General features: G+C 43.5%; 3 protein-coding genes across 3 annotated transcripts; 1 reads left to right on the plus strand and 2 right to left on the minus strand.

Annotated features, from left to right (window-relative positions):
• Nucleotides 1–6,677: 6,677 nt before the first annotated feature.
• coq8ab (coenzyme Q8A-b) lies at nt 6,678–27,288 on the minus strand. The gene is made up of 13 exons (XM_083633619.1): nt 27,164–27,288; nt 26,903–26,969; nt 22,450–22,524; nt 22,104–22,229; nt 18,061–18,146; nt 17,818–17,958; nt 15,271–15,352; nt 14,990–15,083; nt 13,620–13,761; nt 10,676–10,783; nt 10,471–10,536; nt 8,932–9,018; nt 6,678–7,692 (listed from the first exon to the last, which is right to left on the minus strand). The coding sequence occupies exons 1-13, from the start codon at nt 27,284–27,286 to the stop codon at nt 7,411–7,413; spliced, it is 1,479 nt and encodes a 492-aa protein (XP_083489745.1). The 5' UTR covers nt 27,287–27,288; the 3' UTR covers nt 6,678–7,410.
• A 5,241-nt stretch (nt 27,289–32,529) lies between these two features.
• On the minus strand, nt 32,530–43,211 carry LOC310774268 (putative deoxyribonuclease TATDN3; the record flags this gene model as incomplete). Its single annotated transcript, XM_083634313.1, has 10 exons — nt 32,530–32,694; nt 32,922–32,999; nt 36,116–36,228; nt 36,321–36,376; nt 40,935–41,044; nt 42,496–42,558; nt 42,683–42,767; nt 42,855–42,928; nt 43,026–43,058; nt 43,158–43,211. 10 exons carry the CDS (start codon nt 43,209–43,211, stop codon nt 32,551–32,553), a joined length of 810 nt encoding a protein of 269 aa, XP_083490439.1. The 3' UTR covers nt 32,530–32,550.
• A 202-nt stretch (nt 43,212–43,413) lies between these two features.
• fuca2 (alpha-L-fucosidase 2) lies at nt 43,414–56,611 on the plus strand. The gene is made up of 7 exons (XM_083633681.1): nt 43,414–43,665; nt 44,122–44,309; nt 47,462–47,801; nt 48,391–48,601; nt 51,092–51,282; nt 55,228–55,336; nt 56,427–56,611. The coding sequence occupies exons 1-7, from the start codon at nt 43,469–43,471 to the stop codon at nt 56,562–56,564; spliced, it is 1,374 nt and encodes a 457-aa protein (XP_083489807.1). The 5' UTR covers nt 43,414–43,468; the 3' UTR covers nt 56,565–56,611.
• The last annotated feature ends 5,067 nt before the right edge of the window (nt 56,612–61,678 follow it).

A 61,678-nucleotide genomic window follows, 5' to 3' on the forward strand; every position in this document is an offset into this window, starting at 1 on the left:
AGTCGCATTGAAAATGAATGGAAGTGAACAGAGAAATGAACGCACACGGACAGACACCACGGATCAGTGTGGCCAAGACCGTTAGGAAGATTGATAGGTTCAGTGAAGTCCATCTCTTTTTAATCCCAGTGGCACAGATGTCATACTTTTGTGACACACACAGAGACATTCCATATGGTTTCTCTCGCCCTAGAAAGCCATACAATGGTTTGAACTGTTAGTACAAAATCACATGAGCATGTAAGTGTGTAAATGCAGCCAATAGAGAGCCAAAGTGAACGTCACTTCCTGCTTCAGATTTTCTCCATTTATTTTCCCATAGACATTTCGTAAAATGCTTATATAAATAGTTTTACTTGTTCAAACCAAATGGGACCACATAACATTTCACTCGGACCAAAACGTAAAAAAAAAAATTGCGGATTTAAAGAAAATATTTTTCTGATGTTTTTTAAAGTTTTGGTCCGAATAAAATTCTAAATATATTCTAAATATAGCTGAATCGCTTGGTTTGACCAAGTAAAACTATTTTTGTAAGCATTTAACGAAAAGTCTATGGAAAATAAAATGGCAGATGAAATCCCTTGGTGCACATGGTGACGCAGGAAGTGACGTTCACTTTGGCTCTCTATATAAAAACATGTGTACCAGCAAATGGCAGACTTTCCAAAAACCCATGTCAAATAAGTGTATAATGTCCTTAGTGGCTGCTGGGTTCAGGCATTGAAAGTCCTGGTTTCATTACATATTGGAACAGGTCAAACTCATGTGAACCATACAGTTTTAGCTAGTTTCTCTTGAGTTTAAGAGAAGAACCATTTTTTATTTAAATGTCTAAAGCTCACGAGTCACACCTCCATTTCATTCATCAACAAAGTTAGAGACCCCCTAAAGTCCACAATCAGTTTTTCTTCATGTTCCTACAGTTGGATGTCTGAGCTTCACTGTGCAGAGTTTGACACTAGAAGGCTGTTTCCACAATCGTCTGCTGAACGTGTAAAGTTTCTCTGAGCTCCTTGAAAAGGTTATTTTCAACAAGCAAGATTTGTGACATCATGAATCCTGGAGCCAATCCCTGTCCAGTATTCAACAGTTAAAACTCCAACACATTCTCACTCCCAACTCATGTCATATACTGCAGATCGGTCAGGAACACTTGTCGTCACTTTGTCACAAGTGAGAATGTGTTGAAAGCCGTGTTGTATGCTGTGATTGGCTAGTTATGTTTTAGATGACTGATTGGTTGCTTTGGATTTTTAAATGAGGGTGAAAGAGGGGAAGTCATTTTAAGGATTTTAACAAGATAATTTAACCTTTTTTGTGGGGGGAACCATCAGACACAAATTATTATTCAAAGTAGAGTATTTTATACACATCTTGAAACATGACTTTAGGGGGTCTTTAAGTTTGTTCTTACAGCTCAGAAGCAGAATTTCAGCTGGGTTGAGGTTTGTTGCTTCTTCAAAGTAATAATTTGACATTTTCATATCAAACGTTTTGCTAGTCTGCATCACCATAATTCAAACTATATCCGGTTCCTGAAAGCTCTTACATTTGCTTGTTTGCCAGTGACTCGGATGTCTTTCTCTCAGACACACAGGAAGTGTTGCAGCACTTTGGTCTTTCTCTCTGACACACAGGAAGTGTTGCAGCACTTTGATCTTTCTCTCTGACACACAGGAAGTGTTGCAGCACTTTGGTCTTTCTCTCTGACACACAGGAAGTGTTGCAGCGCTTTGGTCTTTCTCTCTGACACACAGGAAGTGTTGCAGCACTTTGGTCTTTCTCTCTGACACACAGGAAGTGTTGCAGCACTTTGGTCTTTCTCTCAGACACACAGGAAGTGTTGCAGCACTTTGGTCTTTCTCTCTGACACACAGGAAGTGCTGCAGGACTTTGGTCTTTCTCTCTGACACACAGGAAGTGTTGCAGCACTTTGGTCTTTCTCTCTGACACACAGGAAGTGTTGCAGCACTTTGGTCTTTCTCTCAGACACACAGGAAGTGTTGCAGCACTTTGGTCTTTCTCTCAGACACACAGGAAGTGTTGCAGCACTTTGGTCTTTCTCTCAGACACACAGGAAGTGCTGCAGCACTTTGGTCTTTCTCTCAGACACACAGGAAGTGTTGCAGCACTTTGGTCTTTCTCTCTGACACACAGGAAGTGTTGCAGGACTTTGATCTTTCTCTCAGACACACAGGAAGTGTTGCAGGACTTTGGTCTTTCTCTCTGACACACAGGAAGTGTTGCAGCACTTTGGTCTTTCTCTCTGACACACAGGAAGTGTTGCAGCACTTTGATCTTTCTCTCAGACACACAGGAAGTGTTGCAGGACTTTGGTCTTTCTCTCTGACACACAGGAAGTGTTGCAGCACTTTGGTCTTTCTCTCAGACACACAGGAAGTGTTGCAGCACTTTGGTCTTTCTCTCTGACACACAGGAAGTGTTGCAGCACTTTGATCTTTCTCTCAGACACACAGGAAGTGTTGCAGGACTTTGATCTTTCTCTCAGACACACAGGAAGTGCTGCAGGACTTTGGTCTTTCTCTCAGACACACAGGAAGTGTTGCAGGACTTTGATCTTTCTCTCTGACACACAGGAAGTGTTGCAGCACTTTGGTCTTTCTCTCTGACACACAGGAAGTGTTGCAGCACTTTGATCTTTCTCTCAGACACACAGGAAGTGTTGCAGGACTTTGATCTTTCTCTCTGACACACAGGAAGTGTTGCAGCACTTTGGTCTTTCTCTCTGACACACAGGAAGTGTTGCAGGACTTTGGTCTTTCTCTCAGACACACAGGAAGTGTTGCAGCACTTTGGTCTTTCTCTCAGACACACAGGAAGTGTTGCAGCACTTTGGTCTTTCTCTCTGACACACAGGAAGTGCTGCAGGACTTTGGTCTTTCTCTCAGACACACAGGAAGTGTTGCAGCACTTTGGTCTTTCTCTCTGACACACAGGAAGTGTTGCAGCACTTTGATCTTTCTCTCAGACACACAGGAAGTGTTGCAGGACTTTGGTCTTTCTCTCAGACACACAGGAAGTGTTGCAGGACTTTGGTCTTTCTCTCAGACACACAGGAAGTGTTGCAGCACTTTGGTCTTTCTCTCTGACACACAGGAAGTGTTGCAGCACTTTGGTCTTTCTCTCAGACACACAGGAAGTGTTGCAGCACTTTGATCTTTCTCTCAGACACACAGGAAGTGTTGCAGGACTTTGGTCTTTCTCTCAGACACACAGGAAGTGTTGCAGCACTTTGGTCTTTCTCTCTGACACACAGGAAGTGTTGCAGCACTTTGGTCTTTCTCTCAGACACACAGGAAGTGTTGCAGGACTTTGGTCTTTCTCTCAGACACACAGGAAGTGTTGCAGCACTTTGGTCTTTCTCTCTGACACACAGGAAGTGTTGCAGGACTTTGGTCTTTCTCTCAGACACACAGGAAGTGTTGCAGCACTTTGGTCTTTCTCTCTGACACACAGGAAGTGCTGCAGCACTTTGATCTTTCTCTCAGACACACAGGAAGTGTTGCAGGACTTTGATCTTTCTCTCAGACACACAGGAAGTGTTGCAGGACTTTGGTCTTTCTCTCAGACACACAGGAAGTGTTGCAGGACTTTGGTCTTTCTCTCAGACACACAGGAAGTGTTGCAGGACTTTGGTCTTTCTCTCTGACACACAGGAAGTGCTGCAGGACTTTGATCTTTCTCTCAGACACACAGGAAGTGTTGCAGCACTTTGGTCTTTCTCTCAGACACACAGGAAGTGTTGCAGGACTTTGATCTTTCTCTCAGACACACAGGAAGTGTTGCAGGACTTTGATCTTTCTCTCAGACACACAGGAAGTGTTGCAGGACTTTGATCTTTCTCTCAGACACACAGGAAGTGTTGCAGGACTTTGGTCTTTCTCTCAGACACACAGGAAGTGTTGCAGCACTTTGGTCTTTCTCTCTGACACACAGGAAGTGCTGCAGGACTTTGGTCTTTCTCTCAGACACACAGGAAGTGTTGCAGGACTTTGGTCTTTCTCTCAGACACACAGGAAGTGTTGCAGCACTTTGGTCTTTCTCTCTGACACACAGGAAGTGTTGCAGCACTTTGGTCTTTCTCTCTGACACACAGGAAGTGTTGCAGCACTTTGGTCTTTCTCTCTGACACACAGGAAGTGTTGCAGCACTTTGATCTTTCTCTCAGACACACAGGAAGTGTTGCAGGACTTTGGTCTTTCTCTCTGACACACAGGAAGTGTTGCAGGACTTTGGTCTTTCTCTCAGACACACAGGAAGTGTTGCAGCACTTTGGTCTTTCTCTCAGACACACAGGAAGTGTTGCAGGACTTTGGTCTTTCTCTCTGACACACAGGAAGTGTTGCAGGACTTTGGTCTTTCTCTCAGACACACAGGAAGTGTTGCAGCACTTTGGTCTTTCTCTCTGACACACAGGAAGTGTTGCAGCACTTTGGTCTTTCTCTCAGACACACAGGAAGTGTTGCAGGACTTTGGTCTTTCTCTCAGACACACAGGAAGTGTTGCAGCACTTTGGTCTTTCTCTCTGACACACAGGAAGTGCTGCAGGACTTTGATCTTTCTCTCAGACACACAGGAAGTGTTGCAGCACTTTGGTCTTTCTCTCAGACACACAGGAAGTGTTGCAGCACTTTGGTCTTTCTCTCTGACACACAGGAAGTGCTGCAGGACTTTGGTCTTTCTCTCTGACACACAGGAAGTGTTGCAGCACTTTGGTCTTTCTCTCTGACACACAGGAAGTGTTGCAGCACTTTGGTCTTTCTCTCAGACACACAGGAAGTGTTGCAGCACTTTGGTCTTTCTCTCTGACACACAGGAAGTGCTGCAGGACTTTGGTCTTTCTCTCTGACACACAGGAAGTGTTGCAGGACTTTGGTCTTTCTCTCTGACACACAGGAAGTGTTGCAGCACTTTGGTCTTTCTCTCAGACACACAGGAAGTGTTGCAGCACTTTGGTCTTTCTCTCTGACACACAGGAAGTGCTGCAGGACTTTGGTCTTTCTCTCTGACACACAGGAAGTGTTGCAGGACTTTGGTCTTTCTCTCTGACACACAGGAAGTGTTGCAGCACTTTGGTCTTTCTCTCTGACACACAGGAAGTGCTGCAGGACTTTGGTCTTTCTCTCTGACACACAGGAAGTGCTGCAGGACTTTGGTCTTTCTCTCTGACACACAGGAAGTGTTGCAGGACTTTGGTCTTTCTCTCAGACACACAGGAAGTGTTGCAGGACTTTGGTCTTTCTCTCTGACACACAGGAAGTGTTGCAGCACTTTGGTCTTTCTCTCTGACACACAGGAAGTGTTGCAGCACTTTGGTCTTTCTCTCAGACACACAGGAAGTGTTGCAGGACTTTGGTCTTTCTCTCAGACACACAGGAAGTGTTGCAGCACTTTGGTCTTTCTCTCTGACACACAGGAAGTGCTGCAGGACTTTGATCTTTCTCTCAGACACACAGGAAGTGTTGCAGCACTTTGGTCTTTCTCTCAGACACACAGGAAGTGTTGCAGCACTTTGGTCTTTCTCTCTGACACACAGGAAGTGTTGCAGCACTTTGGTCTTTCTCTCAGACACACAGGAAGTGTTGCAGGACTTTGGTCTTTCTCTCTGACACACAGGAAGTGTTGCAGGACTTTGGTCTTTCTCTCAGACACACAGGAAGTGTTGCAGCACTTTGGTCTTTCTCTCTGACACACAGGAAGTGTTGCAGCACTTTGGTCTTTCTCTCTGACACACAGGAAGTGTTGCAGGACTTTGGTCTTTCTCTCAGACACACAGGAAGTGTTGCAGGACTTTGGTCTTTCTCTCTGACACACAGGAAGTGTTGCAGCACTTTGGTCTTTCTCTCTGACACACAGGAAGTGCTGCAGGACTTTGGTCTTTCTCTCAGACACACAGGAAGTGTTGCAGCACTTTGATCTTTCTCTCAGACACACAGGAAGTGTTGCAGCACTTTGGTCTTTCTCTCTGACACACAGGAAGTGCTGCAGGACTTTGGTCTTTCTCTCAGACACACAGGAAGTGTTGCAGCACTTTGATCTTTCTCTCAGACACACAGGAAGTGTTGCAGCACTTTGATCTTTCTCTCTGACACACAGGAAGTGTTGCAGCACTTTGGTCTTTCTCTCTGACACACAGGAAGTGTTGCAGCACTTTGATCTTTCTCTCAGACACACAGGAAGTGTTGCAGCACTTTGATCTTTCTCTCTGACACACAGGAAGTGTTGCAGGACTTTGGTCTTTCTCTCAGACACACAGGAAGTGTTGCAGGACTTTGGTCTTTCTCTCAGACACACAGGAAGTGTTGCAGGACTTTGGTCTTTCTCTCTGACACACAGGAAGTGTTGCAGCACTTTGGTCTTTCTCTCAGACACACAGGAAGTGTTGCAGCACTTTGGTCTTTCTCTCAGATGCACAGGAAATGCTGCAGCGCTTTGTTTTAGCATGAGCAGCGATAGCCACCAAGGCTGAACAAAAAATAAATACATGTGACACCCGCAGAAACAAGTGATTTTGTTATATTTATATGCTGGAAGTGTAAATAATAATTTGTAATGCTCATGTTGAATAAACATTAAATTAATTATATACCTGAAGATCTAGATTTTGTTTTATGTATTTTTATATATATACATTATCTTGGCCCCTGGAATACAAGATAAGGTGTGTAGCTGCTTTGTTGTTGCAACTGTCAATTTATTTCAATTGACAAAGGTCAGATGGAATATATTATTTCCTCAAACCGTACAGTCAGGCACATCATTATTAGGCATACAGTATATCAGCTATAGGTTAACTACAGTAGGGATTTCAATTCATAAAAAAACAAAAAAAAACTTAACACAATATTGAAAACCAATGCTGTTCTGCTATCATATGATTGTTCAATCATGTTATTATTACTGTAATTGTTATTGTTGTGTCAGCTAGATTTAGCTAGACATATTTTCTCTGTGAAGCCCTCTGAGACATGCTTGTGAATTAGGGCTATACAAATTGACTTGACTGTGTGTACGCGATATTTGTAATCTGGATGTGATTGCTGGACAACATCCAAACAAAGGAGTTAACATGATTGCTGGAATATAAGGCACACAAATATGAAATGGTTCTTAATAGGGAGACATTGTCCTTATAGGGGCTTTATATTTTTTCAAATATAAATAAACGATAAGAGTAGAACAGGTGACAGACGCTCATCACAAAACTTGGCACGATACACTCCTACAGCCGATGGCCCAGGTTTGGACTTTGGACTTTGATCTGGACGGCGTTTCCCAAATCGTACTCGTCAAGATTATGCACGTTCAATCGTTAACCGATGAACAAAGGATGCGAGGAGATGACTAGTGTTGACATGCGTTCACCTCTCGCAAAGGTGACCGTCTCTAGTGGGCCGGGTCCTTCCAGTACTTGGCGTAGGCCTCCTGGAACATGTTCTTGCAGGCTATCTGCGCTCCGAGTTTGGAGCAGATGAGGAAGGAGCCGCCCATCTTGCGGTGCAGGGAGTAGGTTTCCTCCGGAGGCGGGGTGAGCCGCTCCCTCAGCATCACGGGGATCAGGCTGTGGATCCGCTCCGTCGTGCTCTGCGCGCCGAAGCTGAAGGGCTCCTCAGAGGAGAAGGCCTCACCCAGGATCATCACGGCGTCCACGTGGGCGTTCTCCATCGCCTGACACACACAGCACAGCGGCAGCAGCAGCTCATGAACAATCGTTGGAACAAGTAGGAGTACAGTACCTTTTTTTGGTAACACTTTCTATGAAGGTCACATTATAATGCATAATACCCTTTATAAATGTTTATAATCCTGCACGGCAACTGGTGTTGGGCGTAACGCATTACAAAAGTAACATTACATGTAATATATTACTTTTAGCAGTTACTCTGTCGTATACTTTATTATTATTACCAATAGGATTTCAGTAATATTATACCAGTTACTTTGCCCAAGTAACACATTACAAATTGTTTTTTTTTTTGTCAAAGCACATATTTAAATAAAGATACAATCATTTCCTAATCAAATTGTGTGTTTTTATGCAAATAACCACTATAGATGACAAAGGAAAATGATAGCATTTAAAGTTTTGGACAGTTTACACTGACTTGAAGGTGCTTTAAATTGTTTTTCAGGAAAGTAATGCAAAAGTAGTCTATACAGACAGTAAGATACTTTCAAAAGAAAGTAACTAGTAATATGTAGTATATTACATTTTGAAAGTAACTTGCCCAACACTAATGGCAAGTTGGCAACTCATAACAAGGTTTATAAACTATTATAAGTCTAGGACATAATGTATTACAAGTTCAGCAATCATAATGCTTTAATACCTCCATGCCAAAAAGTGACTACAGTGTTTGAAGGAAGAAGCTTGAGATTGAGAGAGCTAGTCACTTGAGATCTTTGATCTTTTGATCTTCAAAGAAAGTGTTACAGATACATATATATTTTTACAGATTGGCCACAATATGCCTTTGGCTGGTCGATGGAGTTCTTGATCAGTACCAATAACTCACTGACTACTTTACAGAGACGTGTCTCAAAGTTGTATCAATGTTGCCAACAACTCATCGCCAACAGGGGTCAGTACAGTTCATAATACTCCTGTTTACTAACTAAACATTTCAAAGTCATCAAAGTAAAAAGTTACATTGTAAGATCCTGTTGATCAGCTTTTCACCTTATATAGAGCATCAGAAAATAATAACTAAAATCATAGTAATTAAACATGAATACCAATTAAACAATGTATAGTTCAGAGAGGTAATGTTGATGCTGGTATTGTTCAATATATTACATCAATACACAGCAATTAATAGCGGTTAATAGTCAGACTTTTATTACTTTCATAGTGATTCAATATTAGTTTGGAAACCAGTTTAAAGAGGTAAAGGTTCTGCTCATCACCTTTGACTCGTAGCCGGTGAGGAACTTCATTTCTCTGGATTTCTGCAGCACACCTTCTTTGTCCCGTTCTGCAGCTGATTTGATAATCTGATGACAGAAGTTTAGATCATCTGATGACAGAAGTTTAGTTCATCTGATGACAGAAGTTTAGATCATCTGATGACAGAAATTTAGTTCATCTGATGACAGAAGTTTAGATCATCTGATGACAGAAGTTTAGATCATCTGATGACAGAAATTTTGATCATCTGATGACAGAAGTTTAGATCATCTGATGACAGAAGTTTAGATCATCTGATGACAGAAGTTTAGATCATCTGATGACAGAAGTTTAGATCATCTGATGACAGAAGTTTAGATCATCTGATGACAGAAGTTTAGTTCATCTGATGACAGAAGTTTAGATCATCTGATGACAGAAGTTTAGGGTCAACAAACTAGAAGGAGACTCGAAGAGTGCAGACCTCCGCCAAGGCCAATAGTCCAGTCTGCACATTTCGTGAAGCGGATCCGATCCGCCTCAAAATTTAATTGGTTCTTCTTCCTTGGCCCATGCTAGGCCTAGGAATGCTACACCTCACATGGCCAAGAACAGACAAACAACACCGAAAACATAACCTCCTTACTTAGCGGACGTAATAAATCATACACTATGTGAAACGCACGCGCGCACGCACGCACGCACGCGCACACACACACACACACGCACACACACACACACACACACACACACACACACACAATCTTATAATTTATTCTAATATGAGAATGTCGACTGATGAATTTTAGATGCGCCCCCCCAAAACATTAACATAATAAATGGAATGAAACAGAATGCACTAGACATTATAGCAAACGACCTTCCTAATGGTCCAACTTTCTAACCAATCTAACAGTTAAATGTATCTTTTGTTACATCCGCCAAGGGGAGGTTGTTTTCGGTGCCGTCTGTTTGTAAGTTAGTAGGATTACATCAAAACTACTGGGCTGATTTTCATGAAACTTGGTGGGAGGGTGTACTACTGTAGCATGGGCCAAGGAAGAAGCCATTACATTTTGGAGCGCCTCCGATCGGGCAAGGGGTCCAAGGGAGGGGGGCGGGGCTAAGGAAAAGGGGCTGTAGCTAGGGATAGGAAGAGAGAGAGTTGGGGTTCGAGGGGGGTGAGTAGGGGGAGTGGCTAGGTGTATCTGGGTGGTGGGATGAGGCGTGGTCAGGAAAGGGGGCTGTGCTAGGGAAAAGGGGCTGTAGCTAGGGATAGGAAGGTCATCGAGTCGGGGTTCGAGGGGTGGTTAGTGGGTGTGGCTGGGGAGATGTGGGTGGTTCACGGTTGGGGTTCGGATCCGACACACAAAATTAGCATATCAGAGCAGACTGGAGTATTGGCCTTGGCGGAGGTCTGCTAACCTGACTCTGCCAGATGGACGCGGTATTGTTTTCACAACAATACATGCACCTCCATACTGCCCCCATCTGGCAGAGGCAGGTTAGAGGTCTGCACCTCTACAGGTAGTTTGATTTGTGTTGGTTCAGTATCTCACTTCAATGTAGCTGTCGGTGAAACTTTTGTCAAATCCTCGCGTTGCCCCAAAATCCAATAGAGCAACCTGAAACAGAAGAGGTTGAAGAGACTTCAGTGCAATGGGAACTGTCGTATCTAAATATACATACATATATACATATATACATATATATATATATATATATCTAAATATGCATATTAATTGACTTTGAAGGCAAACTTACCTTGTGAGCTTGTGGATCAAAGAAGAAGTTGGACCAGTTTGGATCGGTCTGCATGTACCTGAACTCAAACAGCTCCCTCAAGCATAACGTCAAGATTTGCTCACAAATCTAGTGGAGAGAGAAAAGAGTGGAGGGATTAATGAGATGTCGTCAAATATGACAAAGTCGTTAATTTTTCAAACGTGGTCCTCCTGTACGCAAAACAAGATATGTTGCTTTATGTAGCAAGCAAAATCAGTATCATCCAGAGTCAGAGTCAGTTTATTTGCCATCTGCAGTAGAAACTACACTGGAATTGGGGAGGAGCTTAAAACATACATAACAAATCATACCAACAACATATAAAAACATTTAGATACCGTATGAAAGAGTAACAAAAGTAAGATAAAAAATATAGAATGAGACAGGTACACATGACATGTGGATAGGCCCGAGTCATCCTTAAAGTGCAGGATATTAAAGTGCACAATAGCAAAGTGCCTAATGCATAGAGTCAGTATTGCATGGTCAGATAACAGTATTTACAAGACATCTGATACAAGTGAAAAGCAACAAACAGGGTCTAGAATAGTCTAGACAAGTGCATAGATCTAGCATAATATAACAAACCAGTGGTTCTCAAATGGGGCTCCGTGGCACTTTGCCAGGGGGTCCGCGAAAAGTTTTCATGAAAATAAAAATAAAAACATTTTTTTTTGCAAAAGCTTCATAGTTCAATGAAAATATTGTATGCTTTAAATCTAAAATGGTTCATGGATTACATTCTAATCTAACAAACCTATCAATTTAAAAGTCAAGGACGTTACCGTGGAAACAATTAAGATTGGCCCAAAATCACAAATCAGAATGAGGGGGTCCCCGGTATATTTTCTATCTTGTCAGGGCTCCTTGGCTGAAAAACATTTGAGAACCTCTGACATAAACAATCCTTAAAACTCACTTTTATATGAAGTGTGAAGACCTTCTCATACTTGTTTTTTCTCTCTTCTTTGATATATTCTGCAGTGCATATATCTTTTTTGTCTCATATTTTATGTAAAGCACTTTGTAACATTGTTAAAAAAAAAAGTGCTATAAATAAAGTTATATTATTTATGGCATGCACGATTGTACGTTGGTGCACTGGCTGCACGTGCAACCCCTAATGATCATCAAAGACACAAACCATCCCCACAACAGCCTGTTCTCCCTGTTACCCTCAGGGAGAAGATACAGGGTTCCAAAAACACGCACAAACCGCTTGAGGAACAGTTTCTTCCCGCAGGCCACGAGACTCCTTAACATACACAAATAGTGCAGTAGCCGTAATGTAACGCACCGTAGCTGCTACAATTACGTATGTCTAATGTTTAATTGTATGTTTAATAAGGAATATGCTATTTGCACCTGTATGTCAAATACGCCGAATTTAAAACGCCAAGTTTAAAATGTTTAAGCATGGCTAAAGTATGCACAGGACATGTGCACCTACGTATGTGCAGTGAATATGCCACTGCCTCTGACTTGTCTTATCACTATACTGCCTTATTGCTTGTTGTGTCTCTTGTTGTTTTTGCACTCATATGCCCTGTTATATTTGTACTATGTTGTAAACGGAGTTCACAGCACAAGAATTTCACACGTGATACTTGTATCATGGAGTGACAATAAAAATCTTGAATCTAATGGCCAGATGATTTTTTATTTTATGTTGACATATAAACGATGCCGGGCGAAAGGGTTGAACATGGTTGTGCACTCTAGGGAAGAGCAGAGCAAGGAAGTAACCATTCTACACTAAAACGGATATTAGTGTGAGGGATATATACTGTATACCACTCTCATAACATGTGTGTATCACTTAGGGTGTCGAGTCATAGTCTATTTTTTTTATTTGTCTTTATTGAATGTTTCAAAACTGCATGTTTAACTAAGAATAGGCTAATGATTATTTCCACTCACCACTTATTTAATGTGGTTACTTTACTTTGTGGTCAAAAGTTTGGAAGGAACAATGCATGCTGGGAGATATGCAAATGTATTTGTCCAATGGCATTGCTCTCTGTCAGAACTTGCTTGGATGTCCTGATGTTGGTTTAGTAGCAAAAGTAAACACAAGTTAATAGCAGCATTCACTATAGACTCTTTAGTGAATACTTTCCACAAAATCATGAACAATGAAGAAAACCAGAAGGAATAGGCTACAGTTCCACTTTTACCAAATAAACCAAAATTGATATTCTGCGACAAGTTATATCATATCTACTAGCCTCTTCATTTTGCTCTCAGAGTGCACCAGATTAATGCATTTTACTTTAAAATATACAAAATTTCTTTGTCTACTTTGTCCCCCAGTCGGAGTCCTATTACCTTCTTGGTGGTGCAACCCCTGTTTGGAAAGCCTACAATCGCCTATGATTTATGGTGATCTGATTAAAGCCTGGATTATGCTTGACGCTTTGGCCGGCCGCACGGAAATGAGAGACACGGAATCCGACGAGGAAACGTGTGGAGCTTGTATACTCTGTGTGGGTTTCTGCAGGCGGAATTGAGCGCGAGTCTTGAAAACTCCACTTTGTCCGCCCGTCCGCGTCCGCGTAGTTACAAAATTCGGCGTGCGCACGGCCGCTCGAAAACCGTCCGCACGGAGCCTTGCGGAGGGGCGTGTCTGCTGATTTGACGTCACTTTTCCGCGCGGACACTCGCGTTCCTCGCTGATGCGGAAAGCATAATGAGACCTTAATTGTGTGAAGTGACAATGAAAGTAGAATAATGCAGAATGGTGATTGCTGGAAGTAAGCCAGGACTTGCTGACATGACTCAGTTGTTGTTTTTAAAGATGGCCGTCTCATCAGTTGTCTCGTCACCTTGCTGAAACGCTTCCAACGCCTGTGGCGTCTTGGCAGTGTGCGGGTGTGTAGAGCCTATTCTAAGCGGGGGCGTGGTGTCTGGACCTGGGCCGTACCTCGTTCCTGAGCTCCTGAGAGAGGTCGGTGGCCCGGTCCAGAGGGAAACCCGGCACCAGTGTTGTGGTGAGGACACGCTGGCCGCTCAGCTCCTCCACCACGTCGGGCACGTAGAAGTAAGGGTGATCTTTCAGCAGCTCTCTGGGACACAAACGGCAACGCAGTTAAAGGGCAACTTGTGCACAAACCAACCAATAGAAACGCCAATAGATATGTCACCAGCAGAGCAGTATCTTGGCACACAGCAGAGCATGTGAGCGGAGCGGAGCGGGGGGATTTTGGCTTGAGTGGTGAGCGGGGACCAGAGCGGTACCGGAGCGAAAGTTGGAGTGGCACCGATCACCCGCTCAGTACCGCTCAGTCCCGCTCCAGTTTCGACCACAACATGTTCGAAACAGAATGCATGCGTGGGCCATGTGCACGCCCACTATTTTCTTGCCAGCTGCTGCGAGACGAGAAGGAAGACAAACGAACATGCAGCCGACTCTGCTGAGCTCATGTTATTTGTAGTGAGCAATGCCCATTGCCCAGGCGTTTAAACGCAAATTAAAACACCCTGGCCTTTTTATCTCTTTTATTCTTTTGAGCGGAGCAGAGCGGTGAGTGCGAGCGGGTGAAATCTGTATCGAGCGGGGAGTGGTCTGGAGCGGAGCGGACAGGAGCGGCCGTGAGCGCTGGAGCGGGTGGAAAGGACCGCTCCGGGAGCGAGGAGCAGTAATTATCACCGCTCCGCTCCGCTCCGCTCACATGCTCTGGCACACAGGAATATACAAATCTATCAACACAAGGGCTACAAAAGACTATTGAATTCATAGTGATATCACAGCAGTCCGGTAGGTGGCGGTAATGCACTTCTAAGCTGGTTGCCAACCGCCAATCAAATCCAAAGAAGAAGAAGAAGTGCTATCACAGCATGAAAGAGGATGGCAAGAGACGTAAAAAAAGCGTAAAAAAAATTGCGGATTTAAAGAAAATATTTTTTCAATTGTTTTTTTTTAGTTTTGGTCCGAGTGAAATGTTTCTCTCCCGATTCTAAATATAGCTGAACCGTTTGATTTGACCAAGTAAAACAATTTTTTATAAGCATTTTACGAAATATCTATGGGAAAAATAAATGGCGGATGAACATCTCTGGTACAGTGCTGAAGCAGGAAGTGACGTTTACTTTGGCTCTCCATTAGTGCTGAGCACCAACAACGTCAACAAAGCAGAAAAGCACGCGCGCCATGACTTTCATTCGAAAGTCTGAAAGTCATCGCAATCACAATAGCTATCCGAATAAGAGATACTGGGTATAGATGGGCCCATACTGTGGAGTCATAACTAAGACAAGGTGACTGGAGTGGAGGCGTAGTAAGATTGAACTCACTGGAATTTGCGGGCACATTTGGCCTCTCTTAGGTAATCACACTCCAGCGCCAGCTCGCGGCTCATAACCTCAATCATGTGTTCGGGAAAAAGACCTGTGGAAAGAGAGAGTGCAGAGCAAAAGGGGGGGGAATAAAAAATCATGACACCCTGAGAATAATTAATTATTAATTAATTAATCATTCCCAGGCTGCATGTGTGGCTTAGTATATTGACATTAGCAGAGGTGATCAAACTTAGACGAGAGTAACAGTTATTGTAAAAATGATAACAGTGGGTTACCTTCAGGCAGTGCATTGCTTAAACTCAGAACAGCCATGATATTGTTCACGTCACTGTCGATACTCTTGGCAACTCCAGGGTACTAGAAGAAAAGGCAGTCATTGTATTTGATCACACTCTCTCCTTCTACGTTTCATCACTGCGGAAATAGCCTAAACCAGTGGTTCGGAACTGGTGGGGTCGCGGGGTCGCCATTCTGAGCGTGTCACGGAGATGTGTGCATGGGTAAAGAAAAGTTCAGTCGACAGAATTTCTGATGCTGCGCTTTTATTTTGAAGGACATACCATGACGCAGGTTTTTTGTATGTGCTCATTCAAGCATTTGTAAACATGGAGAAAGGCAAACACGACACAGACTACATTAAAACTGACGGGTTAAATGATCCCCTCCGGTCCTCTGGAATGGACAGTCCACTTTTTCTGTCTCTCCAGCAGCACTCCAGTCTGTCCTTTCACTTTTCTGTGACAAACTACTGAACACACCAAAGCACGCTACTCCACCTCCATGTTTATAGGGTCTATGCCAGAGGTTTTCAAAGCGGGGGGCGGGCCTCGCCAGCGGGGGCTCCAAGCAGTTTCAGGGGAGGCTCAATGAATGGAAGTGAACTAATATGACATTAGTTATCAAAAGGAGATCACATAGAATAGCCTAAATGTGTGTGATTATGTTAAAGAGATAGTCCAGAGAGACAGTCGTTTTGGGGAATTTTACCGTTTCCCCCACTTTCCCAGAGTCAGAAACTAATAAATGCAATATCAGGCTATCTCGGCTCAGTTGTTGAGTGTCTACGGGATCAAATAACAATCATCATCCCATAGGATCCAGGAATTGAGCGAGAGGGGGTGCCTTTTTCCAAGCTTTGTCTGGTGGGAAGCCCGCAGTCTCAGACTTTGAAAACCATTGGTCTATCTATGCGTTTAACGTCGATCTTGTGTTTGATGCACCGTCATGTTCCAAACTTGCAGCGTGAGCTTGTTTGCGATTTGAGAGAAGAAATGTGCATGATTGTGAAATCAATGATTTCACAATCGGTTAAGATGTTAAATCTCCTGTAATCTCTGAGCCCAGAAGGGTTCAAGGAAAGTGTAAGTGAAAATTCTTCATAATACTACAGTGCTGTTCAGTATCCCCTGATAGGGCGATCTCTACATTGAGATTCTGGAAACGTGATGAGCATCACCGGTTTCACTTAATTGTTTAAAAAGCATATTGTAATAATTGAAGATGAGTCTGAGATTAGTCTTTATTTAATTGGAGAAGAAAGACTTGATGAGCATCAGTTTAAACTTGTTTCAAAGGCATAATACTGTTGTGCACTGTAGGCCTAAAAAAAAAAAATCCGAAATTTGGGTCGCAACTTATATGACTAAGGAAACATGTGAGTGGTGAGGCTACACCAGTTGAGAACCACTGGACTAAACTATTTTTTGTTTTGTTTATTCTGTTCTGTTTAGTGCAATTTTAGATTTTTCAAATTACAGAATCAACATAATATGAAATAATTCCAGTATGATCACCATCCCCCCCCCCCCCCCCCCCCCCCCAAGCATCCAGACGGTCAAAACAGTGACATCAAGCAGAAAAGAAAAAAAAAAATATATATATATATATATATATATATATATATATATACAGTATATATATATATATGACATACAATTACCGTACTTAATTTAATTGGGGGGGCACAAACGAGAAAGAGAAAAAATGAAAGGGGGTTTACACTCGACTATCCTTATAAAATCATTCTTAGACTACTACAGCACTGCTCCAAACCTAGAGAGAATTAGCTTATGAAGTCTCCCAGTCTGTTATTTGGGTTAGGTTGTCATAGTAGTAGGTAAGAAAAGGCTTCCACACTCTTTCAAATCTATTTGCATTCTCCTTCAATTTGATCTTTCCAAGCTTAAAATAAAACATAATCTCCCTAAGGCCGTCTGGGACGGGATGGTGGCACCGATCTCTTCCAATAGACGCTTTTCACGGGGGCCATTTTGTAATGAGGGTTTCCAACTTCCAATCATGGAAGTTGGAAACCCCCATTAGTGTTTTGCTTGCACCTGTGTTTACCCTGCCTTTTCCACACAAAAACGGCCCCCGTGAGAATGGTCTATTGAGGAGGATGAGGTGTCTCGCTAGCAGTGAAAGCAACCGCAATAGACCCTTCTCACGGGGGCCATTTTGTGTGGAAAAGGCAGGGTAAACACAGGTGCAAGCAAAACACTAATGGGGGTTTCCAACTTCCATGATTGGAATTTGGGAACCCTCATTAGTGTTTTTCTTGCACCTGTGTTTATTCTGCCTTTTCGACCCAAAATGGCCCCCGTGAAAAGGGTCCATATACATTTCAGTCGGGCACGCTTCGTCCTCGGGCCTCAGTCCAAACAGGGCAGTAATAGGAAGAGATTGAAATAATGTCACTACGGGATTCAAACACCTTCTTCCAGAAAGTCTGAAGGCTTGATCAAGTCCAAAACATGTGCGACCAGGGTGCCGTGGTGCACTTGCACCGATCGCAAGTGGGATCTGCACTAAACTATGCTCACCTGGATCTTCATGGCCACGTCTCTGCCATCCTTCATCTTGGCTAAATGCACCTGACCAATCGACGCCGCCGCAAATGGCTTCTCCTCAAAATACTCCAGCTTGTCCCTCCAGTTTGGCCCGAGGTCGCTGCTGACGGCCTTCTGCAGAGAGTGAGAGGAGAGGGACGTGGCTTATCTGAATGAAGTGGATTGCTGACTTAATTAATTAATTAATTAATTGGCCTACAGCTCTCCATACCGTACCATCATCTGTTTATAGGGCATAAAGTCGGCACTCTGTCGAACACGCTCAAAGATTTTGGCCAACTGCGGGTTGATGAACGCATCATCTGAGAGAGCAGAAGGAAGAAAGTGAAACACACACCAGTTCTGTATCAGAATCACAATCAGAATAACTTTTATTGCCACAGTATGCAAGTTACATACGAGGAATTTGTCTTAGTGTCTGTATGCAGCGTAGCGGTCACATCAATATACAGGGATAAGAAGTAGGAAGATAACTAAAGACAATCACAAAGTTGCAAGTGCAATCAAATCGAGTCAATATATACAATATGTACATGAGTGGTGAAGTGTTCTGTGGATGATAAATATGAATTTACGTTGAATTTACATGAGATTTGCAGACTGAGTTAAATAGACGTTAAATAGGCAGTGGATTTACATGAATTTACAGTCGGAGTTAAATAAGAGTTTACATTAAATGTACATGAAATTTACAGGCTAAGTTAAATAGGCATTATTGGAGTATACGAAGCAAATAAGCAAACCAGCTTGATTCTAGGGGTGGCAAGACGCATCGATTCAATGATCAACGATCCAACTGCATCGACCCGCAGTGCAAACATCGATATTAATCGCTATGAGCCGCCATAAAAGAAATAAACATGATGCTTTTATTTTGGAATCTTATTCAAAAGAATACGGTACATTATTTTTCATTGAAATATCTAAGAGCAAAACAATAAAATTGTCAAATGATATTTTAGTAGCTTTTTTTTTTAACCGATTGTTTAAAGGTCCCATTCCGTGCAAAAGCTGTTTTTACTTGTAAATGCATATATACTGCTGTCATCCCTCCCTGTAATGAGTGGTCACAAGCTCAGAACTGCCACAGTTGGATTTGTCCCTATCCAGCTTCCCCCTGCAGTCTCCTTCAAGCCACGCCCCTTACACTCTGTTCCCGGGTTAATGTGATGTCACTCGGGTCCTTAAACATACTGCGCGCGTCTCTCTCACACAAGCTACCTGCACCATTTTGTCTATAGCCACAAAATTAACACTTCTAGCTGGAGCGACGCCAACTGTACGTGATCCAGCAACTGCGGAGGTGCATTCGGTAAGTCTAGGCATTTTGAGATGTCCTCTTTAGCGTAGCGTTGCTAACGTTAGTTGTGGACACAACCTAGCGTGCTGGTCCACAGACGCTAATCTGAATGGCCGCTGGGAGCCTGGGGCGGGCTCTCCCTCAGCGGCCAATGGGAACTGTTAGTTCTGAATATATTATAGAAACAGACCATTCTTGGGACGCAACGAGATGAGGAAGGGACAACTCCATCACAACAAACGGGGTTGCTATATTTTCGACAAATTAATCCAGAATCATGTTTTGTGGACCAGAGACACACGTTTTTAAGAGGTTACAGCTGCACGAATTGGGACCTTTAACTGATTGTGGGCATATCGTCTAATATCGATCGCAGGCCCCTGAATCGAATCGTATCGTGGCAGACTTTGTGATATCGTATCGTATCGTATCGTGGCAGACTTTGTGATATCGTATCGTGACAGACTTTGTGATATCGTATCGTGGCAGACTTTGTGATATCGTATCGTGGCAGACTTTGTGATATCGTATCGTGGCAGACTTTGTGATATCGTATCGTGGCAGACTTTGTGATATCGTATCGTGGCAGACTTTGTGATATCGTATCGTGGCAGACTTTGTGATATCGTATCGTGGCAGACTTTGTGATATCGTATCGTGGCAGACTTTGTGATATCGTATCGTGGCAGACTTTGTGATATCGTATCGTGGCAGACTTTGTGATATCGTATCGTATCGTGGCAGACTTTGTGATATCGTATCGTATCGTGGCAGACTTTGTGATATCGTATCGTGGCAGACTTTGTGATATCGTATCGTGGCAGACTTTGTGATATCGTATCGTATCGTGGCAGACTTTGTGATATCGTATCGTATCGTGGCAGACTTTGTGATATCGTATCGTATCGTGGCAGACTTTGTGATATCGTATCGTATCGTGGCAGACTTTGTGATATCGTATCGTATCGTGGCAGACTTTGTGATATCGTATCGTGGCAGACTTTGTGATATCGTATCGTGGCAGACTTTGTGATATCGTATCGTATCGTGGCAGACTTTGTGATATCGTATCGTATCGTGGCAGACTTTGTGATATCGTATCGTATCGTGGCAGACTTTGTGATATCGTATCGTATCGTGGCAGACTTTGTGATATCGTATTGTATCGTGGCAGACTTTGTGATATCGTATCGTATCGTGGCAGACTTTGTGATATCGTATCGTATCGTGGCAGACTTTGTGATATCGGCAAAAATCGCATCGTTGTCAAATTAATCGTGATCAAACGGGTGATTCCCACCCCTACTTGATATAGCAGCGATCAGGAAATCGTTTTTAAAAGTGCTGACGACTGTAAAATATGGCACAGGATATCAAATGAGGTCAAAGTGCATCACCGCACTGTAAGTATGTTGTGTAGAGAAAACAGACCTCAAGTGTCCCGCAGCCTACAGCCTACATTTCCCCCCCGTCATTTGCCACAGCGCACATGTAGGTGGGGATGCCTACAATAGCAGGACTGGATGCCTACAATAGCAGGACTGGTATGGCACTTATTGTGTTCAGCTGGCCCGGCCGTGTATTTTAGGTGGTGACATTTCCCCACAGGTCCGGGGAGGGGATTTAGTTTCACACAGAGTTCGGGGGGGAAGCAGCACCGGTTGACTGTCCCATTAAGGGGTTTGGCACTGATGAACGATAATATTAATAATAATAATAATATATATATATATATATATATATATATATATATATATATATATATATATATATATATATATATATATTTTTTTTTACAAAATGAATGCCTATGGCAGAAAATACGAAAGACAACGTGTTCTCCTCAATGAACTCTTTATTTCAATGTGTCTCCTCTCCAACACTCTGCTGTCCCCGGCGCATGCTGGTGTGAATTCCCCACGTTTAAAACAGTTTTGTTGGCACAAAGGCCCGTGCCCAGCCAGAAAACTAGACTATATGAAGCTCCACCTCACGTTAGTCGGCTGTGCAATTGAGTGGGGCGAGGAGCAACGAATTCCACCCTAACCTAGTCCGCAAAAAAAAAAAAATAATAATAATAATAATAACAATAATCGATAAGAATTCCACATGATCGATTCCATTCCTTAACGATCAATTATCAATTTTCGATAACTGATGAACATCCCTAGTATCGACTCAAATAACCCGGTATCAAGTAGTATTGAAAGTTCCCCAGTCAAACGATACCTGCATTAGATCCTTTTCGTACAAAGATCTAAAGAAATGAAAAGAAAAGAAAAAGAGTTCTTTGATTGAATGGCGACGTGTGATTGGCCCACGACCGCAGCAGCTACTACAACCCATACACGTCTGTGGTGGTGAAGGCCACCAAAACGTTCAAAAGTATAGCTAGCTATACTACACAAATAGGTATGGAATTAAATACTCTATTGGTATTGTTACGTGAAACGTCATTTTCGTAGCAGATCCGCACCGAGTTACTTTCTTGTTTTCATGAACACAACGCTCCCGCTGTACAGCGCGTGCGCGCATCTTGCCTCCGGGACGCAGGCACCAAACTGCTTAGTCCCAGGAGAGGCCTTTGGAGGGCGGTGTGTGACCAATAGAGGTGACGTTCTCCCTGTTACAAGTCACTCTACCATCCTCAATGACTAAAAAGCTGCTATATTAAGGTGAAAAGGTTACTGATTGGGGCTTTAAGGGTACTGGTACTGGTATCATCATTTTTTTAAATGATACCCAGTCCTACTGATGAATATGTATTTGTAGTGAGAGGAATGCATGTGGTTTGCTGTCCAGTCTACTGTGAGGTCTTGTAGTCATTGTGTCATGTTATGTACATTATGTACTTTGTGACTGTGAAGAAGTTGAATTCCTCTCCATTTTCTTCCCCCGAGCGAAGCGGTTCTGATTCATTCGAGTATTGCTGCACTGTACGTCTTTGGCTCGTCCTCACCTTGAATGCTGAGCATCTGCCCGATCTTAAGTGCAGCACCTCGGACTTTGCACAGTGTCCGGACGATTCTCTCCGCGTTGGCTTCGGACAGGAAGGCACTCGAATCCAGTATGCCTTTTTTATCTCCTGAAAAGAGAAGAAGAACAAAAATGCATCATTCAGTAAGGATGCGATGATATAAATCGGCTACTGATGATCTGATCGTTAATATTAGCGAATACCAGTGGAAAAGACTTTCTAATGTGGGATCAGGTATTGGGCCACTGATAACTCATAATACATGATACTCATAACATGCACACAAACACACACCCCTTTCTCTCATAAACAAAATCATTCACTTTACCAGCGTCCTGTTGGGACTTTAAACTCTTCTTAGCCACTTCGGCAATCGCCCCAAAGCCGAGTCCAACTGCCAGACCTGCAGAAAGAGGGGAAGGGGGAGAAAAACAAAAACATCAAGACCCCAAATTTCTCTGAACAGACTGACATCATTTGGAAAGGGAAATAAAAAAGCATCGACCTATAAAGCAAAGCAATGCATATTTATTTATTATTATTATGATTATTATTTATGAATGCTGTTCACAGCCTAGCACCTGAACATTAATACTGACCCATCATAAATGACCCACAGCTGTTTAGATCGGATAACGGCGGCATAAAAACGCAGGCAAACCTCTCTCTGGAGACGATGAAGATCAGAGTAATGATCAGGACAACAGTCCAAACCTCTCTCTGGAGACGATGAAGATCAGAGTAATGATCAGGACAACAGTCCAAACCTCTCTCTGGAGACGATGAAGATCAGAGTAATGATCAGGACAACAGTCCAAACCTCTCTCTGGAGACGATGAAGATCAGAGTAATGATCAGGACAACAGTCCAAACCTCTCTCTGGAGACGATGAAGATCAGAGTAATGATCAGGACAACAGTCCAAACCTCTCTCTGGAGACGATGAAGATCAGAGTAATGATCAGGACAACAGTCCAAACCTCTCTCTGGAGACGATGAAGATCAGAGTAATGATCAGGACAACAGTCCAAACCTCTCTCTGGAGACGATGAAGATCAGAGTAATGATCAGGACAACAGTCCAAACCTCTCTCTGGAGACGATGAAGATCAGAGTAATGATCAGGACAACAGTCCAAACCTCTCTCTGGAGACGATGAAGATCAGAGTAATGATCAGGACAACAGTCCAAACCTCTCTCTCTGGAAACGATGAAGATCAGAGTAATGATCAGGACAACAGTCCAAACCTCTCTCTGGAGACGATGAAGATCAGAGTAATGATCAGGACAACAGTCCAAACCTCTCTCTGGAGACGATTAAGATCAGAGTAATGATCAGGACAACAGTCCAAACCTCTCTCTGGAGACGATGAAGATCAGAGTAATGATCAGGACAACAGTCCAAACCTCTCTCTGGAGACCATGAAGATCAGAGTAATGATCAGGACAACAGTCCAAACCTCTCTCTGGAGACCATGAAGATCAGAGTAATAATCAGGACAACAGTCCGAGCCAGGTGCAAATTTAGACCATGGGGTGCCATGGGGTGGGGAAGGGTACTAAGTGGGCTACCCGGCGCTGACAGTTGACAACACATTTTAGAGTTGGGATTCCCCGGCAGGTCAGGCAGGAGCTGGCTCTCACACAGGTTTCACAGAGATTCGTTCCGCTCCAGATGCTACCACACCTTATTGTAATTCCATTCCTGCATGTACTGTATGCGAAGGACAGGTCAGCACTTCCCACAGCGCGCCACCGGCACTGGAAAACTGCTGGCAGAGGTTATGACCGAGGAGAAACGTCGTGCTTAGAGAATATCGTCAACTTATTCTAAACTCAATGTCAAAATGAGACTTTGAGAGAAGTAGATGAATAAATGCGGATCCCAGCTTAACGTTATTTGAGGATTGGAATATTGATGTAAATACATTTAAAAAAAGAAATTCTTGTTTTTGTTATGCAAATAGTTGTTGCACTTTTATCATTAAACCTGGGGGGGGGGGGGGGGTGTAAATATAAATTAATGATCCATTTGTTGGAGGTAACTCATTACAAAAGTAACATATTACATGTAATAATAAGTTCAAATTCAAGTTACAAAGTTCAAGTTACAAATTGAGTTACATTTGATTAAATCAGAGCACATATTTAAAAAAGATACAATCATTTCCTAATCAAACTGTGTGTTTTATGCAAATAACCACTATAGATGACAATAACAAAGGAAAAGGATAACATTTAGAATTTTGGGCGGTTTACACTGACTTCAAGACGGTTGAAATTATTTTCCGGGATGGTTCCGGGACAGCGATGTCATTCTGCTGCTGCTGTTGTTGTTTTGGTGAAGGTAATGCAAAAGTAGTGTAATAATAAGTAACGAGTTACTCTACACAGACAGTAATATTGTAAAGTAACTTATTACTTTCAAATGAAAGTAACTAGTAATATGTAGTATATTACATTTTGGAAGTAACACTGTTCATTATACATCATTATATTTATTTATATTATCGGTAACTGATGAGAGAAACTTCCGATCCACAGGTAAAAGCAATATGGAAGATGCAGGTTTTTTGTATAACCTTTATTTGTTCGGGTCGCACCTTTTTGCTGAGGCTGCATGTTCTTTCTCAGCAGCTCTCTGTTTAACATTCACAAAGTTACACACACACACACACACACACACACACACACGACAGCTGGCAGCCGGCCAGCACAGACGCTGTACTGTACTGTACTACAATGTCATGTACTGTAATGTAATGTTGCTATGGAGACAGTCCGCATGTCTGGGAACGCCCATACAGGCTGTAGAAACGCCCACAATAGACGCTGGGTTAGCCTGGGGGCGGGGTCAGGGTGGGGTAAATTCCCCCCGTTCTATCCATTCAGCAAGGTTAGAATTTAGCTGATAGCCCAGCCCAGGCAGACACGATCGGGGATTTAACCACCGCAGTAAACGCACATCTGAGCAGACGTCTTGTGTTCTGCTCTAGAACCCCCAAACCTGTAGTTTAGAGCCGCAGCACCGTCTTTTTGGTGAGTCAGCTCATGAGATATATCGGCGGTTTTACCCCACTCGCGCGCCAGCCGTTTCACATTTTGTGGGCGTTCCCAGACATGCGGACTGTCTCTATGGAGACACTCAAACTGGAAGTGCGGTTTCTGTACCATGTTGGTGATGGAACCTGGCTCGGAATTCAGTCACGACTATTGTGTGTCCTTCAATGACCGGAAGGAGCTGCTGCCATGGGGGGCTTTATCTGTGTGTCCTTCAATGACCTCAAGGAGCTGCTGCCACGGGGGCTTTATCTGGAGTTTTGGAAATGGACGGCAGTTTGGAAACGGGTGTGTTAGGCTGGGGACGGAGCAAGGGCGGTTTTTTGTTTGAAATAGGTTGGACGATCGCCATCTTGGACCAATCAGGAACACAGCCAGAAAGTGAGAGAGAGATTCATCTTTGAGAGTAGGCCTGGGTCCCGGTGTGTGTGTGTGTGTGGGGGGGGGGGTATATCTGATGGACAGGACAGGTGCATTATGGGATAGAATGTTAATAAGAATGTGTAGGGAGAGAGAGAGCGAGAGAGGAGAACTACGAGGAATATGAGAGTGATCCAAAGTCAGGTGAAATGAAGACTCCAAACCTGCCCCTAGGGGTGTGCGTGTGCGTGTGTGTGTGGTAATAGTATGGTATATGATGTAGTCCCCTTTAAAAAAAAAACAGTTCTGTATAAACATGCTTTTGCTTGATTTTATTTACTGTTCTTAAAGAGTTCTCATTGCTTGTATTTACTGTTGTTTTACATTCACTGTTTTCTTTGACTTGTTTTTTCTTTGACTGTTACTACACACGTCATTATTGCTTCTATTTACTGTTGTTCTTATCGTCTTGTTTGATTTTAAGCTTGTCTGTAAAGCACTTTTAGAAATAAAAAAAACACAAAGAAAAGTGCTAGATAAATAAGTGCGAAATCACAATAGCTGCGACCATGCGACCACCATCAGACGTTACATTCTCTGCACCGAACCCAAGCCTGGACCGCGGGCCGGCTCGGACCGGAAATATCCCTTCTACTCCTCAGGCCCGGGTCAGGCTCGTGGTCAGATATCTGTATAATTGGGGTAATATTTGGTGTGATAATCAGAATGTTATAACAGTGTAACCTTCAAACCGTATGTATTCATAAGACTGAACAGACAACAGGTATAGTTTAGATAAACGGCCAACTTAACAAGAAGAATTCGGGTTCGGGCCCGTAAATGCAGCCAATGGGACGGGCCGGTCCAGGCCCAGACAGAACGGGCTGGAGTCTGGCCATCTAAGCTCAAACACACATGCATCCATGCATCCACGCACGCACGCACACACACACACACACACACACACACACACACACACACACACACACACACACACACACACACACACACACACACACACACACACACACACACACACACACACACACACACCCCCCCCCACACACCCCCCCACCCCACCGCAAATTTCCGAGATGCAGGATGACAGGGGCATGACCCCCCCCCCCTGCTGTACTCTCCCAGGGGCGAAAACTGTGGCCGCCCAAAGGGTGGCCGACATTTTTGTGGACCGACCGACTGACCTACAGAGCTGCTATAGTCGCAGCTAATAAAGATGGTATGATCATGGTATGCAACGCCCTCTCAGACATGCTTGTGATAAAAACCCTTCTTTGATCGTGATCTAAACACGTGAAGTGAAGAATGACAGATATTATATTGGCGGGAGGAGCGTTCTTCCTACCTCCAAAATTCACCAGTCTCCCTATCCGCGTAACGGGCACCTTGCGCTCTCTGGCTCGTTCGCTGAGCTGGAACATAAAGGAAACGCACACAAATAACAAGATAAAGGACGAATACAATTCTTCCTGTGCAATGTTGGCATTAGACAGGACGGGTTATTATTACACAGTCAAATCTGGGTAGAACCACGTCCTCAAATACGGAGGATTGGTTAATATGAATCAAATATTGATTTAAAAAAGAAAAAGTTACGAGCGGCTACCACTTGCTTATGTTGCTTCAGGTCGTTTTTCTTGGCGTTTCTCGCTTTGTCGATGTCCTCTGTTGTCAGGCTTCCCACCGTGGGGTTGTTCTGGTTAAATGACCTGGCGTGTCCAGAAAACATTCGACTGGACCAGTCCCTTTGGTACTTGAGGCTCTTGGCGCCGGGTCGGCCCGCGCAGGTGGTGCCCCGTCCAGCGGCGTCGGTGTTTTCAGAGGCAGTGAAACGCGCCGCCATCGTGGAGTATCTGTGGGAGGATGCTCTGTGGAGGAGGCAGACATCTTGCCGATTCCTGAACGTCTCCTGAATGGGGGAAAAAAAAGAAAAGAAAAAAAAAGAGTGATTCGCATGATTCGGTGTGTTTACATTTTGCGCGGGCGCCACATTACTGCACCAAACAACCACCATCCGAATCTATATTTGACTTTCAAATTTTAAAATAAGATCATCAGACTGTGTCATTATCATCCCTCTCTGATACCATGGAGGTCAGCATAATAATGAGTTTACTTAACAGTTGCAGGTGTGGCCGTGTGTAAAACCTGGAACTGAAACATGACTTGGACTGCCAACCCGTCTAAGAATTTGGGGTGGTTTCCCCCTGCAAAGATGAAAAATGGCGGGGTGGGGGGGTGGGAGGGGGATTCTGATTCTGGCATGACAATGGCCAAATATAAATCGAGGTCACAGAATCTGATCTAAGGCGCATACCCTGTGACCGGGTTATCCTGGGTTCGAATTCAGCTCATTCAGACACTAAAAAACGCCACACATCACCATCATTCGTCTCACAAAACAGACACGATTGTCGCGGCGTGGACGAGCTCAGGACGTCAGATGGAGAGGAGGAGTTTGTTTGAAACTGGATGCCGTGCCCGTGGCGTGGCGTGGCGTGACGGCATCCCCTCTCTCACGGTCCAAAACGCTCACCGTGGCCAGGCCCGGGGCACGGCGGCCGCTCAGCAGCCTCTGGCCTCGGCCTGCTTGGCTCCTGCTGGCCACCTGCTGCGCCCAGGCCAGCCCCCTCTGCAGCAGCCTGTCAGCTGTCATGCTGCTGTCCTGTCCTGTCCCACCCCCACCACCACAACAGAGAGGGAGAGAGGGGGGGGGGGTGAGAGAGAGAGGGGGAGGGAGAGAGAGAGAGGGAGGGAGGGAGAGAGAGAGGGGGGGGGAGGGAGGGAGAGAGAGAGAGGGGGGGGGGGGGCGGAGAGAGAGAGGAGGGGGGGGGGGGGGGGGAGAGGGGGGGTGTTGATGGATGGGTGAGTGTTTTGCACAACAACAGATGGTTTCCAACAGGTGGACAGTTGTTGTCAACAGGTGGAGAGAGACAGTGTAATGGTTTTTGTGTGCAAAGTTGTATTTCAGCCGCAGGTAGGTTGACAGCCAGCCAGGCTGGTTTTAGCTCCATAATGCACCACCACACACTGTAAAGCCTGACTTAGAAAAACAGCCTGATCAAATAGTGATACAAGTGCAATATTAACTTGGCTGGCTGTGTGATAAGGAGAGCAGAACGGAAATACCGTGCATGGAAAAGTAACACTGAATAAAAACAATTAGGCTAGTATTTTATATGATTGTCTGGTGGTAATAAGACAAACTGTGACACAGAGAGGATAAATTGAAGTTGTATCTACTCACTCAGAAAACGCCAGTTAATGATAACATGGAGTTGAACAGCAGAAGTCCTCAGATGACCGTGACCACACAGCAGCAGCAGGAGCAGGAGGAGCGCACACGTTCACCTTGATTTGACTTGGACGGGCTTTGTAGAAAGCCTGCTGCTTCTACTACGACAGATCGTGAAGGACACGCCCGTCCCGTCCCGTCCCGCGGGGGGGTTTATACCACACGGGCCAATGAAGCTAAAGTCCAGCGACTTCTGCGAGTATCAACAAACCTCCCCAAAGGCTGCGCAGGCTGTCAGTCAGGTAAACAATAGCAGGACAAGCCAATCAGAGGCAGAGCAGGGCGGGACATGCCTTAGCCATCCTGGGGGAAAAGTACATTATTGCTGACGACCGGGCGCATGCTGCCTTCAGGACATATCGGAATTTAGACAAGAGGTTTCCGCTAGGGTTCAATCTCCTCCTCCTTTATGTTGATATATTGATGGATGTTTACCTCCGTCAAGAAGGTTATGTTTTCCGTGCCGTTTGTCTGTCAGCAGGATTATGGGAAAAACTACTAGGTCGATTTAGACGAAGCTTTATGGAAGGGTGTAGATAGATAGATTTTTTATTTCTGTGTCATGCACCATATAGCTACATGGTGCCCAGCCCGTCTGGGCTTACAAGACACAAATCATTCAAGTTCAACAATACAAACAAATCAACAAACAAGCTACAAAAAGCTCAAACATAAACAAGACAAGACAGAGTTGTATATTCAGATGAACAACTTCTCCATTCTGAGTTTCCAAGCCCTCCCAATAAACCTGGCCACACTCATCTCTGAATAACCATTCCAACTTAGCATCATCTCCTGACTAAAAGGTTTCTTATTTTGCATTAACTGAAATAGAGACAGATAGAGGGTGTAGCATGGGCCAAGGAAGAACCAATTAGAATTAGATGGCTATATCATTTTGAAAAGTTTAAAAACATAGCTAGTGCATGTTAAAAGAGCTGGGACATGACCCACGCGTAGCGGCACAAACAGCCTTCTTCAGGGTATGATACCCTGAAGAAGGCTGTTTGTGCCGCTACGCGTGGGTCATGTCCCAGCTCTTTTGCTATGTTTTTTAACTTTTCAAAATGATAAAGCCATCTAAGTAAATAAAGGCTTTTTACTTTGTGCCAGAAGAGTGCCTTGGACCTTTCTTCTTTTTGAACCTTTGTGATCCTCACCAAAGAGCACCTTCAGTTTTGGACTTTCGAGCACTCTGGACCTTTTTTCTTCGTCAATTAGATTTTGGATTGGATCCGGATCTGACTCACTTCTAGTTTCACTAGTATTTTGTGCTGATAAATATCTTCTAAAAACGGACAAGGATTACATTTTCCACCCAGAATTTGATTCTTCTCAGGGTTGAAAGGTCTCTGAAATGCCATTTATTTTACTATAGGTGGGTTGGAAGCTCCTGAAAGGCAGGGGGACACACTACTACACTATTACATAGTATTGGGGAAACACTGGGGTATTTAGAGTAGTAGACCTTTGAATGAAGACTGAACCATAGACTAATAAATGTCTACCACTGGCAAAGGTGGTATTTTAGTGCTAAGGAAGTAGCCTTGATGTCAGGGCGGACTGGGATCATAATTCAGGCCGGGCATTAGATACCAAGCAGGCCAGGCCGATACAGGCCGACGCGCGTGCCGGCATCCGAAGGGCGGCGGCGAAAAATTTGGGGTGTTTGAAGCTCAATTTGGGGCGTTTGAAGCCCAATTTGGGCCGTTTGAAGCCAGATTTGGGCCGTTTGAAGCCCAATTTGGGTCGTTTAAAGCCAGATTTGGGCCGTTTGAAGCCCAATTTGGGCCAAGTCCAATTTTACAATGAGATGCACCCACTTTAAACCTGAATAAAGTAATAAAACCACTAGTAAACCAGTAGGCGGCACCTGGCCTGCTGTTCAGTGAGTGGCCTGGCCTGGCCTGCAAATTTTTTTTTTTTTTTTGCAGGCCAGGCCAGGCCAGGCAAGGCCACCGGCCATTTGCCAGACATGCCCGATTATGCAGTCTGCCCCTGCTTGATGTGATGCTGAGGGGCTATCTTGAAGGGGGAAATGATGGAAGCCTATCAAAAACTGATAGTAAAATTGATGCATTGTATTGTTATATAATTTTATTTACTTTTATACCGGTAACACACTGCATTCACTCACACACAATTTTTTCTGTAGTATGTTGTCTCCAAAAATAAGTATTGATGTATGTTTCTATTTCCACTCCCTGAACATTTTATTTGATGCACAAATAAAACAACTTTTGGCTGATAAGCGAGTCATATTTACAGCACTAGGATAAGTCACCTTTATATAGCGCCTTTCAAAACCAACATTACTAGGTGCTGTACAAGAGAGGCTTGTCAGAAGTTGGAGCTTATGAGGAGCACCTGAAGGCAGCATCACTCCAGTCCACACACCACCAAGCCAAGAAGCTGTGATGGAGCTAAACGCCCCTTGGATAGAGTTCAGTCCTGGCAGCTTTATGGCTGATAGGTTTGATGGCTTTGAATATATGCCAGCTGATCTTTCAAGATGTTTTATTGTGCATCTCGCCATGTAAGAGATTCATGAGGAACTTTATTGTGAAAGGGCGGCGACATGCAACCAAACACTGCAACCAGGACAAAGGCTCTATTATCAGAGGAAATGGACCGACCTCTGTTATCAGATATGTGCTTTTATTATTAGTCAATGGCTTATGTAAACAAGAAAACAATGGAAATAAGCAGGGGCGTAGCGGGGGCTGAACGCAAGTAAACACAGTTTCCCCCAATTCTTTGAAAGAGTCAGGTTCATTATGTTTTGATGTTAACTTTTGTGGGATTTTTGGGGAGATTAGCAAAACTATACATTTTTGGATAGGGTATTGTATAAGGAATCAGAAAATCAATGTTTCCATTTACCCAGATGTCTATGTGGTGGCCATATTGGAATTTACAAAATGGTCACCATAAAATTTACGTTTTGTAATATCTTGGCTTGTAAATAAGATGGAACATTGATTTGAACTGCTAAACCTACATTTTCAGGTGTCAAGGAATCCAATGGTGGTAGTTACAAAGCTACAACACTTTATAACATTAACCCTTAGATGCATGAGTGGCTCCTGTGGTTGTTTTCCTGCAATAAAGTCTAGACGTTCGGCTACATATCTTTCTAATAAAAGAAATATTTTCATATTCCAGCTGTTCCTCAAAAAACAAGTTTTTTTATGTCACTCATTAAAAATTGTAACTTACCTTTGATACTTTTAAAGAAACTGTAGTTTTTGTATTACTGGCTGGTCGAGTGGTGGCCATTGGTGACTGAAATGTCGTATTATAAACAAACACAATCCATCAAGTGAGCATGCAGACACCCCCGACTGATGATGTCATACACACTGATGATGTCATGCCCGGGGCATGATGCTCCACAATCATCGTGTGATGTGACTGACGATGTCATTATGTGGCCAGGGAAAGGGAATTTTGGGGGCCCCTGCTCATTTGTTTAGATTATCTTGCTGAACACAAAGGTGTTTCATAAACTTTTGTTAAATACAGTAGACACTTACTTAATGTTAATGCACCAAAAAAAAAAAAAAAATGTTCACAAGTCCCAAAACTTCAAGTCCAAGTCAAGTCTCAAGTCTTTGAGGACGAGTCTCAAGTCACTGTGTGTGTGACTTAAGTGCGACTCAAGTCCAAGTCTCGAGTCCAAGTCCCCATCTCTGGTGTCAGGGTCTGATAGCTGACTTGAGCTTGGGGAACAGTCGCAGAGCGTTCTGTGTCGTCACCTCCATCACCTTCTCCAGCGGCAGCCCTTTGATCTTGCTGATGTACTCAGCAGAGACGAGGATGTTCCTGGGCTCGTTTCTGACCTGAAGATGAGTGTGTGCATAAAACTACAGGCATTTTCCAAGAAGACACTATCTTAGGAGAATTGTAAGATTAGTATTTTTTTGCTGCACATGTAAAAAACTGAATAATGAATAATAATGAGTTATCATAACCATATAGTTCTGTATGATTCATAACTTGTGTGTGGATTTCAGCACCGGAAAACAGCATATTTTATTGATGAAAAACCAAAAACACAACATTTTACCTGCTTTTCTGGACCCAGAGCAGGTGAATCTGTTTCGAGACAGATATTCTCCAACGGCAACTGTTTCACAAGTTTCTGCTTCTTAGTGGAAAATACACAGCGAAATCATCATCAATCATTAACATTTCATGTTGATAATGTGACTAATGTCAACCAATGAAGACAAAGTCAACACGTTGGTGCCGCCTGAGACCGTGACAGCTTGCATACAAACGAGGAAGATATTTCATACTATACTGATTATGTAACTTATGTATATCAAAGCGTTTTGTTATCAATGATCAAATATATGGGGTTCAGTTCACCACCCCAATTTAATTTTACCCCCTAGTCTTTTAAAGCACTAGACACTTTAATGCATTGTGCACTTTTTTTTGTTGTTGCACTAGCCGCCTGTACCAACCCTGCACTGTACACTGTATTGCATACTGTTTTGCATTCATTCTGCAGTTGTTTTTGATTGCATGTTCCTACTTTTTATACATTTTTATACATTGCAGCAGATGTGTAGTTGTATTGTCTGTCTCTCATGGTCTGTTACTGTGATTGTTTTGTCTGTTTGAGCATGCCAAGACAAATTCCAATCAATTTTGGTTGATATGGCAATAAAACTATTGAATCTTGAATCTATAGAAAGAGGAGACAGGGAGTCTGGGTAGTGTAGCGGTAGATTCCCTCCCTATACCAACACGAGGGTCGCAGGTTCGCGCCCCCCGTGTTACCTCCAGCTTGGTCGGGCGCCCATACAGGCACGATTGGCTGTGTGTCTGCGGGTGGGAAGCCGGATTAAGGGTATGTGTCCTGGTCGCTGCGCTAGCGCCTGCTCTGGTCGGGCGGGGCGCCTGTTCGGGGCGGGAGGGAACTGGTGGGAATATCGTGATCCTCCCACGTGCTACCTACTGTATGTCCTGCCGGTGAAGCTCCCCGCTGTCAGGTGAAAAGAAGCGGCTGGCAACTGCGCATGTGTCGAAGGAAGGATGATGCTAGTCTACGGCTCTCCCCAGATTGGCAGAGGGTGGAGCAGCGACGGGGGCAGCAGGGGGGAATTGGCCAAGTTACAATTGGGAAGAAAATGGGGGGGAAATCCGGAAAAACAATATAATAAAAATAAGTAAAGAAATAAAGAAAAAAGAAAGAGGAGACAGACAATTACAAATTGTGTAGGGGGAAAACAAAATGAACCAAAAAGAAAAAAGAAACAACATGAAGCCAAAATGAAGTTGGATAACAGAGGTTAAATGACAGGGAAAACATGTACAACAACAAAATGCATAAATTACAACCAATGACCCCCAAACACCAGGCTCCTGTAAGACAGGGCCAGGAGAGAGAGGGAGGGTCATCATCACAACAGTCTAAATCAACCACCAGGCTCCTGTAAGACAGGGCCAGGAGAGTGGGAGGGTCATCATCACAACAGTCTAAATCAACCACCAGGCTCCTGTAAGACAGGGCCAGGAGAGTGGGAGGGTCATCATCACAACAGTCTAAATCAACCACCAGGCTCCTGTAAGACAGGGCCAGGAGAGAGAGGGAGGGTCATCATCACAACAGTCTAAATCAACCACCAGGCTCCTGTAAGACAGGGCCAGGAGAGTGGGAGGGTCATCATCACAACAGTCTAAATCAACCACCAGGCTCCTGTAAGACAGGGCCAGGAGAGAGTGGGAGGGTCATCATCACAACAGTCTAAATCAACCACCAGGCTCCTGTAAGACAGGGCCAGGAGAGAGAGGGAGGGTCATCATCACAACAGTCTAAATCAACCACCAGGCTCCTGTAAGACAGGGCCAGGAGAGAGAGGGAGGGTCATCATCACAACAGTCTAAATCAACCACCAGGCTCCTGTAAGACAGGGCCAGGAGAGAGAGGGAGGGTCATCATCACAACAGTCTAAATCAAACACCAGGCTCCTGTAAGACAGGGCCAGGAGAGAGTGGGAGGGTCATCATCACAACAGTCTAAATCAACCACCAGGCTCCTGTAAGACAGGGCCAGGAGAGAGGGAGGGTCATCATCACAACAGTCTAAATCAGGGGGTTTTCAAAGTCTGAGACTGTGGGCTTCCCACCTAACCTGACTCCGCCACATGGGGCGGTAAGCTCGAAAAAAGGCGCCCCCCCTTGCTCAATTTCTGGATGCCTATGGGATGATGATGATTGTGTTATTTGATCCTAGAGACACTCAACAATTGAGCCAAGATAGCCTGATATTGCTGTTTGACACACTTCAGACTACACCAAATACATAAAAATGGTCTGTCTGAAGTAGGGGTGTCACAATATATCGTCCCACGAAATTTCGCGATAGTAAAACGTCACGATATGTATCGTTGAGATGAAATCTCATATCGTGGAGAAAAAAAAAAAAAAAAAAAAAATCTTCCAAAAAATAGACTAAGAAACGTCTTTGTTTGTTGAAGTTCAATGTGTGGAAAGTAGTTCAGTTGAACAAGTCTCTGAAGAGACACATGATAAGTTATACAGGAGAGAAACCATTCAATTGAGTTTCTGGCAAAACTGTTTACTTGACAGGAAAAACTGAAGATGCATAAAAAATAGATTAAGAAAAATCTTGTTGTTTGAGTTTGAAGAAAAACTGAAGATGCATAATGAGAATTTATACTGCTGAGAAACCTTTTAGTTCAAAGTAAATCTAAGTGACGGTGTAACTCATTCTATTTCAAGATAAGCCTTATCTCCAATCTCATGTTTTTTCTAGTTGTTATTGTAATAACAATTTCCCACAACAGCATGTTTTGTATTTGTGCATTTCAAATAAAATACTACTTTTCCAGTCATATATTGTCATTATTCAAGTTTAAAAAAATATAGTTAAAATCGTATCGTATCTTATCGTTATCGTGAACCCAGTATCGTGATACGTATCGTATCGTGAACTGAGTGTATCGTGACACCCCTAGTCTGAAGGCATTTATTTGTTTCGGACTCTGGGAAAGTAGGATAAAACAGTGAAATTCCACAAAACTACTACATCCCTTTAACCAAATCACACACATTTAGGCTATTCTACGTGATCTCCTTTTGACAACTAATGTAATAATCGAATATCTTTTCATCTCCATTCACTGAGCCTCCCCTGAAACTGCTTGGAGCCCCCCTGCGGAGGCCCGCGCCTTCCATTTTGAAAACCACCCGGTCTAAATGAAGAAAAGAAGGCGGCGTCTTCTTTACCTGCTCGCTCCTTATGATGGATGGTGGAATAGAAAAGAAATATCCGGCCTTCACTCCCTCCATGGCAACAGAGGGCTTCCCATCGAAAGCATGAAGCAGGACTTTCTCGACCCCTAGTGTCGGTTCAGAGGCACTGCAGTTTACTTCTCAGATATTTAAGTGAACAACTCTTAGGCATATTGTGAATGTGATCTGTGCGGCTTACCTTGCTCCTTCAAGAGGTGGATGGTGGGTCTTCCTGCTGACCTAGAATGGACATTTCTAACAATAAAACACAAAAGAAATATGATGGACTCTGTTGACTTGGGGTGGGGGGGGGGTCCGTTATGTCTTTGGAGAATTTCATCAGTTGCAATTGTGATACTGTACATGTGGACTTTTCTGCTTAAAGTCGAACTGAACCCGTTCGTTGCGTGCGTCTCTCAACCTCTCAACATAACTTTGAGAGGTTGAGAGGCGGGTCATAGTATCATGTCGATTATTTGATTTGACAATTCTGGGGGGACTGAATTGGGCTTTGGCCAATCCTGGCATGTTCCGCCTCCAAATCGAGTGGGATTCAGCGTGTTGTGGCGCTCTCCTCGGGAAGAGCCTGCTGACGGGAGGTTAGTGGCTGAGTGGAGCTCAGCGAGCCGCAGGCAGCCAGCTGCCTTCGTGTTGCCGAGCGGAGAGTGCAGCACGTCGGTCTTGAATCTCCGAGGTGCGACCCCTGACAACCAAGCTCTCGGAGGTGCACGCCATTATCGCTATTGCAGTAAATAATATTCCTGGAATGCAAGTTTTAACGAGCCAGTTACATTTCTTTGCATTCTTAGACATCACCGTTGGATTTAGTTTGCATAATTGGTCAAGTTAGTAGTTATTTTATGGGCTAGAAATTCTGCCAGATGACAGGCACTAGGTGCCATTTTCTCCTTCATTTGGCAGAGAAAACTATCCTGAAATGAAGATTTGATTGACAGCTGGCATGTCGTGATATGATTGGTTGAAATGGGGTAGAAATTTGATAGTACTAGGTGACGTCAGCAAACTGTAGATTACTGTTATGAATGAAATCTTGAAAAATGAACTTTTGATGTGAAAAAGTGTGAAAAACTAAAGAAATTAGATTTTTGTGATTTTTTTTGGCATACATTATTAAATAGGTGCACTGAATACCCAGGTATTTGAACTAAAAGAAAAGAAAAGTCATTTTTGGGTTCAGCTCGACTTTAATGTCTCTGTAAGCACTGTGGGGGGAGGGGAAATGCCAGATGCTTTGTAGACTATGAATATTAAGATTTATAGCACCCATATTGAACGTATCCAGAGTATGGGGGGGGATCGATACAGCATAGAATCGCGATATTTTGTGTGGCAATATATCGTATCGCACGAATGCCGAGTATCACGATACTTTATCATATAAAATGTCAAGTGCAGCAACATTTATGACAGGTTTTTATGACAGTGTTGGTCAGTCTGTCTGCTTCACAATCCCATTTTACTCCAATAAAAATGATTGAAGTGAGATGAACAGACTGGAAACTTTGTCTCGTTAGAGAAAACACATGTTGACCAAGTTTCTTCCTTTGGGGACATCATTTGCGGTTTGAAAAAAGTAATAAATTGCACTATATCATAATATCGCAATACTCAATATATCACAATACAGTACTAGGATATCGCAGTATCGCGATACTATCATATCGTGGCTTAAAGGGACAGCTCACCCTAAAATCCAAAAATACATATTTTTCCTCTCACCTGTAGTGCTATTTATCCATCTAGAGCGTTTTGTGTTAGTTGCCTGAGTTTTGGAGATATCGGACCTAAAGGTGTCTGCCTTCTCATCCAATACAATGGAACTGGATGGCACTCGGCTTGTGGTGCTCGAAGCACCAAAAATATACATTTGAAAAAATCAATAAGGTCTCTTTCCAGAAATCATGACCTGGTTACCCAAGATAATGCGCAGACCTTGTTGTGAACAGGATATTCTAGGAACTATTTTCCTTTTCGACCAAACTAGTGTCCTCTAGAGAGAGTTGCGTCAGTGGAGTACCAAAATGCGTGACTCATTAGCCAATGAACAGCCGGGAAGGGGTCTCGCGCTACTTTTGAATGCTAAAATAAAGCTGATAATGTACAATTTGAGTCTACAGTGCTGGTCGAGAGAAAATAGTTCCTACATGAAACTGCTCACAACAAGGTCTGTGGATTATCTTGAGTAACCGGGTCATGATTTCTAGAAAGAGACATTGCTGTTGAGTTTTTCAAATGTATTTTTTGGGCGCTTTGAGTATCACAAGCTGAGTGCCATCCAGTTCCAGTGTATTGGAGAGAAGGCAGAAATCTCTATGACCGATATCTCCAAAAGTTGGGGAACTAACACAAAACGATATAGATCAGTGCTGACCAATTTGGGGCCCGCGGGCCAGCTCTGTTTGTTTTGGCCCACCACGGATTTGGGAAAAATCCCCCCCGATTTTTTATCCAGAATTCAACTCGGGCAAGTTAACAGATATCTGCACTGATTGCAAAGGGTGGACGAGCTTTTTCATGTGGTGACTTTGTGAAACAGTGTCTGAATGTGGCTGCGGATACTGTGTTCACTCCTGAGATTGCATCCCTGCAAATTGTCATGGCAAATTGTTTACAAAACATGGACAATAAAGCTGATTTTCAAAGTACCTTGAGGATTTTTCAAGTTGTGAATTAAGTCAAATTTCTCTCTTGATTACAAAGGTGGAAAATACAACTGTTTTTAACTGGGTGTTTACTGATTAAATGTTTAAGCTCCCCACAAATGCAGATGTTTTTTTAAATATATATAACCAATTGCAAATTATTACAATTACCAAACAGATAAAAAGCAGATTATTATATTGACATGTTATTTTAGATTTAGAATGTTAATTTTCTATAAAACACAATACATTTTAATGTAATTCCACAACGTTTATTTTTGGCCCTCGGCCCTCCACCCAGATTGAGTTTTGGCCCTTCATGGGAAAGAATTTGGACACCCCTGATATAGATGGATAAATAGCACTACAGGTGAGGGGGGGGGGAGTAGGTATTTTGGATTTTAGGGTGAGCTGTTCCTTTATCGTGATAATATCGTGTCGAGCTGTTCCTTTATCGTGATAATATCGTGTCGTGGGGCATCTGGCGATTCCCGCCCCTAATCCAGAGATACAAAATGCCCTTGTCTCCTAGGTTATTTGTTTGAGGTGATCCTCTTCTCTTCTCGGGGATCTTTGTCCGTCAGAGGCAGAGTGGATTCAAACAGCCCTCATGTTGGGTCACAAATGAATCGTGTGTGAAGGGAAGGCTCCCGATGCTCCTTCATTAGCCAGCTTGGACATCTGGCAGCACCGGAAAAGCTGTCTTTTTCAGACTGTTTAATAATGTAGCCCATTATAGTACATGATGCTGAAACAGACCCATATTAACGGCCCAGATGGAAGTTTGACTCACTGTTGTGTTAACTCATTGTGTACCATTGTATTTTTTTAATCAAGTGTTTTTTGTTTTGTTTGCAGTGCAAATCTTTTCTCGTGGGGCTCTTTCTCTCATTAGATATAAAGTCCACTTGGGGCGTCCGGGTAGTGTAGTGGTAGATTCCTTCCCTACCGACACGAGGGTCGCAGGTTCGCACCCCCGTGTTACCTCCGGCTTGGTCGGACCTCCATACAGGCACGATTGGCTGTGTCTGCGGGTGGGAAGCCGGATTGGGGGGAAGGGATGGTATGTGTCCTGGTCGCTGTACTAGCGCCTCCTCTGGTCGGTCGGTCGGTCGGGGGGCCTGGTCGGGAACTGGTGGGGAATAGCGTGATCCTGCCACGTGCTACGTCCTGCCGGTGAAGCTCCCCGCTGTCAGGTGAAAAGAAGCGGCTGGCAACTGCGCAATGTGTCGGAGGGAGCATGGTGCTAGTCTACGGCTCTCCCCAGATCGGCAGAGGGTGGAGCAGCGACCGGGGGAGCAGGGGGGAAAAATTGGCCAAGTACAATTGGGGAGAAAATGGGGGGAAATCAGAAAAGAAAGTCCACATGTAGTTCTCGGGTGCTGATGTGTACATTCTGTATGTTGTATCATGTATGTGGCATCTTCAAAATAAAATAAAAACTACAAACCATTGAAAAAAATAAGATTTATGAATTTAAATTGGGATTTGCTTAACTTGATTTGTAGGACAGGGATTCAGCATGATGTCAGAATACATTGTTTACGACGCTGTCTGAAAAATTATCCTCTGAGGGAACATTGCAGCCTCGTTTTGATTTGGAACTGATTTTCGTTTTCTTGACATTAACCACAAAACATTGATAATAAATCACAGTATTCATTCTACCGCAGCAGCAGTGAGAGACATTCAAGAAATGAGGGTTCCACCCTCGGATACGAGTAGGGATGTAACGATAACCAGTTTGAATGATAACCGTGATAAAATCGCTTACGATAACCGTACCGTTTCAAATTTTCATTATCATTAAAACCGTGGTACCGTGATTACAGTGCTTTGAAAAACATGGTAAATACTGTCCATCATCAACCAAAGTTGGCAACAGTCTCCCAGATGCAAACGTGCAGCCTTGGAGAAATGATTTCAGTGAGTGTATCAATCCTTTTTGGGTCTGAGTTTTCAATATAAAACGTAAAATGAATCAAATTCAGTGAGTCTCTCAGTACTTTTTGAACATTTTCATCCATTTTTTATGAATACCGTGATAACACAATAACCGCGATAATTTTGGTCACGATAATCGTGATGTGAAATTTTCATTACCGTTACATCTCTAGGTACGAGTCGTCGATACCAGGGAAATGACTCACAGTGGGAGATCCAGGTGCTTGGCTATCTCTGCTTGCCGGATGAGCACCTGCCTCTGGCTGTCTTTATCAGTGTCGTTGCTGACATATCTGGGGGTGAAATCCAAGCCCACCTAACGGATGGCAAAACAAAGGAGCTAAATGTAACGGACCTCACTCTCACAACATCACAACACACTCACACTCTCACAACATCCAATAGGGTTGCTAGTCAGATTTTCTTCTGGGACTTGTCTGTTGAAGGGGAGTGGGTCTCAGATATGTCAGACCTGTTTCAGGAGTGTGGTTTTGGAGAATATTACTCTCAAAGAATGTGTATAAATGTAGAGCCGTTTAAATCTCAGATCCGTGCTAACTGGTTACAGTCTTGGACTGAAGAAATATGGCAGAAGCCAAAATTAAGAACTTATTGTTTATTTAAAAATTAATTTAAATGTGAAAAATATGTTATGTTTAATTTACCTAAAAGCAAGAGGTCCTTATGTGCTCAGTTACGATGTGGTATCCTGCCTTTACATATTGAAACAGGCAGATACAGAGGGACGGCGGAGGAGGATAGGATTTGTGAATATTGCGAGTTGAAGGAAGTGGAGAATGAATTTCATTTTATTTTGTATTGCCAATTGTATCATGACTTATGAGCGATATTATTTAAAAAAGTTCACTCCCCTGAGTTAAACTTGTTAGATTTTGAAGAAGGTGCCATACTTGAATTTCTTTTTGACAACATCTTTGCTTTTTCCGAATATATTTCTCATGCGTGGGATAGGAGGAAAAAGATGACATATGATAGATAATTCATATATTTTACTTACTACATATTGTAGTTAAATCGGTGTTTTGCTGTCCATGCCGTGTGTGCTGTGTGTGTGTTTGTATGGTTTTGTATTGTTTATGCACCGGAATCGATATGGTAATTACTTTATGTTGATGTGTCTGATAATCCCATGTGGGATGGGTCATGTAATTTGTCCTGACACGTAAATAAAACTTTCATTCATTCATTCATTCATTCATTCACAACAGGGCGTGTGCAGAGAACGAAGACATCCCAGATCAAGTCACATCAGGCTCGCCTGCCTGCTGGAAAGAAACATTCTTATAATGTGACCTCACATTCTGTCGCGCTCCACGTATCAGTCTGGACTTCCAGCCGCACTCATCCCTTTTAGGGGGCGGGAGCACTTGCCTTGACAGACACCTCCGTTAGCCAATCAGCGTCGGCAATGTCGGAATGTCCTTTCCGCCGAGAAAGTCCGCTGGTGTGTATACTCTTGTTCCGGTTTAATCATCGATATTGAGTCTATTTCTGCAATAAACGGCACTTATGGCTGTGTTTACCAACGTTAAGGTTACCGCACGTTGCTTTGGTAGAGACGCCATTACTGTTTTGCCGGCGTCCCTGATTGGTCGGTTACGTTGCTCCCTGATTGGCCCGGTTGCATTCTAATTTCTGAAAAATCGCCGGGGGTGGATGGAAGTTCAGACTGATCCATGGAGCGATAAAGAATGTGGATTCGTGTGATCGGGACGGTTTTCTATCTAATACTGAATCAAGGTTTACCTCCCCGATAGCCGCAAGCTGGTCTTTGTATTTCTCTATGATGGGTAAAGCAGCCTCTAGATCCTGCATGAGAGGAGGAAGAAGAAACAGAAACATTCCTCTGTGGTAAACTGAATGGAATAGTGTCAATCTAACATTTCAGAAGCCATAAATGATCCAGGGGACTGGAAGGAGCATCGATCCCTACCTGGAGAGAAGCCCCCCTCTGCTGCTCCGGGGAAACCTGTTGAACAGGGTGGACTCCTAAACAAGGGAAAATAAAACCTGGAAACCTGTGACCAAGTTAAAGTGAAAAGTAAGTTAAAGCTGACAAAATAAATAATGCATTATCAAATCAGGCTATTCCAGTTTTGAGTTACCTCTGTGACAACTGAATGATCTTGTCAAATTCCCCGGCATGCTCGGCCACAGCTAACAGAGCCAACAGTCCAGCCTAAGAAATGAAATGAAGCAAATAACCATCTATAAACAATAGCCTGCATGGTGCCTGACTACTACTACTATACTAGCTAACACATAAGTTAGCTTACCTTTTTTGAATTCTCAATCACCTCGTCTATATCCTGACAAAAGAGACGAAGAAACGTTTACACCACATATTTCAAAAATGATATACTTTAACTACTGTAGGTCTAACGTTACGTATGTGTGGTCAATCATACCTTGTCAAAATCCCCTGCAGAGATATGACAGTGGCAGTCAACGTAGCCATGCATGTTTTGTGCGGCTCAAAACATTCGTCAGTTGGAAAGGGCGTCCTGCGCATGCGTGAACAGAGCAGAGTTTTCTTCAGTCTGATTGGTCAACTCCGCCAGACTACCACCGAATCACCTGACGAGAATGAAAATACTTCCTTGTTTATCAAGTCAAGCCCCGCCCCTGCCACTTTTGTTACTGTCATTTTCGCTTAGTGATAGCCAGCCAGCACGTCCTCTCTGGTGCTGCACTTAATGTTGAAGAATTCGGAAGGAAAATGGTGGTGCGAGGTTCAGTCGCTGCTTCTCTAGTCGTATCGATACTGATGATCAGCACGGGCAGATGTCAATATGAACCTAACTGGGAATCGATCGACTCCCGACCCTTACCTGAGTGGTACGACCAGGCCAAGTTTGGCATCTTCATCCACTGGGGAGTCTTCTCTGTGCCGAGCTTTGGCAGCGAGTGGTTTTGGTAAACTTTTACAAATTCATATAGTGATCCTAACTGTGTTATCATAACTGTGTCTGTTACACCAAATGAATATAGTCATATTTTGGCATAATAATCCATAATGAGGAGATACTTGACACTGTCACTCTACATGAGTTTGCAGGTCTGCTATTAGTTACAGAAAACGATTTACTCACCTTTAGATGACTAGCAACCTTATAACCAAGTAGCTATTATGTACTGTTTTCAGGTGCTGTGTAACAAAAACAATCTTAAAAGAGAAAATAGAACTGTTTTTTTTTTTGTATAAATGTGTGGTGCAGAGTTGTTGTGTGGGTCCTACATTTTCTCAACAATCTTGCATAGCGACTATTATTTTAAGTAAATACACATTTGTTTTTGCAATAGTAGCAGCACAAGTACAAAATTAGGCTCATCTCATCTCATCCCTCCATATCGACCCCCTCCCCTTTTCAGGTGGTACTGGCAGAAGCAGAAAATGAAGCCATACGTCGACTTCATGCAGAAGAATTATCCTCCAGGCTTCACGTACCAAGACTTTGCACCACAATTCACCGCTGAGTTCTTTGACGCCGAGGAATGGACCGACATCTTCGCCTCATCAGGGGCAAAGTACATCGTCCTGACTACAAAACACCATGAGGGTACCGTATGAGCACTAAGCAGATGGCCTCTAGTGCGTTCTGGACTACATTCAGGCCTGGTTACTTGATTGACAATGAGACTCAGGATTAGTCTAAGCACAATAGGCTCATCATTCCACACCAACCTTTTGAGGTGGTGAAGCAGGAAGTAACGCAGGTGTAATCACTAGCATCAATGAGGGCACCTGGCACTGGCAACACCTAAACCCAACGGAAGCAGAAGTAATGGTATTAGTTACAGCTGCTTTACTTCCTGCTTTTACCACCTCAAAACGGTTGCTGTGAAAGGCCCTATAGACTACTTGCACAACTCCACTACTTCCTGAAATGAGTAGGGCATACTGGTTTCCTGTCCTACACTATTGGATGAACTGATTAATATCAGGTGTGCCTGACTGCTGCAGTCACAACAACAGTGATCAGGCACACCTGACATTAATCAGTTCATCCAATAGTGTAGGACAGGAAACCAAGATGCCCTACTCATTTCAGGAAGTAGTGGAGTTGTGCAAGTAGTCTATTAACATCTAAATTAGATCAATAACTATAAAGATAAGTATAACTGTTTCCAGCAGGGGGGGGGGGGGGGGGGGGGGAATAATTGTAGATACAGTGTCTTGTTTTTCCAAGTACAAATGATTAAAAAATATATATAACAATATTTTTGGTTTAATATCTAAGAGCGCTTTTTTGGGGGATAGAGACACTACGGAGCACGTCATCATTCAGAAACCACACACAAAACGGGAGAAAACAAACCCCCCCCCCCCCCTTCGCCCCAAATCATGGCTTTCTCCTATGTCACGTGCATGGCCGCGTAACAAAGATCATATATACGGAAGATGAACACTCCAACTTACTTCCTTGACAGCTAGATCCTCATTTCTCTTCTCGCCAATTCTCAATGGCTTCCTTGTTTTGCTCGGTAGTACAAAAAAACTCTTAATTGCCGATTTTTTTACATTTGTTGTCTGCGCAGCCCCACCACACAACAGCTTTTAGCTGTGTTTAATTCAAGGAAAATGATGCTGGTGTGTGGGAGTGAATGGAGAGCTTTCCCCTGTGATGGGCGTGCCCTATTTCATGCCGTGTCTCTATGCAGAGACAACGATAAAACATTTTCAACCACTCAAATTCAACAAGGTATCATTGTAGTTTACAGTTATGTTTATTGTTATTGTTCTAAATGTGAATGAGCCTTTATATCTTTGGCAGTGCACCATGACCCTCAGACCCTGCCAGTTAAATGGATGCTTATGCTAGTGCATTTGCAGTTTGGGTGGAACCACTGGGAATAAAACCCCTGACCCTTGCAGTGCCATAGCCAAAGGAGGGCTGGCAAAAATTTGCAGATTGTCTAAATGCATAAGTTATTCAGCTTGCTTGATTTCGCCACCAAAGCGCCAGACATGCCTATTTCCTCATTGAATGAATCCGCAAAAAAAAATCTGCGTTGGATATTATTAGTCTGTTCCCGAATGACTGTCTAAAGACCACTTTTATCCACACCAGTAATTTCTTTGAAGAGCGGTTTCGTAGGCTATCTACAGCTCTCTATCTACAGTCTTTTGTGGAAGCAATGTGTAATCTATCTCAGTCCGAAATCGGTATGTAGCTATAGACCATTTAGGCTCAATGAATAATAATGATCTCATGAGTGTTTAGTCGCACTGACCGAATAATTCCTATAGGCTAATCAATAAAAAAAAGAATGATAATAAAATAAAATAAATGCTTCTGAACTGAATTGACACGGTACGTGCGGGCATAGATTTCATTTATAAAAAATAGCCTATTTCGTGGTCACATATAGGCTATAGGCTATCGTCAGCAGAGTCGCATATCTCCATATTTCATATAATGATGCTGGAAATATGAAGTTAAATCACATCATACAGGCCAAAAGCAACACAGTTGCAACTGCAAAATGCAGGAGTAGCCTAGATATGAATCATCTTAATATGGGATCGCCTGTGTGCAGGTGATCCCATATTAAATTGCTTAGATGTAGTAGGCTATTCTAGCATGTAGGCTATGACCATTTTAATTCCAACCCAACGTCAGTCTCAGCTCCGTTGCGCACACGGCACCGTGCGCTTTGGAGACGTTTATGTAACCTTTTTATGCCAGTTTAGTGATATTTCTCCACTCACTATTCAGCTGCAATCGATCGGCAGGGTCAAACAACGTATCTAGGCTACTTGAGAGCACAAAAATGAATATATAAAAACATATTCCAAAGTGGTAAGTAGGGCTTAATTAAAATGTAGCCTGCAACAAGTGCAAGGCTTTAGTCCTTGATTAATTCAACATTACAATTTGTGCTCCTTCCTTGATGGGAAACTAGTCCAGAAAGGGGTTGGCCATTTTTCCAAACTGCTGATTCGATTGGTTCGTGGGCGGTGTATCTAAGGTCTAATCTTATCCTTGCAACTTAACCTGCTACGGACCAGGTTAAGTGTGAAGCATAAGTTGCTATGGAAATATATGTCGGTAAGAAGTTAACTTGCTTTGTAGTACGGCCAAACCAGGTTTAAACCTGAAGTTACCTCGCTAAACCACTAAACTGGCTTTGTAGTACAGGCCTCTGATCTTTTTTTTTGTTTTTGTTTTTTGTTTTTTTATAAATGCTACATGTTACTTATTCCTTCTCAAACTACTTCCTACATGGTGCTAGTCTATCAAAATATCTTGGCTGTCATTGATTGTGTTGCATAGTGGTTTTCTGTACTGTTGACAAATTGTGATATTGTAAGTCGCTTTGGACAAAACAAAAGCGTCTGCTAAATGACGTAATGTAAATGTAATGTAATAAAAAAATATATACTGTATATACCGGTATATATTTTTTTTGCAAAATCTTCATAGTTCAACGAAAATAGTTTATGCTTTAAATCTAAAATGGTTCATGGATTACATTCTAATAACAAACCTATCAAATTAAAAGTCTCGCACGTTACCGTGGAAACAATTAAGCTTAGCCCAAAATCACAAATCAGAATGAGGGGGTCCCCTGTATATTTTCTATCTTGTAAGGGGTCCTTGGCTGAAAAACATTTGAGAACCTCTGCTCTAGGTAACCTCTGACCGTTGCAGTGCCATAGCCATTGAGACACAGCAGATCTGTATTGTGTTGTCTGTGTCTTTCTCAGGTTTCACACTATGGGGCTCCAAAAACTCGTGGAACTGGAACGCAGTGGATGTTGGGCCGAGGAGAGACCTGGTGGGGGAGATGGCGACTGCCCTTCGGGCTCACAGTGACCTGCGTCTGGGGCTGTATCACTCCCTCTTCGAGTGGTTCAACCCGCTCTTCCAACAGGACGCGGCCAACGTCTTCACTACCAACTACTTCCCCACCACTAAAACCCTGCCAGAGCTTTACGAGATCGTCACCAGGTACAAACCAGAGGTGCTGTGGTCCGACGGGGACGGAGATGCGCCCGACAAGTACTGGAACAGCACCGGGTTCTTAGCCTGGCTCTATAATGACAGGTGATTTTTAAAAAAACAGCTGAATTCATTGGTGATTGTTTTCATTCTAGTGTGTTGTTTTATTTCAATCATCGTTTTAGGTTTTGAGAAAATATCTAATTTCGATTATATCGACTGATATTGCAATCGCGATATGATTTGCGATATTAGAGGGAATGATCATTTTTACGACCTCATTCTCATTTTCCGTTCAAAAAGGTATCACAATGATTATCCTGTGATTTTTGCGGGGATCTGTAGCAAACAAAGATGTTTTCTGTAGTCTGTAGAATATGATGTGTAGGCCAGGACATCTCTCCAGCATGACGATATTTATTTTGAAATGGTATTTTGACACACATTTTGACTTTAACAAATCTTGCGCTTCCTTTGAAAATTGCAGTGGACCATATTGCATTTTCATTTAAAAAAATTATAATAATTGGGGGCATCCCGGTGGCTAACCTGGTTGTGTGCGTATCACAAAGGCTTAGTCCTTGGCGCGGCCGACCCGGGTTCGAATCCGACCCGCGGTCCTTTGGTCCACCTGATGGTCGTCATTGATAAATAAGATAAAAACCGTGAATGAAAAGTGTTTGTTCTCCTGCAGTCCGGTGCGTGACACGGTGGTGACAAACGACCGGTGGGGCTACGGCTCCATCTGCACCCACGGAGGATACTACACCTGTGCTGACCGCTACCAGCCTGGACACCTGCTCCAACACAAATGGGAAAACTGCATGACCATCGACACCAAGTCCTGGGGCTACAGACGCAACGCTCCGCTCAGAGACCACCTCACCATCGAGCAGCTTGTGGCGGTGAGAGCCGGAGATAATTATGATTCACCTGTAAACTGTTTCATCGGGGTAACCAACATGTTATTAACATGTAACACGTTATTAGCCAACATGTTCAAATGAGCCATCTAAATAAAGGCCGTTACGTGGGTGAGATTGCGCTGAAAATGTAACTCAAACTTTATAATCATTCTCCACATGGCTGAGTGTATTTTATTACCTCTCAGTGTGAAATAGAAGCAGACAGTCTTAATAACAGAAAAGAATATTTTGCTCACCATAGCCTTGTTACTGATCATGTTTGATTTTTTATTTAACCTTTATTTAAACAGGGAGGGGCTATTGAGAACAAGCTCTCTCTTTTTAGGACGCCCTGATTACAGAGTTACAAGGTTACAGCACCCAAAAACAGTGACAACGTTACAGGTGACTGAAACACAATGGTCTCCATTCATCATAAATCACCGATGTGACGTCACTCGAGCACTCAATGATCGGGCCATCAGTGAGTGATGTCATCAGTACGTCACCAGATGATGTCATCATTGCTCGAGTGACATCACATCACTAGGGACAATCATTAGGTAATTAGGGCAATTAATCTTGCCCTAATTACCTAATAAAAAAAATACAGCTCCATTAGGTCAGGGGTTCCCAACCTTTTTTGTGCCAAGGACCGGTAGATACATGGAAAAAAAAGTTGCGGACCGGTTGTCAATTTTAATGGTTTTAGTTACATATATATTTACTCACCAGGTGGTGACAAAGGGTAAATAACAGCCTCTTCATCTGTCAATAAAGACACTTTCACAATTATGCACAGTGATTTGATTTCAGCCTATATAATTTCTAAAAGTAGATATTAATGATTAAAAAATCCATTTATGTAGCCTACAGTATTTATGTTTTTGTTTAAACTGCAAACATAAATAAACGTCAACTTGAAACTATGTTTCAACTACCACACACAGCCTATAATATTATAGCCCGGTACCAAATGCGTTGCGGCCCGGTGGTTGGGGACCACTGCGTTAGGTCACCCACACGGGTGCTCTTTACATTCTTTACAAAGTTTCAGCCCGATCGCACGTAAAACGGCATAGCTGTGGCCGAAAGCATTCCAGGAGTCTTGCATGAAATCCAACCCGGTGGCACACAGCAGTAATGCAGCGTAGAGACCAGTAAAGGTTGCCAGTCCTCTCAGCGATGGTCTCGTTTGTTCACATAAATGCAACTAATGTGGTCCATGGCACCTTTAACTGTGAGCTGCCTGTGTGTGTCTCAGATGTTGGTAGAAACCGTGTCCTGTGGGGGGAACCTGCTGATGAACATTGTGTGTCTCAGATGTTGGTAGAAACCGTGTCCGGTGGGGGGAACCTGCTGATGAACATTGTGTGTCTCAGATGTTGGTAGAAACCGTGTCCTGTGGGGGAACCTGCTGATGAACATTGTGTGTCTCAGTCTCAGATGTTGGTAGAAACCGTGTCCTGTGGGGGGGGGGAACCTGCTGATGAACATTGTGTGTCTCAGATGTTGGTAGAAACCGTGTCCTGTGGGGGGGGGGAACCTGCTGATGAACATTGTGTGTCTCAGATGTTGGTAGAAACCGTGTCCTGTGGGGGGAACCTGCTGATGAACATTGTGTGTCTCAGATGTTGGTAGAAACCGTGTCCTGTGGGGGAAACCTGCTGATGAACATTGTGTGTCTCAGATGTTGGTAGAAACCGTGTCATGTGGGGGGGGGGGGGGGGGAACCTGCTGATGAACATTGTGTGTCTCAGATGTTGGTAGAAACCGTGTCCTGTGGGCGGAACCTGCTGATGAACATTGTGTGTCTCAGATGTTGGTAGAAACCGTGTCCTGTGGGGGAACCTGCTAATGAACATTATGTGTCTCAGATGTTGGTAGAAACCGTGTCCTGTGGGGGGAACCTGCTGATGAACATTGTGTGTCTCAGTCTCAGATGTTGGTAGAAACGGTGTCCTATGTGGGGGGGGGGGGACCTGCTGATGAACATTGTGTGTCTCAGATGTTGGTAGAAACCGTGTCCTGTGGGGGGAACCTGCTGATGAACATTGTGTGTCGCAGATGTTGGTAGAAACCGTGTCCTGTGGGGGGAACCTGCTGATGAACATTGTGTGTCTCAGATGTTGGTAGAAACCGTGTCCTGTGGGGGGAACCTGCTGATGAACATTGTGTGTCTCAGATGTTGGTAGAAACCGTGTCCTGTGGGGGGAACCTGCTGATGAACATTGTGTGTCTCAGATGTTGGTAGAAACCATGTCCTGTGGGGGGGGGGGGGGACCTGCTGATGAACATTGTGTGTCTCAGATGTTGGTAGAAACCATGTCCTGTGTGGGGGGGAACCTGCTGATGAACATTGTGTGTCTCAGATGTTGGTAGAAACTGTGTCCTGTGGGGGGAACCTGCTGATGAACATTGTGTGTTTCAGATGTTGGTAGAAACTGTGTCCTGTGGGGGGAACCTGCTGATGAACATTGTGTGTCTCAGATGTTGGTAGAAACCGTGTCCTGTGGGGGGAACCTGCTGATGAACATTGGCCCCACGCACGACGGGAGGATCGCCCCCATCTTCGAGGAGCGTCTGAGGCAGATGGGCCAGTGGCTGGAGGTGAACGGGGAGGCCATCTACAACACCACAGCATGGAGGGTTCAGAACGACACGGCCACCCCCAACGTCTGGTGGGTCCTCATTTGTGTTTGTGCTGACATTACATTGTGAAAAATTGATAAACTCCTGCACCACTGGAGAAAAACATTTTTTTATGATGCTGGCAAAACCCACTGTTGCAAAGTATTGATTGTTGACACACACCAAATCTCTTTGACTTTTTTTCTTTATCTCATGTCAAATTCCCCAGCCTCTAGATCACAAATGGGCAAAATGCGGCCCAGGGGCCGCATTTCGGGCATTGCATGTATGTTGTCCAATGTGTGGCCCTTCGCTTACTTTATGTGAGAGTATGGTCCTCTGGAAAAAAAATGCCCATCCCTGCTCTAGATGTTAGGCAATTTACAGTATACTTTGAAATATATTTTCTCTTTATTCTAGGGGTGGGCGATATGACGATCTTAGATCAGAATGGCTCCACGATCTGCCTTTCCAGACAGATCGTTAGAATCACGCTACATGCAGTGCACATTCTATCAGTTGCATTTCTATGTCTGAAAGACGCTTCCAAAGTTGTCCTCCCCTCCCCCTTTTCACTTCACAAAGTGCAGCAGCAGAGTAGCATACACACACACACACACACACACACACACACACACACACATACACACTTAACCAGGGCTCGACAGGACCTCCCGTCAACCCGGGGACGTTAAAAATAGCGTCAGGGACGAGGAAAATTAATTTGGGGAGGGAGCCGGGACGATAGTTGAAAAAATAAAAATAGCCTAAACACAGACTCTGCTCGTTACAATGAACGGGGATGAAAATGACTCGAACGGAAATGAAACCTCTTTACACACACACACACACACACACACACACACTAAACAAACATGCGGGTAGAGAGACAGACAGGCAGATAGAGTGGAACTCATGGCGCAAAGTTATTTTAAATGCTCTTAATCTGCTGTCATCCTGCCTCGTATTCACAGGTGAGCTCCGTTTCCCCCTCTCTCACTCAACGCTGTGGTGTGTGTGTGTGTGTGTGTGTGTGTGTGTGTGTGTGTGTGTGCGTGTGTGTATGCCGAGCTGCATGACAGACAAACAGACAGAGCTGAGAGCTCTCTCTCTCTCCGTCTGTTGGTCTCTCTCTCACCATTAAACTAGCTAATTAAAATGATAACAATCACATGAAAGATCACCCAACAAAGGCAACCGATGGTGGACTCAAATCGCAGATAGCCCATATATATTCGTCCCATCGACCAACCCTACTGTATAGCTGAAATAATAGTGAAGAGATAGATAGATAGATAGATAGATAGATAGATAGATAGATAGATAGATAGATAGATAGATAGAGTGATGTGCATGCTTGTGAACATTATTTCTTAGCATATGAATTAGTGTAAACTCAGCGGAAATGAACGACAGGAAAATATTTATAAAACAAATTGTATTTTAAATTTCCATGACTTTTCCCAGGTTTCTCATGACCATACGAACCCTGAAATTAGTTCGTACTTATACTGTTCAGTAACTTGCAAAATAGTCTTAAAAACCAATATGAAAAAGAATCGTGATAAGATCGTGGATCGTGATCCTGCCTGAAAAAATCGTGATATGATATTTTTGCCATATCGCCCACCCATATTCCAAATATCCTGTTGTTAAGATGCTCATTGGATCAGAGTGAAGAAATGTTCCTTTAGATGGAAAATAAGATTATTTTAAAGCCCCATTCAGCAAGTTTTGCTATTGGAGAAACTGCGCCCTCTGGGTGCAACAGTGTCAATATCGATATCTCCGTTCAAAGTCAACAAAACACAGCGGCAGAAAGCTCTATGTACATGTTGCGACATCGGGTACTCACCACGTGATGAAATAATAATCAATCCATAGCTACGTGAAACGTCATTTTCGTAGCAAATCCGCACCGAGTTACTTTCTTGTTTTCATGAACACAACGCTCCCGCTGTACAGCGCGTGCGTGCATCTTGCCACCGGGACGCAGGCACCAAACTGCTTAGTCCCAGGAGAGGCCTTTAGAGGGCGCTGTGTGACCAATAGAGGTGACGTTCTCCCTGTTACAAGTCACTCTACCATCCTCAATGAAAAAGCTGCTATATTAAGTCACTACTGGCTCGAGGGGGTTTCCACTAGGGATGCACGATAGTTATCGGACAGATACGTATCGGACCCGATATCAACAATTATGACGTCATTCAGATAAATCCGATAACGTTATTAATAGCTCCGATAATATATAATATTTTTTTTTTGTCAAACAACTGCGGTGTGGGTGGATTGGGATGAGGGCGTTTGTTTTTTTGTAGGCCCCTCCCGTTTTACCAGTACAATGGTATCAGTGATTGTGTGTGGTTTAGGAAGGGGTTGTTTTTCCACAAATCCAGCGCTCCCTCTCTCCAGCGTGATGACGTAATGGCCTGAACGTCCCAGAACAACAGCAGTGCACGCTGGCTGAGCAACAGAGCATGGTAGGAGGGATACAACGAACGTGGCGTCGGTAGTTTGGGACTTTTTTAAAGTTTCTGATGAAAGCGCTTCGCTTGCCATTTGCAATAAATGCAAGTCAGAAGTTCCACGAGGAGGGAAAAAGGCATCGAGCTACAACACATCCAACTTAATAAGTCACCTGAAACATCGCCATCGCTACGATGGTGTGTTAAACGCATACGAGGAAGCGAAAGCGGCTCAAGAAGCTGAGAAGCCTAGGAAGGAACCGGCGGGGACTGTACCTATCGACAAGGCGTTTGAAAAAATAAAGATGTTTTTATTGTTAGCTCCGGTCCTATCTGTTGGAGCCCACCCTTCAGTTGAACCGTTGCCCACTTGAATACTGGAGGAGCAACCAGTCCCGTTACGAGCGACTGTCTCAGCTTGCTCGTAAATATCTGTCAGCACCATGCACCAGTGTTGACTCTGAACGCTTGTTTTCTGCCGCTGGAAACGTGATGACGGAGAAAAGAAACCGACTGCTATGCGATAAGGCAGAGAAGCTCCTCTTCATAAAAAAAAATCTCCCACTGATCCACCCAGAGTTAAAACAAGTAGAAGTAGTCGAAAAAGAGTAGCGATGCAGGGCCAAACCCCCCCCCCCCCCTCTCTGTCTCAGTCAATGCACTTTTTCAATTTGTTTTGTTTACATGTAGAGACAGGTCTGACTGTCCTGTCAGTATTTAATTTGAATCCTTGGCTTATTAAGAATTGCTAATTGCAACCGTTCTATAGGCCTTTATTTTTGTACCACTGAGAGTGATGAGCCTTACTATTCGAAAATGTTTACATGTTACACACACACACCTACACACCTACACACACACACACAATATAGGATGCCAAGTAGTTTGGTTTGATTTCTTTTTGTTTGTTTTTTGATATGTTTGCTGCTCTCCTAGTATAAATAATACCATGTAAAGGTAATACTACATAGTATATACTATAGTTGTTTCATGGACCAAATAGTTGTTGGTATTCTTCATTTATTGTTCAAGGAAACACATTGCCATTGACAATTTGACATATTGCAGTTGACTCAGATTATTATATTTATTTTGAAAAATAAATAGTCACTTTATTTGAAGAGTCAAAACTGTTCTCTTGGCTTTGTTTTGTTCATAGTAGTAATGCTCATGTCATTTATACATCTGGTTAGGTCAAAACAAAAACTACAGGAAAAAATATGTATAAAAAAAAATATATATATATATTATCGGTTATCGTATCGGTATCGGCCTTGAGGAGCAAGAAGTTATCGATATCGGTATCGGAATCAAAAATTCAATATCGTGCATCCCTAGTTTCCACCTCGATTGCACATATCGCTAATTCACACACGTACGTAAATTAATTTGTGTACCAATACTTCCTCAGTTTTATGAATCCTGTTAACTTCATGCCTGTTCTAAAAGATAGTATCATAAGAAGATCAGATAACATGAATGATATTTTTTATAGATAGAAAGCTCACAAATGGGATGGACTTTCGACAGGTACACGTACAGACCGCAGGAAAAGGCTGTCTTTGCCATTTTACTGGAGTGGCCGAGTGACGGAGCTGTGATTCTGCATGACCCTGTGGTGACTGAAGGAATGACTCAGGTGAGGCATCACATGACTTCACCACATGACTTCATCACATGACATGCTTGTACAGGCTGTTTTCTAGGTGTGTGTGTGTGTGGGGGGGGGGGGGGGGGGGCGATGCAGCATAGTATTGCCATATTTGCTGTGCAATATATTGTATCATATCGAATGCCAAGTATCGTGATATTTTATTATACAAAATGTAAAGTGCATGTAACGTTTATGACAGTGTTGGTCAGTCTGTCTACTTGACAATCCCATGTTGCTGCAACAGAAATTATTGAAGTGAGATGAACAGACTGGAAACTTTATCTCATTAGATAAAACACATGTTGACCAAGTTTTTTTTTTCCTTTGGGGACATAATTTGCAGTTGAAAAAAGGTAATAAATCACAATATATCGCAATACTCAATAGATCACAATACTAGCATATCACAATATCGCAATACTATTCTATCGTGACTTAAGTATCGTGATAATATCGTATCGTGGGGCATCTGGTGATTCCCACCCCTACTGTTTTCTGTAGCTGTCATCAGGGTGGAACCTCCGTCATATCAGAGGTGGATGACACTGATTGGCTTATATGATATCTGATATTTCATAAAAAGCCAGCATATCAACATATCAGTCTAACCCTAGTATCTACCACTGGGAAAGTCAAATATGACTATGCTCCCAGTCAGTTTAATTGTATTTAATGAAATTCAAATAAACTGACTGGGAGCGTAGTCTACGCAGTGTGTGCAGACTCTATGTTGTTTCTCAAGTTGATCAAAGTCAAATATGACAACATGATAATAAAAGGACAATATATCAACCTGATAAATCAGAAAACTGGTCTAGCCTAGTCGAAATTCCAATTGACTGTCTAGTTCTCTGAGAATTTGTTTAATTTTCCACATGTCACCTCAGCTTGTGTATTGCTTTTGTCGTTGTCTAAAAGGAGGTTCTTCTTCTTCTTCTTCTCCTTCTTTTTCTTCTTCTTCTTCTTCTTCTGTGGTGTTTTATGGGCAGTTGGCATCCTTTACGTTGCGTTACCGCCTCCTCCCGCATTTATCCATCCACTGTTTCCCTACATGATGTCCCTTCCTCCGTTCCAGGTGATGCTGCTGGGTCACGGGTCTGTGAGGTGGGAGCCTGTGAAGCCCGGGGGCCTGCGGGTGATCCTGCCTCAGCTGTCCTGCAGTCAGATGGCGTGCCGCTGGGCCTGGAGCCTCCGGCTGACCGCTGCCACCTAGAGGGAAAGCAGAGAGCCTCTCCTGCAGAGGAGCGGAGCCACCTAGAGGGAAAGCAGAGAGCCTGCAGAGGAGCGGACGGAGAGGGCTCACACCTCTTAACCACCCCCAAATACATCTGATGAGTCCATCCTGACTGAAAACCTGAAGATATGCTTACAAAACTTAAATGTGTACAATATGCTGTATCGAACTTGCACTCCAATGTATTCTACGTTTTGTGTGTTTGTGTGTGTGTGTGTGTGTGTGTGTGGGGGGGGGGGGTGGTCCCCAGCAAAGAGGGGGACTACTTTATTTTCACTATAATTCCATCCATAGGTAACACAATGACAGAATGTATGACTGTTCTGGTCATGGGTTTCATACACTTTCTGTACTAATAAAACATCTAAAAGAAACAAAATCTTATGAGATGGGGGACCCTGGGACCAGAATTGATCAAATGGGGGGGTCAGTGGTCTAGTTTGGGTCAGTTTAGGGGTCCTTGATGTGAAAAAAGACCACTGTATGAGAGTAACCTGCTGGTAATGTAACAAATGGGACTTGAAAACATTCAGAAAGATGTGAAAACTTTTTTGTTTGCCTCTGGTGATTGTTGTTGTCACTGTCTAACTGCACCTTAAGTGTTTATATTTCAGATATACTTGATTCTTAACCTCGGATCATTGTGTTTTTATGCAATCTGCAGCACTGTTAAATGTGATGAATGTTTTATACCTGATGATGAGTATTGAAATAAAATAACTGAATCATCCTTTCAAACGATTAACCTAATCTATTAAATTACGAATATTAAATTGTTACGGTGTCAAGAGAATACCTACTGGATTTATAACTCATTCATCTTTTTTTAAATCACGCTTTCATCACATTTTTGACTGTCAGTCAGTTTAGGTCGCACTGGTCACCTCAGTCTTGTGTCCCTACAGCGCCCCCTGCTGTCCACACCTATAACGACACCACAGAGGCGTGCAAGCCATTACATTTTTTGAAAGCACGCCCACACTGACATGACAGCGTTCTGCAGAGTGCAGACCCAGGAAGAGACCGGCGGACGGGTGGTGACTGAAAAAATGTAGGTCAAACGAAGCCATGAAGGTATATCACCGCATGTTGTGAAAAATCGATCGTTGCAGTTTGTACAGAGGAAATGATTTGAATATGATATTATGACTGCGCTCCATTCCCGCACCGCTCCTGTACTAGTTTTGGAGGTCTTATTTATTTTGTTGGTCACCTGAGCTGGTGGGTCCACTGTGCGCACAGCGCAGCGCAGATCTCGGTACTGTTGTGTCTACTGCTGCTGCTCTGTTGTTGCACGCCTTAAAGGTGGGAGGTCCTTGTTCTGCAAATGTTCCATGACGTGGAGGTGGGGGGTTCGCAAGGGGTTCTCACGTCCATGCCTACCCCCCTCCCCCTCCCCCCATCATCATGAGCAGCAGCACAGCAGCAGGCTATCCCCACTGCCAGTGGACCTGCATATGAAAACTGATCTCATTCCCATCAACAACAACACAGAGGAGGGAGGGAGGGAGGGGGCTCTCTCTGTATAGTGATGCGGTCCAGATGCACATGGACTCACTGCACACAGTGGATAAAGGTACTGAAAGTGGAAACCTCTGAATGTGAACAATGCATGCTAGCATAAGGCTATATAATATTCATGCTGTCTAGAGATCAGGGGTGCCCAAATTCTTTCCCATGAAGGGCCAAAACTCAATCTGGGTGGAGGGCCGAGGGGCAAAAATAAACGTGGTGGAATTAGATTAAAATGTATTGTGTGTTTTATAGAAAATTCACATTCTAAATCTAAAATAACATGTCAATATAATAATCTACTTTTTATCTGTTTGGTAATTGTAATAATTTGCAATTGGTGATATATATAAAAAAAAAAAAAACATCTGCATTTGTGGGGAGCTTAAACATTTAAACAGTAAACAACCCCGTTAAAAACAGTTGTATTTTCCACCTTTGTAATCAAGAGAGAAATTTGACTTAATTCACAACTTGAAAAGTCCTCAAGGTACTTTGAAAATCAGCTTTATCGTCCATCTTTTGTAAACAATTTGCCATGACAATTTGCCAAAAACATGCAATATCCTGGTTGCTGATGTGGTTCCTCCTCTGGTCGTTAAGGGCGCCTGTTGGTTCAGAGGGAGGGGAACATGGTTGGAATAGCGTGAAGCTCCCACGTGCTATGTCCTACTGGTGAAGCTTCCTCTGTCAGGTGAAAAGAAGCGGCTGGCTAACTGCCCATGTCTCGGAGGAAGCATGGAGCCAGTTTCGGCTCAACCCAGATCGGCAGAGGGTGGAGCAGCAACCAGGATAAATAAATTAAGTTAGCACTAATGGGAGATAAAAAATCGGGGGGGAAAAACATAAAAACAAACAAACAAAAAAATCATTTTTTTTCCCAAATCCGTGGCGGGCCAAAACAAACAGAGCTGGTGCGCGGGCCCCAAATTGGTCAGCACTGGTCTAGAGGGATTCTCAACCCTTTTCCAATATCATGGGCCCCTAAATGTAGTAGGCTACACATTAGAGCCACTCACCCCTATTTGATGAGATTTGGTCAAATCTGAGATCCCCCCCCCCCCCCCCCCCCCCCCCTATGGTCACTAATGGTTTGATCCAGAATTACATGACTTAACAATTCATCGATTTGTTGAGGACCCCCCCCCTTCCCCAGCTGGAACCTCAAGGACCCCTGGGCTGGTCCCTGGCCCCCACGTTCAGAACCACTAAGATCCAGCTGAAGCTATCATTAAAATGTAAGATCTGAAGCTGCTCCATAGACAAAGGATGAATAGACCTACAGTATTTATTTCATAGACCCACGTGATGTTTGATTTTTTTTTATGCAACACCCCCCCCCTCCTCCTTTTTCTAAAATCTTATCTGCACTGCAGATATGTTTTCATTGGAGTATTATTACAACACGTTACCTGTTATGGCGTTTTCCCCCAAATCATCACATTATTCACCCACTGAGCGGCTGGCATATGAATGAAGTCATTTTGCCGTCACGGACGGTGCTGTTAAACTGTGTCAGTAATTATGGAGTCAGGAAGTGGCAAAACCCGTTAACAGACACTGGCATCGTTGCCATGGAAACACACAATCATGCCAGACTATTTTCAGGTATCGCTGCAGAGTGATTATATATATATATATATATATATATATATAAATATAAGCGCTCAAGCATGCCTTCATTTTTGGGGAGGAGGTGGACGAATGAAAGGATAATGACTTGGTGGTTAATTCATGGAAAAGTGACTGAAAGCTGAATGGATCAATTCATTCATTAATATTGTTTATACAGTGTTTACTGGCGTCTGTGTATTTACGTGTATTTTAGTCCGCAGTGTTCGGTATCGCTTGTCATCGATATCTCGGTCAGACATAATATGACAGCCACTACAGCCAGCAGCAGCAGCAGGGAGGAACACCTCATTCCTTCCATTCATAAACATTTCTCTCTCTCTCTCTCTCTCTCTCTCTCTCTCTCTCTCTCTCTCTCTCTCTCTCTCTCTCTCTCTCTCTCTCTCTCTCTCTCCCCCCCTCACTCTCCCCTCCCATCTGCTTTAGCAGCACTAATATCATTATACTTTGCTAGTAGTATAGGTGCATGTGTGTGTGTGTGTGTGTGTGTGGCATTCAATCACAGGCAAAACGTGTGGGGCAGATTTGAAGCGGTCAGCGCCGGAGCCGTGTGCTTCAGATAGTTGGAAATGCCAAAGCCGTGTGGAACACCCTGGGGGACAGAGACATTATATTTATAGAGACGGGGCGACTTGACCTTCACTGCACAACATTGACTATCAGCCATTTTAGTGCGGCTCGTCGTCTGGATACCCCGAGCGGCCGCGGCATAATGGATCTCCGCTGCAGTGCAGTTAGTTAGCTTCAACTTCATCTTTGGCTGGTTATGGGCTATATCTAATAATAGCTCTCTGCAATTCCATACTGTGTTAGGAGGACTGCGCTGATACACACACACGCACACACGCACACGCACGCGCACACGCACACACACACACACACACACACACACGCACACACAGCCTCGGCATTCAGTGCCTTTTGGCACCGCGTGTGTTGCTGCTTTCTAAAGGAAATGTGCTGTGAAATGATAGTTTGGCAGGCGTGCCATTTGGCTTGGATTTTGGAACTATTTCAAGTAGTGGAAATAAAACTAATATTTTTTGGGGGGCAACTTTTGCCCCCACTGTCTAAGAAATGGGAGGGCTTTTACAAAACTATAGGGTATCGGTGAAACCCATAGGGTCGCCTGCTGCAGCTCGGCTGCTGCGTGGCCTCGCCTGCCCTATTGGCATGCACAATTGCCAAACTTTGCATCATCACCGATGACGTCACTGTCGCTGATGATGTCACAGTGCCTATGACATCATCAGTGCCTATGACATCATAAGATGATTTTGGTCAATAATGATGTCACTGATGACATCACTGTAAGACATTGTGACATCATCAGCGGGACAAAAACTGAAACCGATATTGCCCACTGAAACATATTGCCCACTTCCTGCCTCTTATATAAATAAGGATGTTGGGGGCACTTAAAACAATAGTAATTATTAGTGCATAGATGTGCTAACGAGTAGTGTTAACAACAGCACTGTTTGTGTGTGAGTGTGTTCTTTGACGTCTTCTTCTGGCAACAAGCCAGTGCAGGTGCTGTGTGGCAAATTAATCGAATGAAGATAAATAACTTATCAATCATCTTTGGGGCAGTTTTTGCCCCTCGATCGTGGTTTTTAGGGGCATTCTGGGATTTCTTGGGGCATTTCTGCCCTTGCCCCCTGGCTAAGTCCCTACACTGATTTCAAGATGTTATATACAGTAGGACTTGAAGTTGTTACATAAGGTCCAGCAAGCAAACCCTGGGTCATCTTAGGCTTTACATTAGGAGGTATAGTAAGAATAGCTGGTGCAAACCCATATCCAAGGACTTCCTATTCATAGAGGCACCCAGTTGTTCTCACCCAAAGGCACATAGTGAAACTAAAGAGGATGGTCAAACCGGGTCACGTATTTATAGTTGCGTAAATTGTATTGTGTTGAAAGGCCAACGTTTCGCACAAAGGTAC

The sequence above is a fragment of the Poromitra crassiceps genome (assembly GCF_964638095.1).
Source record: "Poromitra crassiceps genome assembly, chromosome: 3".
NCBI lineage: Eukaryota > Metazoa > Chordata > Actinopteri > Beryciformes > Melamphaidae > Poromitra > Poromitra crassiceps.

Coding starts and splice junctions, on each gene's coding strand:
- coq8ab (XM_083633619.1), bottom strand. CDS start 27,286: ATGTTTTCTGGACACGCCAGGTCATTTAACCAGAACAACCCCACGGTG. Junction 15,353..17,817: donor ACGTGGCCATGAAGATCCAG/GTGAGCATAGTT, acceptor CTTTTCTTCTAG/TACCCTGGAGTTGCCAAGAG. Junction 10,537..10,675: donor TTGATCCACAAGCTCACAAG/GTAAGTTTGCCT, acceptor CTTCTGTTTCAG/GTTGCTCTATTGGATTTTGG.
- fuca2 (XM_083633681.1), top strand. CDS start 43,469: ATGGTGGTGCGAGGTTCAGTCGCTGCTTCTCTAGTCGTATCGATACTG. Junction 43,666..44,121: donor TTTGGCAGCGAGTGGTTTTG/GTAAACTTTTAC, acceptor TCCCCTTTTCAG/GTGGTACTGGCAGAAGCAGA. Junction 44,310..47,461: donor GACTACAAAACACCATGAGG/GTACCGTATGAG, acceptor TGTCTTTCTCAG/GTTTCACACTATGGGGCTCC.